This window comes from Camellia sinensis, chromosome 6 (genome assembly GCF_055761805.1).
Source record: "Camellia sinensis isolate YWXY chromosome 6, ASM5576180v1, whole genome shotgun sequence".
Lineage (NCBI taxonomy): Eukaryota > Viridiplantae > Streptophyta > Magnoliopsida > Ericales > Theaceae > Camellia > Camellia sinensis.
The window spans coordinates 202,649,011-202,721,099 of record NC_138966.1 but is presented as its reverse complement, the minus strand read 5'-3'; the positions used below and the strand labels follow the sequence as shown (position 1 = coordinate 202,721,099).

General features: G+C 33.6%; 2 protein-coding genes and 1 pseudogene across 3 annotated transcripts; all 3 read right to left on the bottom strand.

Annotated features, from left to right (window-relative positions):
* Positions 1-7,730: 7,730 nt before the first annotated feature.
* LOC114282261 (uncharacterized) lies at positions 7,731-8,509 on the bottom strand. The gene is made up of 3 exons (XM_082876926.1): positions 8,158-8,509; positions 7,850-8,098; positions 7,731-7,786 (listed from the first exon to the last, which is right to left on the bottom strand). The coding sequence occupies exons 1-3, from the start codon at positions 8,507-8,509 to the stop codon at positions 7,731-7,733; spliced, it is 657 nt and encodes a 218-aa protein (XP_082733052.1).
* An 11,223-nt stretch (positions 8,510-19,732) lies between these two features.
* LOC114282048 (E3 ubiquitin-protein ligase UPL6-like) lies at positions 19,733-42,168 on the bottom strand (annotated as a pseudogene). Its single transcript, XR_014333822.1, has 27 exons — positions 41,913-42,168; positions 38,681-38,778; positions 38,349-38,476; positions 37,095-37,206; positions 35,728-35,908; positions 34,813-34,995; positions 34,416-34,598; positions 34,173-34,254; positions 33,890-33,999; positions 33,476-33,780; positions 33,230-33,326; positions 31,527-31,670; positions 31,279-31,362; positions 31,107-31,193; positions 30,754-30,894; positions 30,466-30,591; positions 29,469-29,567; positions 28,771-28,838; positions 28,188-28,272; positions 27,602-27,727; positions 24,090-24,134; positions 23,909-23,998; positions 23,550-23,630; positions 22,879-22,952; positions 21,205-21,276; positions 21,010-21,099; positions 19,733-19,990 (listed from the first exon to the last, which is right to left on the bottom strand). The product of XR_014333822.1 is annotated as an E3 ubiquitin-protein ligase UPL6-like (transcript).
* An 18,217-nt stretch (positions 42,169-60,385) lies between these two features.
* LOC145794005 (L-ascorbate oxidase homolog) lies at positions 60,386-61,159 on the bottom strand. Its single transcript, XM_082876925.1, has one exon. It carries the CDS (start codon positions 61,157-61,159, stop codon positions 60,386-60,388), a length of 774 nt encoding a protein of 257 aa, XP_082733051.1.
* Positions 61,160-72,089: the final 10,930 nt, after the last annotated feature.

The window sequence follows — 72,089 nt, the reverse complement described above, 5'->3', positions numbered from 1 at the left end:
AAATATTTGCAACAGGTGGCCATACCCTTTTCTTGATTTGTCATCTACGTTTGCTCCAATATGTGTTGTATTCATTATCTTAACTCTGTTTAGAAGAGAAAACCAAATGTTTTGTTGGTGTAGCATTTCTTTATCTATCTGTAATGCTTGTTTTCATACTGAAAGTTGAGTTAGCTTTCTGTACGCGGGTAAAGTATTAGAATTTGCCTGAGAATATGTATTCATTGGTTTCTTTCTGATCTTTTGCTCAGACTCGAAGGACTTATTAGCAAATAGATAATAGGTTACGTTACGTGTGTATGAGGAAATTGAACTGTGGCATTCTTTTAAAAATGCATATGTTAAACACGGATGATAGTTTGTAATTGTAAGTATTATGAGGCATGTGATTGATTGATGGCTCACTGATCAAAAAATTGTAATTTCAGGTCGGTACTCTAACTGGGGCAGAGGCATCAATAGGTTTAGTACCGCTATAAATTGACCTTTTTGCAACTTTTCATTTTGAAAGATTGAAACTAAAAAAAAAAAAAATGTTTGGTAGTTTTTCCTATAATTTGATGGATGCTCCAGATTGAAACTTCTCATTTTTTGTTTTTGTACTCAGTTACAGTTTATCTTGCATTTAGGCACATAGTTTTGTGACTCATGATTATTTGGAGTAAAGTCTGCAAGTTGCTTTATAAGGACATGTGCTAAGACTGCTTGTGGCTTTATGCTTCTTGATTGTCACTATGAATCTCTTAATTTTCTATTGTCAATAGTGTGCAGTTTATAACCTTTAAAACGGCTTCATTTGGAATTTTAAATGAAGGGAAACAAATTGGGGTCTATCTAGTCTTATTTTAAATTAAAAATATAAAAAGGTATTCAAATTGATGTGTCAGTATGATCAACGACGTCTTTTATAATCTGGAATTAAATGCTTAATTTTCAACTTCTTGCTTGGGTTCTATAATACAAGTGCTTGATGTCTACTATGCGTTTCCCAGTCAAACTTCTGGGACTAGTTAATTTGAGTTTTTTAGAATTGTTCCCTTAGAAGATGAATTTAAGATCCTACATATTGTTATAAATTAATTTCTCTCTCTCTCTCTCTCTCATGTGTGTGCACATGCCGTGGTGTGGCAATGAAGGGAGACATCCTGGAAGATCCAGCACAGGAGCCAAACAAAGATATGTACGTGATGACTATTGAGCCATAAGATGCACCCAACCAACCTGAGTAAGTTTGCTTGTTTGATGTGCATTTCAATTCCTTTAATTTAGTCAAATCTTGATTTATGCATTTGTTTCTTTGTTTTTTTCCCCCCATGTAGATATGTACAAATTGGGATGGTTTCAGGGCTTCCTATTTCAGTCAATGGAAAGGAATTCTCCCCTGCATCTCTGCTTTCTGAGCTGAATGAAATTGGTGGGCATATTATTTTTTTTCTTTTCAAAAATCTAACTATGATGAGTTTTATTGATTGCATGGTGGATCCAAGAACATGCATAAATGTCACCCCATGTTCTATACAATTGGGGGTAAGTTCTTTCTCCTTTTGAAAATTTGTATAAAATCTCTCTCTCTCTCTCTCTCTCTCTCTCACACACACACACACACACACACACACAAATTTTGTTATATGCCATTCAGATTTTTAATTGGCCAAGTATTGTGTAGAAAATCTTCAAGGAATCCTTGAGAGAATCGAATTTGTGGAGGGTGTTCTAAATAGAAACCTCAAGTGATGAAACTGGATGAGAGAGAGAGAGAGAGAGATGAATTCAAAATTCCTAAACCATTATATTGTGCATTTTTTTTTATGGTTCCAATGTTTCATTTATGCTGGTATTTAATTAATTACTCTTATGGTTACAGTTACCTGAGAAGATATACTTCAATTCCATTTGCTTTGTGCACCAAATGTTAATTAACCTTAGAACACTTGGTTTGCAATGGATTAATTTTATAAATTAAACTTATAAGCTTAAATACTTAAGTTGCTTGGATCTTATGCCTCAAGGTGTCACCTCCTCTAACGATGGGAGGTTTTTTTGCTTTCCTTTCTTGGCTTTGTATGCTGTGGTGAAGAATGTTCCTGATATTTAGTTTTCTCAATGTTGCTTGTGATCAAATCTCATTATCCTCTTTGGCCCTCACCAACTGTTGACTATTCACTATTGCTATTATTTTATTTTTATCTTATACCCATCATTTTTTTTCAGGTGCCAAGGGTCATTGAACTAAGTTCTTTTATGAGTCAACAATCCTGGTAAGCACACAATTGATTCTCATAGTATGGTCTATCTTCGTTTTATTTTATTTTTTGATTGACAACAAAGAGTATCAAAAAAGATTAAAATAAAAGTACAAAAGGATAGGCTTGCCTTTAAATTAAATGTGTATTTATCTATTCTATCATTTTAAATCCGAATGAGGATTGATTGAGGAATTCTATGATTATCAAGTTAAATTTTCTACGAAACCTGAAATTTGAAAATATTGCTGATGCCTTAGGGAATTATTGGAGATGCTGCTGTTTCCATGGAATTTTATCTTAGATGCTTAGTTTATAAAATATTCATATACATTAGTGTATAAATTTTTTTGATTGCATATACATTAGTATATATATATTTAAATTACATGTACATTCATCCATAAATTTAGAGTGCAAATTTCAATTTGCCCCCATGGTTCAACTCAAGCTTCATGAACTTTAATGGCCAAGAATAAAACCAATACACAGAGTGCTACACTAGCATATGGTTAGCTCATAGATTGGTTGTTCAAATCTATAACTTTTTTGATGCCTATATATGTCTTTTCTCAATTATTTTGTTGGATTAATAATTAAGAGTACCACATTCCACATCACTCTGTGAGAGTACCACATTCCACCTCATAAGCTAAAAATGAAAAAGTAAAAACCTTTAGCACTTTTCTATTTGGGTTGCTTCCAGAATATCAGCTCAAGTTCCTGAAATGTGAATATAATTCACCAAAACTCTAAAAATACCCTTACCACTTTTTCTCTCTAAAAGAAGCTTTGGACCATATCACCAATGCTTTTTCATGTTATCTGTATTTTCCTAAATTAGAGAATAGTTTTCAAAAACAATATAACTGCTTGAAGTCTCGTGCACAACCTAGAAAAGCAATATGAATGGTAGGTGTCCAGAGCATGACCTTCAGATCACGCTACAACCTAATTGCTCTATGATTTCTATGCAATATTAGGATCATGTGATTCTAGGAAAAATTAGAATGTAACGAGTCAAATGCAAGATTCAATTAAATTGTGATTGACATGCCTAACTTTCTCAAGACATACAAGTCAGCCAAAAGAATTTGTACATTCGTTATGTTAGTCATATAAGGTGCATCATTTTTCATGTTTTTGACTAGTAATGTGTACTTTAGGTCAAGGATCTTCTTTGATTATATGTGTGTGAATGTTGATTGGCTACACAGATACATTACACAAGATGTTAGCTCAACTCACAGGTAGATGCTTAAGTAAGAAAGTATTCTAGTGTCTGTATTCTATCTATCTAGGTAATTATTCTACTGTCATTTTCCTTTCTTCTCTCTCTTCCTTCCCCAAAACCCCTCTGCAGGTGTGTGGGAGAGAAGAAATAAAATTTACTTTTTAGAAGCTAAAATCTTATTAAAACAGGTGTTTAATTGTGTTTTTTGCTTGTATTTCACAGGTATTCGTATTTTGGTGAACTCAAATTCCTATTTTGGCTCAAATAGAGGGGCATCTAATTTTGGTGACTCCTTGATGTCATTCAAATGATTTGTGTTTGAAATTTTTTTTTCGCACAACGATTGTGAGCTATCATTTGATAAGATTTTATTATGTGAATGGGAGTTATTATTTCATATTAGTGTTATTTTTCAATTTTATTATAGGTATTTTTTTAGTTTAATAACATAAAATTAGTACAATTTTTTTTTAAAAAAGGGGCTATCACGGCATTTTTAAAACGTCGTTAAATAACATCAAAGATATGACGGCGTTTTTTAAACGTTACTAAATAGCATGGTGACGTCATGTTACCGTTAGTAGAATTTTTAGCGGCGTTTTATATAGCGACGTTTTTAAAGCGCCATAGACTTATAGCGACGGCCGCATCTTCGACGTTTGGTACTAAGCGTCGCAAAAAAAATTAGCGGTGTTTTTTATAGATATAGCGGCGTTTAAAAACGCCGCTAAAAGTGTGATTTCCAGCAGTGTTTGCTTGAGAAGCACAGTGATCATATTGCGGCTCTTGGATAATGGGAAGCCTTATGAACAGGCTGCAAATGAAGAAATACCATTGGTGTGGTAAATATAAGCTAATTTGGCAAGGTAGAAATTAGCATATATGCTAATTTAGGTTGTGGTACGTATGTCCTTTTTTGTTAATTAATTTGGTTAGTCCTGTATTATGTATAAAATGAAATTATTGACGTTGGATTAGACTTGGTTCGTATGGAATTTGTATTATATATAGAATTGGACGTTCAATATTAATGTTTTGAATGGTTGGAGCTAAAATGTGTGCACATTGTTGAATGCTTGATAACATATTTAGTGTTGATGGATTATATTGTTTATACAGGGTATAAGTTGTATTCATAATGGATACAGGTTGTTTAGAAATTTTTTTTTTTTTTTTAAGAAAAAACATGTTAAAGCATTTGGCTACCAAATATTTTGGTAGCCAAATACGTAATCAAATGTTTTGGTGACTAATAATTTAGTAGCAAAACATAACCCAAAAAGTTTTGGCGACCAAATAATTAGTAGCTAAAACAATTGAGAATGAGAGAAAGAAACTATTGGCCACTAAATTTTTAGTCACGGAATGCACCTTTTGCCGACTAAATAGTGTTTCGTAGCCAAATGCGTACTTTCGGCGACTAATTATTTTGTAGCTAAAGGTGACACCTTCCCCGACCACAACAACTTAGTAGCCAAAAAGCCTCATTCGGCGACTAAAGTTTTAGTGGCGGAAACATAACATTTTCCGACTAAACATAATTTAGTAGCGAAATGTAGTCACTTTCAACGACCAAACGAAGTTTAGTCGCCAATACTATCGCCGACAGGGTATAGACGACGAGTTTGGCGACAAAATATTTTGGTCGCTAAATCATTTCGGCGACTAAATATTGGACTTTTGACGACTAATTTTTTAGTAGCCAAAAGTGACATTTCTTGTAGTGCCAATGTCACACTTTTTTTGCATGGGTTCAAAGTGGAGCACTTTTAGGGGCCATTTCCCAAAATAAGTCAAATTATCAACCTAATTCTCAAACTACGCCTAGTTTTGAAAGAATTTTCAAAATAGGCTAAAACGTGGTTCACAGCCACGGTTTTAACGTTTGTGTGTCTGTCCCGCGTGAAAATTGGAAAATCATAAAAGCGTGTTTCCAAACCACGTTTTTAATTAAAAAAACGTGGTTACAAACCACGCTTTTAATTAAAAAAAAATTCCTTCTGAAAGCGTGGTTCCCACGCTTTTAGCTTAAATTTTTTTTTGTTCTAAAAACGTGGTTATGAACCACGCTTTTACCAAAAAAAAAATTTCTTCTGAAAGCGTGGTTGTGAACCACGCTTTCAATACACAAATGCTGTTGCTGATTTGTGAACCACGCTTGGACCAACTAATAGATAAAGTAAAGTGAACACAGTTGGTCCAATAAATTTATTTCATAAAAAATAAAATAAATTTCTAAAAAATAAATTTCTAAAAATTTACGCTACCTTAGTGTTTAGGGATAAAATTTATTTTTTTATTTTATTAAAATAAAAATAAATAAATTTTAAGAATTAAACCCTAAACCCTAAAATAAAAAAAAATAAAATTTATCCCTAAACACTAAGGTAGCGTTTGGTAACGTTTATGTTTTTTGTTTATATTTATGAAAATTTTATAAACTAGTTTTTATTTATTTTTAGAAAAACATAAATTACAAACGCGTTTAGTTTGAACAAAATGTTTAAAAAATTTTAAAAACATAAAATAAAAAATATGTTTGTTCAGGCCTAAAATATTGAAAAAATAATTATTTGAAAAAAAATTTAATTTGGAAAAAAAATATTTCAAAAAAAATTAATTGAAATAAAAGATTAATTGAAAAAAAATTAATAGAAAAAAAATAATTATATAATTTTTTTAGGTCTAAAATATTTATATATTTTTTTATTATTTATGACAATGGGATCACACATATTATAATTGAAAAGAAAATAATTGAAAAAAAATTTAATTTTAAAAAAATATAATTGAAAAAAATAATTATTTGAAAAAAAATTTAATTGGGAAAAAAATATTTTAAAAAAATTAATAGAAAAAAAAATTAATTGAAAAAAAATTATTTGGTCTTAATTTCAAATAATTGAAAAAAAATAAGACCAAATAATTGAAATTAAGACCAAATAATTTTTTTCAAATAATTTTTTTTCTATTAATTTTTTTTCCCAATTAATCTTTCATTTCAATTAAATTTTTTTGAAATATTTTTTTTCCCAATTAAATTTTTTATCAAATAATTATTTTTTCAATATTTTAGGCCTGAACAAACATATTTTTTATTTTATGTTTTTAAAAAATTTTAAACATTTTGTTCAAACCAAACGCGTTTGTAATTTATGTTTTTCTAAAAATAAATAAAAACCAGTTTATAAAATTTTCATAAATATAAAAAAAAAAAAAAAACATAAATGTTACCAAACGCTACCTTAGTGTTTAGGGATAAATTTTATTTTTTTCATTTTAGGGTTTAGGGTTTAATTCTTAAAATTTATTTATTTTTATTTTAATAAAATAAAAAAATTAAATTTTATCCCTAAACACTAAGGTAGCGTAAATTTTTAGAAATTTATTTTTATTTTTAGAAATTTATTTTTTAGAAATTTATTTTATTTTTTACGAAATAAATTTATTGGACCAACTGTGTTCACTTTACTTTATCTATTAGTTGGTCCAAGCGTGGTTCACAAATCAGCAACAGCATTTGTGTATTGAAAGCGTGGTTCACAACCATGCTTTCAAAAAAAAAAAAAAAGGGTAAAAAACATGGTTCACAACCACGTTTTTAGAACAAAAAAAAATTTAAGCTAAAAGCGTGGTTCACAACCACGCTTTCAGAAGGGAAAAAAAAATTAATTAAAAGCGTGGTTTGTAACCACGTTTTTTTAATTAAAAACGTGGTTTGGAAACACGCTTTTACGATTTCCCAATTTTACCACGCTTTTACGATTTCCCAATTTTCACGCAGGACAGACACACAAACGTTAAAAGCGTGGTTGTGAACCACGTTTTAGCCTATTTTGGGAATTCTTTCAAAACTAGGCTTAGTTTGGGAATTAGGTTGATAATTTGACTTATTTTGGGAAATAGTCCCAATTTTAGAACCATTTTTTATTAATAAAAAAGGAAACTTTATTGATGAAGAAGCTATATACAAGGGAAGATCATATATCAATAAAGGGGGGAAGTGCACTGAGTATTATAACTAACCTCAACAATCCCAACTAGATTGGCACTGAAGGGCTAACACAATCATATATGACAGCACTTAACCCAAGATTGGAGAGAGACCAATTAAACAGTCAAGAAAAAAAAAGAAAACAATATGGAAAACAAAGCACCACCAAGGTAAACTAATCCCCTAAGCTACATATAACCATCTGAGACCCAAAATAGCTCGGCATTAGCAGTAGCAAACTGGTAGCAACCAACTGGCATCAACTAGCAGCATCAAATAGCAGCAGCAACACCTTTACTTTAAACAGTATCTGACCTGTTTAAGATTAGCCACCAAATCATGTACTAAGTAATGAAAATCCCTCCCACTACTTCTCACCCGCAGTGCCACTCTTGTTTTTTATCAGTTCAAGCATCTCATCAGCCACCAAATGTTTACCATTAAACATCACCTCATTTCTCATCTTCCACACAGACCACATCAGAATCAGAGGCACAACCTTCCATATTTTTCTCTCCCTTTTCTTCATCCTCACTCCATCCCACCATTGCGATACCTCAGCCACTGATCTTGGTATTGCCCACCATACATCCATCATTTTATCACACCAGACCATAATAACCAAATCTTTGGGCAATAAAGAAGAATATGGTTTAAAGACTCTTTTTCATTTCTACAAAACATACACAGAATACTAGCATTATCATTTAAAACTCCAATTCTCTGCATGAAGACAGATGTTTTGATTCTACCACGCCAAGCTAACCAACAGAAAAACTTCACCTTTGGAGGAGTGACATTTCCCCATACTAACTTAGAGATTATGAGTGTGGAGTCCCTATCTTCCACTTTCCATCTCCAGATTGAAGCTACAGAAAACAACCCAGATGAAAATGCTATCCACCTCAAGGAATCCTCCACTAATTCTCTAACAATTGGGGCCTCCTGCAACAGAACATCCAACCTTCCCACCTCTTCCATTTCCCAAGCAAACAAAGGTCTTCTAAACTCCAAAACCCAATTGCTTGAATTACTCATTCTCAGACTAATTTGATTCAGAGAGACCTCATTCTCCACAGAAATATTAAACAATCTAGGAAACTACTTTTTGAGGATTATATTCCTAAACCATCTGTCACTCTAAAATTTAATTCTACTCCCATCTCTAACCATAATTCTTGCATTTTCCTTAAAGAACTCAACTAGTTGTGGGTTAGAATAAGCAATATTCATAATACTTTGCCACACTTAAACTCCTCTAAAATGGTAACCACCTACCTCCAGAAGAACCATATTTACTACATAAAATCTGTTTCCATAGTGACATGTCTTCAACCCCCGTATCTCCACCACCATTTCAAGAGTAAGAAATCATTCACTTTTGTAATATTCCTCATACCAAGACTACCATGGCTTTTGGGCTTAGTTACCACCTCCCAACTAACCATATGCACTTTTCTTTTTGTTTCTGAATCTCCCCAAAGAAAAGCAGCTTGCAACCTATTAATCTTCGTAGCCACACCTTTAGGCACTTTAAAAATAGACATGTAATAAATAGGTAAATTAGCCAAGATTGATTTTATTAAAGTTACTCTGCCAGCAAAAGAAAGCATCATCCTCTTCCAAGATGACAGTTTCTTTTTAACCTTCTCCATTACTGGCTGCCATGTTATTAGTTTCTTTGGATTTGCTTCAAGAGGTAGCCCCAAGTACTTCAAGGGAAGCTTTTGACTCATGCAATTCAATTTTACTACGAACTCATTAACAAGATTATCCTCAACACCAATCCCACACACCACACTTTTGTGAAAGTTCATTTTCAGCCTAGACATAACTTCAAAACACCTCAATATTCTCTTTACTATTACAGTCTCTTCCCAATTTGCCTCACAGAAAATAATGGTGTCATCCACAAACTGTAAGTGAGATATACTTGCCTTATTTGTTCCAACCCTGGCCCCTTTAAATAAACCAATTTCTTTTGCTCTTTCCAGTAATAAATTCAAACCTTCAGCAACAATGTTGAATAGGAAAAGGGATATTGGATCCCCTTGCTTAAGACCCTTTTGAGGAAAGAACTCATCTGTAGGTGAGCCAAGTGATCCATTTATCACCAAATCCAAAATTTGCCAACAAGGAGAATAAAAAACCCCAATTTTTAAGAATTTTTGTATTTTAGTTTTAATATTTTTGATATATTATTTTATTAGGATTCTTGTAATTTAGTATAAATATTTTAGAATTATTAGGTTTCTTAATTTTTTTTGATTTTGTTTTTCTAATTTCTTAGGTTTCTTATTTTCCAAGAATTAGATTAGTTTATTATTCCTAATTTGAGTTTTCTTGATGTCCAAGAATACTTGCTCTCCAAGGTTTACATTATTATAAATAGCTATGTAAGCATCATGGCAAAGACAACTTTTATTTAACTTTTATTGAATAATATTAAGATATTTTTCCTTCCTTATGGATTCAAGGTTCTATTTTTCTCATTGATTTAAGAGCCCTTTTCGTCTACTAAAATGATAGCTAGTCCCCGTGTATTCCGCTGCGTCAAGTGGTATCAGAGTATGGATTCACCTAGCTTAATGACACATGACAATGGAGAACACATAATCCCTATTAACATTGATCATAGGGTGGAAGTCATATGGGATGCGATTGAGGAACATCGGCTAGAGGAACATGAACTTCGCAATGACATTTGTAATCTACTTGCTGATTTGGGACTAATTGTCAACTAGAAACAACTAATAGTTGACAACAATAGCACCGAAGGATTCACCCGAGGCCAATCTGCTAGCTTACGTTATTTTGCAAAATTTCATATTTTAACAGTTCAAGTAAGCTTCAAAAAGAAGATTTTCTTGATTGGTTCCTTGATCTTGAAAATTTCTTTGAATTCATGAAGATTCCTCATGAAAAGAAGATTTTATTTGCATCCTACAAACTTGATAAAAGTGCATTGAAGTGGTGAAATGGATTACAAGATTATCGAGTTTGCAAAGGTAAAGACAAAATTCATTCATGGTTAATAATTAAAAAAAAAAATTAGCAACAAAATTTTACTTTCATGATCATGAAGATATATTGTCATATACAAATCAAGATACTTTCATGGAGTTGGTAAAAATTTGCAATGACATTGTAGTTGCAAAATAAAAGAATTCACATCCAAATATTATTTATAGTGAGATTGTTTGTAAAACTAATGAAGAAGATACAAAGTCTTGTTCGAGTGTTGATAATGCATCAACACATGGTAATTTGAATATTGGGGAGAAAGTTTTACAAACAAATCATAAAAATATTGAAGAAAAATGAGATCTAATTGAGCCCAGTAACAAAGAGAAAATAAAAGAAGAGATAATACAACTGCTGCATGCAACAAAGAAATTGGTTGCTGCTACACTTAATATTCCAAGGTTGATAATTGAAGGATCAATTAAATCTGAGATGGTGCAACATCAAGAGAGCATGCAAGTTCTACATAAAGTAAATTTGATTGATTTTCTTGGTGTGAAGGAATTTAATTTGATTTTCAATGCTTGTCTAATTGATCTTGTCAACCAGTTGAAGCATATCGAGAATAACTTTCAGAAAGTAGACTTCTCTGCATATAATTTTTGGAAGAGGGACAAACAACTGAAGTATTCCAACTATCTTTTTATTTGGCATGGACGATGGCAGATCTCTCATATGAACTCGATGATGAGTTCTTTCAAAGAAGAGAAGCCTGATGTAGGACAAGATTTTCAGAATTTTTATATTTTTAGTTTTAATATTTTTGATATATTATTTTAGAAAAATGTTTGGTGACCCAAATTTTTGTGACCCGAATGGCTCGAATGTATCAAAACTGAAAACTTAGTTAGGAACTAAGTACCATATTATTCAAAATTGAATGGAAACGAATTACAAGATATATATATATATATATATATAAGACACTATGCTAACCCTAATTGCTACCAATGACTAAACTACCCTTAATACACACATATACTTAACATACCCCCCCCGGCGCGCGCGCGCGCGCGCGCGTAAACTTATGATGTAACAGCAAGAAGTATCGAGAGTTTGTCAAGCAGAAAACAGAAACGCATGACAGTATGAGACTTAGTGAAGAAATCAGCAAGCTGCATAGTAGAGAAGACAAAGGGCAAGGACAACGTGTGAAGTTGTAAGTGATGGCGCATAAAGTGGCAGTCAATCTTAATATGTTTAGTCCACTCATGAAAAATAAAATTATGAGCAATTTGAATGGCACTGGTATTATCACAATACATAGGAGTAGGACTAGGGACAAAGACACTAACGTCGGAAAGCAACCAACGCAACCAGACAATTTCAACTGTGGTAGTAGCCATAGCATGATACTCATCCTCAGCAAAAAATCGAGCAACAACAGTTTGCTTTTTGCTCTTCCAAGAAATAAGAGAACTAACCAAAAAAAAAACACAAAAGCCCGTAGTAGACTTACGGTCCATAACATCACCAACCCAATTAGCATCAGAAAAAGCACGAAGATCCAAAGAAGAAGTAGCAAAGAACAATAAACTCTAATGCAAGAACCCACAAAGGTAGTGCCAAATACGAAGAACAGCAGCCCAATGAACAGTAATCGGGGCAGAAACAAACTAACTGACAATATGAACAGCATAGGCAATGTCGGGCCGAGTGATGGTAAGATAGACATGGCTACCCACTAAGATCCGATATAAGGTAGGATCAGGCAAAGGGACACCATCAGTGGAAGTGTAGTGCACATTGAGTTTGAGAGGAGTGTCAACAGTGCGGGAGTTGGTCAACTTGGCTCGCTGAATAACATCAGCTGCATACTTGAATTGAGATAGAAGATAACCTCGAGAGGCCACCTCAATGCCCAAACAATAACGAAGCGAACCAAGATCTTTCATCTCAAAATGATGATGCAAGTGAGCCTTAAGAGCAGAGATACTATCAAGATCGTCGCCAGAGATCACCATGTCGTCAACATATAACAAAAGAATAATGAATCCCGCAGAAGTAGAGCGCAGAAAGAGAGCCGAGTCATGATCACTGGTACGAAAACCCAAGTCACAAACAACAGTAGAAAATTTCTCAAACTAGGCCCGAGGAGCTTGTTTGAGACCATATAAAGGTTTGCAAAGATGACAAACTTCACCAGGTGCATGAGGGGGCCCAGGAGAAGGGACAATAAAGACTTCCTCGGCTAAGTCACTGTTGAAAAAGGCATTCTTGACATCCATTTGAGAGAGATGCCAATGACGCACAACAGCAACGACAATCAAGGTACGAACAATGGTCATCTTGGCAACTGGAGTAAAGGTCTCCTCATAATCAAGACCATATTCTTGAGCAAAACCTTTAGCCACTAAATGAGCTTTATAGCGTTCCACAGAACCATCGGCTTTGGTTTTAATCTTATGCACCCACTGACAACCAACAGTATGTTTACCAGAAGGCAAAGCAACCAGATTCCAAGTACCAGTCTTATGTAAAGCAGAAAGTTCCTCATTCATAGCCTGTTGCCAAAGAGGGTCAGAAACAGTCTCCTTATAGGAGGTGGGCTTAGAAAGAGAGTGAATGGAGGATAAGAAAGTAAAAAATTCAGAAGAATAACAAGAGTTAGAAGACCCATAACGAGTAAGACATGTACGTACCCGTTGAGGATACCGAGAAACAGGAGCTTCATTAGCAGCAGATAATAGAGAGACAGCCGGAGGAGGAAGGGGAGGTGTACCTGCAAGCAAAACATGTTGTTTCTTACGAGCATAAGCATGAATAATAGGAGGGGGGACAATAGGAGTGGGAGACGAGGAAGAAGATGAGAGAATGTCAGAAGGAGACAAATCATGAACATAAGAATCAAAAAGGATAGCATTAGGAAAAGGATTGAGATAAATAAGATCAGATTTAGTGAAAAGGAGCAGATGCAGAGAGAATAGAAAAGAAGAGGATATGTTCAGGAAAAACAACATGGCGAGAAACATAGAGACGTTGAGTTGTGGGGTCATAACAGCGATAACCCTTTTAATCGTCACCATACCTAAAAAAAACACACATGGCAGAACGAGCAGACAACTTAGTATGGGCTGCACGATAAAAAAGAACAAAACAAGTATAGCCAAAAACACGAAGAGAGAAATAGTCAAGAGGAGTACCATGTAACCGTTCAAAAAGGGAAATACCACAAGTCACTTGGGAGGGTATACGGTTAATAATATGAACAACAATAAGAAGAGCCTCCCCCCCAAAATGAGCTAGGAACAGAAGAAGAAATAAACAAAGAGCGAGTTGTTTCCATGATGTGAAGGTGCTTGCGTTCAGCCATACCATTTTGCTCAGGAGTTTTAGTATAGGAAGATTGTTAAAGAGTACTATCTGACTGTAATAAGTGAAGAAAATCACTATCACGATATTCCCCACCTAAATCACATCGAAAACATTTAATAACAGAAGAGTATTAGGTTTGAATCATGTCACGAAAAGCAATATAGATAGATTAAAATTCAGACCGGTGCTTCATCAAATAAATCCAACAGTGACGAGTATAATCATCAATAAAAGAAACATAATATTAGGAACCCTCTTTAGTAGGAATGGGTGCAGGACCCCACACATCAGAATGCATAAGATCAAAAGGTTTAGACGATGTAGTGAAACTTTTATTAAATGGTAAAGCAGTAAAATTTGCTAGTTTGCATCCACTACAATCAAAAATATTATGACTACTCAAAGAACCTAGACACCAGTATAAACTAAATACTGTAAACGAGAACTAGATACATGACTAAGGCAATAAATAAAAAACAGACGACTTAGGACTTAACCGAAAAGAAGACAAATCAACTGAAGATGCAGCAAGGGGAGGAACATGCAACGTCTCCAGAACATATAAACCTCCCAACCTACGGCCGGTCCCAATTAGTTGCTTGGAATGAGAATCCTGCACAACACAACCAGATTCAAAGAAATAAACACAATAACTAATGGCACAAAGTTGACTAACAGAAATAAGATTCAAAGTTAACTGAGGAATACAATAAACATCCGAAAGAGAGAGAGTATCAGTCAAAATGGACCTAACCTCGGCCAAAGGCATAGGAGTACCATTGGCGGCCATAACAGTAGTAGTAGAAGGAGCAGAAAAGATAGACAATAAGAGGGGGGAATCATGAGTCATATGATGTGTAGCCCAGAATCAAAAACCTATATGGAACGAGATATACCTGAAAGAGATGAGGGGGAGGAAGACAAACCAAGAGGTGAGGAGACAGCTAAGGCATTTGATGTATGAGTAAAGAGGAGTTTCTGCAGTTGTTCAGCAATAGCAGTCAAAGATTGAGAAGAATCATCCACTGAAGAAGTCGCAGCAGTTGTATGTCCCTTTTTCCAAGAGGATGATTGGCCAGAATGCCTATTAGAATTCTTTCTCCAAGTCGGTGATTGCCCAAATGGTAGACGGCCCAAAAGCCGAGGACACTGAGCCCTCCAGTGACCTTTTTGATGACAAAAGCTGCATTCATCCATAGGAGCACGAGAAAAGGATTTGCTGGGAGTAGTAGAAGAATGACCAGTAAGAACAGCTAGAATTGTCTGAGCTGGCAAATCCTTTGCCAGGAGCTGTTTTGTAGCGAAGTTCTTCAGCCAATAACTCATTAACTACAGAATCAATAGAAGGGAGAGGACTTCGATGCAGAATAGTGCTGCGAAGCCCTTCAAAATCAGCCCTAAGAGCCATTAAGAATTGAATCAGTCGCTGCTCCGCCCGATAAGTACAATATGCCGCATGAGTGCTCAATGCTTAGGCTCAATAAAAGCTAATTGATCCCACAGACCAGTCATGATAGAATAAAATTCCTGGATACTCTTATCTCATTGTTGAGTAGCACGAATCTCATGTTCTAACTGATACTGTTTAGCAAAATTTGATTGAACATACAACTGGGATAGATGATCCCAAATTTGTTTCGCAGTAGTGAACTTGGCAAAATGAATCCCAATAGACTAATCTACAGAATTATTAATCCAAGTAATAATCTTGGCGTTAGTAACTTGCCAAGTAAAGAACAAATCTTGAAACTTTTCAATATTGGCATCAGTGGGCATAGGGGAATCACTAGTAACAACATCCTAAACATTTTTACCCAGAAGAAAATTTTTAATGTCATAGGCCCAATAAACATAATTATCTCCTACTAACTTCACGCTAATGGCTTGAAGTGAATCTGACATTCCACTAGACATGATTAGGGGTGTACACGGTCCGGATTGGTTCGGTTCTGAGAAAATCCAAGAACCGAACCAATCCTAACGGTTCTGTGATTTTGAGAACCAGACCAGACCGTTACACTTGTAAAACCGGACCAGAACCAAACCGAAAAAACGGTTCGGTTTCGGTTTGGTTTACGGTTCCAAAAATTTCTATTTACAAAAATAAATTATTAATATTAGCAAAATAATTACTCAAACTAATTACATTTAACTCATGATAAAAATTAATAATATTAAGGCATTACTTAATATTACATATCTATATCATCCTAATATCATTAAAATTATAAAAAACCAATTAATAAAAATAAAACTTGATATTATATATATATATATATATATGTTTTAAAATTCGGTTCGGTTCGGTTTGAACCGCGGTTTTTTCATAAAATCCATTAACCGAACCGTTTTTACGGTTCTCATATTTCTTAATCCGAAACCGAACCAATTCTTAATAGAACCGAACCAAACCGTATGATTCGGTCTGGTTCGGTCCGGATTACCGGATCGAACGGATTTTTGAACAGCCCTAGACATGATATCAAAATATAAAGGACTTCACAGAGAAGACCACAAAAAAGTCATAAGGAAACAGCAACACAGAGAAGAAGAGAAGCTGAAGCAGAATACCTAAGTATCACACCTTCGAACCAAATCAGGCAATATCAGTTGTGATTAGAAGAACCCAACACGACTGTGAGATGAGAGGGAGAGTGGTGAGGAAAAACTGTCTTTGACTGTGAATCACGACTTCATGAAGCACAGACAAGCCCACTCGACTTCGACTTCGTGAGGCACAGACAAGCCCTCGACTTCGATGCAAGGGTGTATAGCGGCAAATGAAGAGAAGCAACCATAATCCTGCCTTTAGTTCATACCAACACCAACGAGAGGTTAGCTATCAAAACCTTGCTCTGATACCATGAAAACTTAGTTAGGAACTAAGTACCATATTATTCAAAATTGAATGGAAACGAATTACAAGAAATATATATATATATATATATATATACATAAGACACTATGCTAACCCTAATTACTACCAATGACTAAACTACCCTTAATACACACATATGCTTAACAAAAATGACGTCGTTTTATCCCCAAAACGACGTCGTTTTCAGACATTCGAGCTATGAAAATTCGCGCCGCCAAGCATTACTGATTATTTTATTAGGATTCTTGTAATTTAGTATAAATATTTGATAATTATTATGTTTCTTAATTTGTTTTGATTTTGTTTTTCTAATTTCTTCGGTTTCTTATTTTCCAAGAATTATATTAGTTTATTGTTTCCTGATTTGAGTTTTCTTGGTATCCAAGAATACTTGGTCTCCAAGGTTTACATTATTATAAATAGCTATGTAAATCTCATGACAAAGGCAACTTTTATTCAACTTTTATTAAATAATATTAAGATATTTTCTCTTCATGGTGGATTCAATGTTCTATTTTTCTCGTGGATTCAAGAGTCTCATTCGTCTATTAGAACGATATCTAATCCCCGTGTATTCCGCTGCATTAAACCGGCAAAGATAATTCCCGTAGAGAAATTCCACTGAGAATGGTGCTGTGTTCCACATTGTAGTTCCTGGTAAAAAGATAACACCTACTCTTATTCTTTTTCCCTCAAAAAAAAAAGAAAAGAGGGGGGGGCGGCCATTGTTACCTGAGTGCAATATGGCAGAAAATCAAACCCATCTATCCAGTGACTCTCTTCCCGGCGACGACTCTCTCTCCGGCGAGAGGAGAGAGGAGGGTTTGGGTGAGAAGGGTGTAATTTTGGCACGGCCCGGCCCATGTCGGGTCTTGCGGGCTCCCGCCAAAAAATCGAGTCGAACCGGGTCGACCCACGGGCCAAAAAACTAGGCCTAAGAGTATTCGAGCTTTGGGCGGGCCAGTGGGTCGGGCCTCGGGCGGGGCCCATGGGCTTGGGCCTGGGCCTGGGCTCGAGTTTTGGGCGGGTTTAAACAATTTTTTTAATTTTAAATTTTTTCCACCAAAAATTTATTATTTTCCATTAAAAAAAAGCTGGGCATCAGGCGGGTCGGGCTTCAAAAAGATGGCCCAGGCCCTAGCCCAAGGCATCGGGTTGGGCTCGGGCCTTAATGGGCTGGGCCCACCTCGGGCCGCAGGCAGACTTTTGAAACAGAAATTACTTTGGTCACTTTAATGGTTGAGATGTAATTTTTGATGCTCTAAAATATTTTTGGATGGATCTTATTACCAGAAAGCTTGACTTCATATTTTGTTCTCTATCTTTCACATAATGGCATCTAGAAATTTTGCTTCACGTTGGGTCTCAAAAGTTTTTAAAATATTTTTTTTTAATGAAGTCACTGAAAACAGAGAAGCAATGCTGGGGTGGGTAAAAAAGCCGACATAATGGGAACATTCACTGAAATTCATCTGTATTGCTATCAGTATTGATCATCAAGATGCGATGAATTCCATCTCTGTTTGGAAAATTATTAAATATTGGAAAAATGAGTGAGACTTTCATTTTCTGAGATCTTTACCATCTCTAAAGTGATGTAGACTAATCATGTGTTTGTGTTTAGGTTTTTTTTTTTATTTTCCTTCCTAGACCAATCACACATGAATAAAGATTGTAGAGATTGTGTTTGTTAGAGGTCTCAATTATTACGGATAAGTGAACCCCAATAGTTGGCAACTGCGATGGAAAATTGAGAATATTAGACCTAATGTTGTGTTTGGTTAGAGGATTTAAACAGGGATTTAGAAAGGGAAATGAAAAATATAGGTAAAATATAAATAAAATATACCTACATTTCACCTAATTTTATATGCATTTTTCATTTTCAAATCCCTTTCCAAATTTCCGACCAAACACAACATAAACGCTATTTAAGATAGCAGCCAAAAAAGTGAGAACAATGAAAAACAAACAAAAAAAAGGCTTGTATAATGTGATCAATCACTGAATTTCACTTGTTTTATTAGACAGAAAAACAAAAAAACAAACAAACATGCCAAAAGCATATCCTTGACAACGATCACCCTAGTGAGAAAATGTACAGGAGCAATTGTGGGACCATTTTTTTCTTTTTTTCTATTAGAGCAATTCTAATCACAGTTTTTAGCTAAAGTTTATTTTACCTAATTATTTTAACTACTATAGTCTCTAACCACACTCTTTATTTTAATTAATCATTCAAACTCAATTAATTTTTAAAACAAAAAATACTAATTGTTGATTTTTACTAATATAAATTTGCGATAATAATAAATTTGCCCATACGAACATACAAAATCCATAGAATGAGGAGAAAAAAAATACAAAATATAAAATAAATTATTTTGTAATTCATCAAATAGAATTGAAAATACATATAAAATTACTACATACACATATACATATATAAAATATATAAAATCCCAAATCCAATACATAAATATGCAAAAATCCAAAATATAGACATACATATTTGTTTGGTGCTTCAATTGTAGCCACCAAAAAAGTAAGATGGTAAAATAATTAGCCCAATAGCCAGCCCATTAGAGCAACCCCAACCACACTCTCTACTTTTCACTAACTAAAGTATAAAAAAAGTGCACTCTTTATTTTACCTAATTACTTTAACTATCGTGTTCTCCAACCACATTCTTTATTATAGCTAATTATTCAAACTAACTTAATTAATTTTTTAAACAAAATATACTAATTGTTGATATTTTGCTAATGTAAATTTGCAATAATAATAAATTTGCCCATACAAACATACAAAACCTATAGAATGAGGAGAAAAAAAAATACAAAATACAAAATAAGTTATTTCGCAATTCATCAAACAGAATTGAAAGAACATATAAAATTGCTACATACACACATACATATATAAAATATATAAAATCCCAAATCTAAGACATAAATATACAAAAATCCAAAATATAAACATACATATTTGTTTGGAGAGCGTATGGGACTCTTTAATTGTAACCAGCAAAAAGGTAAGATGGTAAAGTAACTAACCCAATAGCCAGCTCATTCGAGCCTAAAATTAAAGTTATATTGGTTAAAATGTCTAACAAGCCTTTCTTAACTATCTCTTTGGAGATGCTCAGTTCAAAATTAAAGTTACATTGCTAAAATGCCTAACAAATTTTTTTTAACTATCCCCTAGGAGACGCTTTTAGACGCGCTCTCTAGCTATCAACTCAAATCAAAACCAGCATCAGCATTTATAGCACAACAATTTCTGCTCCATTTGCTCTTTGCTGTACCATGGACAAAAATTTGATGAGAGTCAACAATGGTATTAAAAAAAAAAACACTCATAACGGACCAGGACATATCTTTCAAAAAAATTAAAGAAAAAGTTGCATATGTAAACAGAACAAGAGAGATCTCATAACATCCAAAGACCAAGAAAGATAAGAATTAAGCTACTTTCAGATCCTATTCTTTCTTTTTTTTTCGTTTTGGTAAGTGAAAAAGATTTCTTGGTCAATCACAATTTTCAGTGAGACGAGAATAACTAATTGTTTCAAGTATTTTACAAGAGCCACGACCCCATGAAAGTGGTAGGGCTACTTCTAATTGGCCCTTTTTCGGGTTTGAAGGGCTACCACCTGGACTGCAGTGGGGAAACAAGAAATGAATAAAAAAGAGAAAGTGACCATTGAAAATCCTGTTTTTAATTAAAATTACAACCCTCTATCTTCAACAAGATACATCCTGCTTGGACTATTGAATGATAACCTGAAAACAAAAGAAGTCCACAACGGGGAGGAATCCCCCCAAAAAATTTGCTTCGATCAACTTCGGTACGCCCTAGTGCACTCACCCATGATTATGGCACCTTCATTTTGATGAAGGGCATGGATATAGATTGAGCTGAATGGCGATGAACAATTCATTCATATACTATGAATAGTTTACAGGAGTTTCAATTAATGCTTCGTTATTTTTGAGTCCTTTAATAGTTAAGACTTAGCCTAATAACCTTGACGCTATGGGTTCAGGTCTTGGGGCCACCACCACTTTGAGCATTATGCCAAAAGATTAGGTGTGTACTCAATCTTTCCCCTTCCAAACACACATTAAAGTGTACTAATTGGGCGGCGTTGTGTTTGAGTCCTTGTGTGGTTGTCTAACCCTCATTTCATATTTTGCAACTTAAATCTATCAATAAAGTTCATTGAAGCAGCAGACCCTCCCTCCCTCTGGTTATAATTAGAGAGTTTGGAGCAAAAATAAGATTTGTCACACAGAAAAACAGTAGAATGGAACAAACCTTCTGTATGGGGGAAGCTTTAGAAGATTCATACTAGTAGCTGATGTTGGTAATTGGTCAAGAGCCTCTTCAGAAGCATTACCAGCAGCCCTAAGAGAATACTCAAAAATAAAATTCTCAGAAACTGAAGTTAAGTGCTAAGCAAAGAAAATATTACACATAAACTCACGAAGCAAAAGAAAAAAGGGCCATCACCTCTGTATGCAGAACAAAGGCTCAAGGTGTTTAAATCCAAGCAATGGTCCTCGAGAGCACCCAGTTACAAACCTGAGACAGAAAACACAGAACCAGAAAAGAAAACAAAGATATTTGGTTACTGTTCCATCCAAAAGATATTGAAGCCCTAACAGCTGCTTACATAAACTACATGACTACATGGAGAGTACCATGTATGGTGGCAAAATGTTTAAAGCACTCAACTTTTATTTGAGCAAATTCATGAACCAATTCATCTCAAGTCCAGTGGACTAAATTTCTTTAAAAAAAATGTCATACAGCATGAAAGAGAATTGGCTAAAACATTTCTAAATTGGTTCGAAAATAACACAAGGATGATGCACACACTCAGCATGTCAGCAAAGTACTCAGAGCCCTTATGATTAGTTCTGAAGAATACACCTACTTCTTCGTGGCCAAGAAGGGTATTAACTGTAGGAGCCCTTAGTCTAGCCACAAGTCTATGTGTGTGCTAGTCAAGTCGAAAAAACAACACAATAAACATTTAGTATCGCTGGTGCATCACAAATACTGGAAATTACGATCCAAGGATGCCTTTTGAAGAGAAAGTTAAAAGTTGACAAATAGATAATGAAATGCCCTGCATACCCTTATACAAATTCACCATACATAGCATCTCATCCACAGTCCCATAAATGTGAGTATCTCATTTTGGCAAACCTCCAGGAAACACTGGAAATTATTAAGACACCAATTGGCTAAAGGAAATGAGGCTGAAATTGGGTCTAAAAATTGACATTGGGGTTCTCAATTCTAGCTCAATTACTTGAGGCATCAAAAGAATTGTATTGCTAGTCTGTAAGCAATTCGATGAAAAAATGGACACTTTTTAAGGGGAACCTTGAAATCTCAACTCTAAAAGCATGAAATTTTTAAAGATAGCTGGCAATGCAAAAAACACTTGTTGAGTCTCCCATAAACAAAATGTTACGTGACTACAGCCCCCAAAAATCTATGAATAATTTTTGTTTATGTTTTCATAAATAAAAGTCAACATTATTATCGAAAAGCATGAAGACAATGCTAAGAAATACAAAGAAAAAAAAAATCAACAGAAGAAGGGGGAAAAAAATACTCTTTACACAGGCTCAAAATCTCTTGGGCTAGGTTTTCCACTTCCATTTCCTAAATATTTTCTTACCCCTCAGTAAATTCAAGTTCCTAGTGTAAACATTGATCACCACCACAAACATGCTTAACCACTTTTGCCATGGACAGTTTCAAGTTTAAAACAATTTTCATCTCCAATTTACCATTCAGAGTTATCTATGTAAAACAAGTACTGTCAATTTACTAACTTAGCAATTTCACAGAAACAGACTCAAGTCAACATACCGACTCAGAAAGGTTTTATCCCAATTGTTTTTTTTGTTTCCCCGGATTGAATCAGTCACAAAGAAAAGCACATAGATAAATATACTTGAAAAAGAAGAAGAAGAATTAACAGAAAGATACAAAGCTGAGAAAACAAACATATAAAAGGAGTACAACTTGGATTTGGTTCTAAGGATATACACTAAGAACATATCTGAATACATTGTGACTGCCATGAAACTGTTGCACCAAGTATAACATTATATATAACCCACACATCAGAGAGTTCAGGAAATAAATTATAGATGATAAACTTACTTCAAAAATTTCATCTGATTTTCCATGGAAAAATTCTTGAGAACCGCCCAAAGCATATCAATGACATAGTGCGCCTGTCAAAAGAAATGATAAGTAGCTGTCAACTACAAAAATACCAAAGCTCAAAGCAGCGATACTAAAAACTTCATCATAAAAACAGATAAATAAAAAACTTAATCCTGATCATAATTTGAATTCCTTCGAATTTTTTTAAAAACCCACAGAGCAGTATACTACGCGTTAGCCAGAAATGAGTTGTTAAGGTAGCAAGATTAACAGGTCTTAATCCAGACCCTGCACTATAAATTACATGCTATTCATTTCCAATTTAGTAACAGAACCAGCAAAGGAAACAGTTTTCTTTCCAATAAAAGACAGAACAGAACGAACAAGAAAAAAGATCATCTAGATTGCAATGGATACTTGGCCCAAGCATGAAATGAGTTTTGGGGGAAAACTGGCACTGAGATGTGGATTTAATTGTGAAGAAACCCCTAAATTGAATCTTGAAGAAACCAAGTTGACAACTGATGATGAATAAAATTCTAAAACAATCTCCACCCAAGAGCACTGCAAGAACTTGTGTTTCCTAAATAGACAATTCAGAGCCAGAGGAACTAAAGCGGTGGGGAGAATGAAAAAGAAACAAAACAGAATGTAAAGTAACTTACACTATGATAGCCACCCGCATAATTAGTATGGGCTCGAAGATCCTCAACATCAAAACCATCAAGTGATCCAGATATCAGAAGCTGGAACAAAAATGAAATGGGAAACTGAGACCCCACAAAACAAATTAAAGTTCTCATACATGGCTGGATGCAACATTAAATGGATAACAATATTAATTGGTCTGCAAGTTCATGTTTATTATGTTTCAATTTTTTTTCATATTGGCCACATACAACAGCAAACTATTATTTGTTTATATGTTTTTAGGAGGCTCATAGCTCTCCCTACGAAATGAAGTAATCACAGTAATGCTTTCACCACGTGGTTCTTAAATATCATTCAACAGGAATCGCAATACCTGAAGTTCATGTCAATTAAACACATCAATCCAATCTTTCTGCATAAGCTGTTGAAATCCCCACAGAAAATGGGAACTTTGTGGGCGTATCTGAAAATTATATTACGACATCATAATTACAGGAAAAAATGATAAAATTTGAAAACAAACTTAATAAATGAAAGAGGAAAACCCTTGCAACCTGAGAATTCAAACGATGGTTGGCAATAAGATGAATAAATGTAATTGTTAAAATTTACCAACACCTACCACCAATTTACCATCACCTACCACCACCTACTCCTCACCTACTACACTCACCCTCTCCTATATAATGAGCCACTCACCATTTGTAATAGATATAATCAATACATCAATCAATCAAGAATACATCTATTTTCTTACAATCAAGAATACATCTATTTTCTTACATGGTATCAGAGCAAGGTTGAGAAACTAGTAATTCTGCTTCACCGGCGGGCGGCAGCCTCGCCTTGGCCGCCCGCCGGACCTCTACACATACCTTCTCTCCCGCTGTTTTTGATTCGGAGTTAGCAGAAGCGTCACATATTGATCCAAACACTGTCAAGCCACCACCGCTGCAACTCCACAGCCGGAACCATCATCACCGTCACAGACCCACACTTTCCGGTGGCCTTACCCACACTTTCCGGTGACCTTGCAACTTCGCGAGTATAATCGCACCACGAATCGCAGTCGCAACTTCCTTGCTACACTTCACACCAAGCCTTACGTAACCGTTCGAGTCACCAACAACAACAAAGGCCTTGAACCGGGTTCGCTGACCGGCCCGAGTCTGCTTCTGAACCGGCATAATCTTCATGACCTCATCCTTCAATGACGGACCAACCAAGGTATCGATGATCTGGTGCTCTTTGATTGGGAAAGAGTGAAGGTAGATCTGCTCGAGGCCTCAGATCTTTCGGATTCCGAGAGAACGGCTCTTGCAGAGTTCCGGTTTCTTCTTCAGGAAGCTTTGAACAAGCATGAGTTCACCTACCCGCCTCCTCCAGCGGCGGCCACAGTGGAAGCGATTCCGGCCAAACCCACTTCTACCACTGCACATGGTCCGGCGTCACGTGCGACGCTTTCCGTCACGTGCGCTCCCTCGACCTCTCCGGCCTAAACTTCACCAATAGCTTCCCTCTCCGAATCGAAGTCCTCTTCGCAGAGCCTTTCTCTCTCTAAAATCAGTAGATAAAGCTGAATCCGGAGACTCTCTCTCTCTAAAATCTTTGGGGTTGGGGTCGCATCCATGGCTATCGCGATCGGAGTTGCTATCGGATGCGTCTTCGCCTTCTTGGCCCCTCACTTTTTCTTCGTTGCACAGCCATTTCGAGCCTCCTTCTCTCTCTGAAACCAAGACTGACTATGTGGTCAACTATGACATGATGGTCATGATACGTCTTCCATATGTAGCTGGGTCTGTTGAATGGGTTTACAAACATGGGGAAGTGGACTCACGTGGGTGGTAATTTGGCCCACGGTTTTGATCAAAACCAGCATCTAATTTCAAAGGCGCACAGAGATGCTCCAATTTTTGTTTTACCCAGACAACAATCTTCTTTACTTTTTTCTTTTATTTATTTCTTTATTTTTTTTTATCTCCTTTTTTGAAATCATAATCATCACTTCCACCAAAACATCTTTCACATACATATCCACCACACTTTTGTTTAATATTTCCACCGACTGCTTCTCTTCTTTTCTTTCTTCTCTTTTCTTTTTATCTATTTATTTATTTATTTATTATTTATTACTCTGGGTTCCGTCTCTCTCATCAGCTTTCTTTTATTTTCTATCTCTATCTCTATATATGTACATTCCAACCACTTTTGATTTTTCACAATTTTCTTTTATTTCATTCCACCAAATACAAAAAAAAAAAAAAAAAAAAAAAAAAAAAAAAACAACCAAACAATCCATTCACACCCAACTCGTTTTCCTTCCACAAACTTGTCATTTTTTCTTGCCGGGATCAACCCCGATCCCATTTTTACACACACACACAAAAAAAAAAAAAAAAAAAAAAAAAAAAAACAAAAACAAAAACAAAAACAAAAAACAAACAAAAAAAAAAAAAAAACAAACAAAAAACATACAAACCAACAAAAAACACACACACAACACCCTCCCTCCCCAGGAGGGATTTTTCTTTACCCTTCTCTACTCTACTGCAGGTCTCTTCTTCTTGCCTCCTTCCTGGGCAGTTCTTGACGGTGCTACCTCAGTACTTCCTTGTCCACCGAGCACGTTCACTCCCCCATACTCCTCCACTGAAGCATATGGTGGACCTCCAAATCGGAACATCACAGTGGCCTTCCGCTTCTGCTCCTTGTTTTCTGTCTTTAGCACACTTATCTCTGCTCGCGCATCCTTATACATGCGTTGGAGCAGAGCCAGCTGGGAGTTTAACTGTTGCACCTCATTTGTCCTGCTCTGCAGCCGGTGCGACAAGTTTGTGACCGCAGTCATGGTTTTCACGCATGACTTCAGAGTATACTGATTGGCCTCAATATCAGTTTGCACCGCCATTTTTTGCTCCACCGACCGCATCGGAAAGTTCAACGGAGCAAAACCAGAGGTGTTTGGTTGAGGTTCACTGGCCACCACACCAGTTATTTCTCTTGTGGACTCATTCAGTTCTGGAAAGAGCGTAAGCAGCCCACGGGAAGAGGAGGCCATGTTCTGGTTAGCTGGACGGGAAGAAGAGGCCATGTTATGGGTTGCTGAGTTTTTCAGAGAAGGATTGGTTACAGAGTGTTTCCAGATTTGCAGCTCTTAGAAACAATCTCTCAGAAAACGAATATCTCTCCTCAGAAAATGAAGAGTTTTTTTCAGAAGTTTTTTCACAAAGTTTTTTTTGTCTTCGCTTCTGCCTCAAGCACAGCCTCCGCCTCAGTTTATAAAGACCCTGACGAAGAGGCAGACACGCGCATCATGCGCCGCTCGGCGCTCGAAGACAAATTGGCGCGCCTTTTGATGGCACGTCTTTTTATGGATTGGGCACACCTTTTGAGAGTGCGACTTTTTAAGGGTCCGCCAAGACTCTGTAAACTGTCCCGACATTGATTCCGGTTAGCTCCTTTATGGGTCCAACAAGACTCTGTAAACTGTCCCGACATTGATTCCGGTTAGTTTCTACAAGGGTCCAGCAAGACTCCGTAAACTGTCACAACAACTGTCACAGCATTGTCTGCTACAACGGTCCGACATGACCCCATAAACTGTCTTCTACATCGGTCTGACACCACCATACAGTGTCCTCTACAACGTTATGACACCCCCATACAGTGTCCTCTACAACGTTATGACACCCCCATACCGTGTCCTCTACAACGTTATGACACCACCATCCAGTGTCTTCACCAATGGTCTGACACGACCATGCAGTGTCACCTATCCTCTTTTATTTTTATGTATTTTCTTGTTTTGTTACTCTCTCCAAACTCAAGTTGGTTAGTTTCTATCCTCCTTGAGTTTGCGGGGGGCTGTTAAAATTTACCAACACCTACCACCAATTTACCATCACCTACCACCACCTACTCCTCACCTACTCCTCACCTACTACACTCACCCTCTCCTATATAATGAGCCACTCACCATTTGTAATAGATATAATCAATACATCAATCAATCAAGAATACATCTATTTTCTTACAATCAAGAATACATCTATTTTCTTACAGTAATGACATTCTCATTAGTAACACGTATGCTTTTCCCTCCAGGAAGCAACTCTTCTTCTATTTGCTCTCCATATTCATTGTTCACAATAACAAAGTACAATTCCAACTTTGAAGTATCACCTTCATAATGCTGTACATCAAACAAAAGATAAATCAATAAATCAATAAATAACACGAAATTACACAGAACCACCCGACTGGCCATGAAATTGAGCCACAAAACAACAAAAGGTGATTATAATCTCATTAGACCTCAAAAAATAGTATAATCCTAATTTTATCCTACCATTTGTGTACACTTCATTTTCTTCAGTGATTATTCTACGGGAGATTTTCTTGCCTTGTAAAATGCAATGGAAAACTGAAACTTTTCCATTTGCATGGACATCCAAAGATGTCATAAAATTTGTTTGGTTGACAAGAAGATAATATATACAGATTCAGTTATAACAACTTCTGGTTGGATAGGCAATAACAATGTTCAAACAATTCATTTCTTAGCTTCATCAATTTTGTGAATCAATGAAGCGTAAGATTTCACTAAAAAACTATTGCTCAAAGAAGAGAGCAAGGGAGAGGAGAAATATCACCTTTAAGGAAATAAGGTGGCGATATAACTCTGGATCCAGGGAAGGTAAGTCATTCAAATAGTTGTACTCATTCAAATAGTAGTACCTGCTCAACAAAATTTTGGATGCATCAAAATTAAATAGAGTAGAGAACACGTATTAGCATACACATCAAGAAACTAAGCAAATAAACATCATATTTAGTAAGAATTCAAGTTGAACATTGCACATGGAAATGAAAACACCATTCCAAGTGCCCAAAGTACAGATCACAATCAATAGATTTGAAAACTAGAATTCAAAACTAAAAAATATAACAGCTACTATGAGGCAATTTGGGACCCAAAGAGACTCATCTTTTATATGCAGAGATGGTCTTGAAATTCCATAGAACTATAATGTGTATGGAGATACATATAAAGCATGTGTGGATTTTTTCCACAACTTTTAGAAGGGAAGTGGGAGTGGGAGTGGGAGTATGGAGGAGAGAGAAAGAAAAGTGATATAAAGTTGATCATCTGCAAGAAATTCTTTTTCCTTTTATTTCTTGTGTTTTTGATAAATAACAATATACATTACGAATGCCACATGGGTGCAACCTTACTTTTGCCGTAATTTGCTCAAGAAGAATCTTGCAAATGGTATATCAACAAGAATCCCTTCAAACATCGCCTGCAGTAATTACAAAGAGATATAATGTCCCACTGTAAAGCACCATAAGAGAACAAATATAGACAGCACAGAGAACAATCCAACTGTCATTTTTAACAATTGAATTGCTACGTGAATTAATTGAACAGATTCCAAGCAGAAAAGTGATTAATGAAGAACAAAAAGACAGCAAGAAAATTGTAGGATAAAGGAACAGGCCTACTGAATCTGAAAAGTGATTAGTAAGAAAATATAAAACAATATGACGATAAAAGCAAAACAATATATTACATAATAGCAGAACCAGATTGTACTAGTAATTGCTGAAAGAAAAAATTCACCCATTATAGTTCTTTAAATGTAATGCCAGTTTGTGTACTAGTTCTTTAATTTGTGTGATATTACTGTTAATTTTCTTAATAAAACTGTATATTCAATTGTGTTTCAATACAATATGTACATCTGATATATATAGCAATTCTAGACCTAATCCTAAATAGGAAATAAGAATAAACCCAATCCTAAATAGGAAACAAGAATAAACCTAAACCAATCCTAAATAGGAAACAATATTCACATAATATATACTATACTAATATTATTCTCACAATTACATGCTGAGTATATGACAGATGAAGGCGCAACTATTACCTTTGCAAGAACAGTTCCAAGAAAACAAAAAAACTGGAGATACTGTTCATGTATCATTCCTGATCCAGGATTGGGGTAGAGGAGGTGATCCACTGTTTCCTGGATTATCAGGCCAAGACTACTCAATAAAACATAGGAACACAAAAGAATACAGCTAGGAAAGTTCAGTGGACATATAGAAGTATAGAAAACAAGTGATAAAGCAATTCTCTAGAAGTAAAAACAACAGCATTTGCTGGGAACAAGTGTTAATTAATGACATTATATGACAATGTAACAAATTAGAAAAATAAATAAAAGGCATTGCCTAGTGTAGGCCCTGCCAAAGCAGGGTGCTGGGAGGTATGGATTGGCTGGGTACAAGACCAAATCTCTAGAGTGACCACGTTCAACCAAAATATGGTAATATTCACCCTCTAAACCCTAAGAAGTGCTTTATGACTAATTTAATTCATATGGAGGAGCAATATTTCACAGTAGTAGTATACATAAAAGGCGGGGTTACTAGGAAAAATGTATCTACCAAGGAAATTGCAAGTCATTATAACTTGTAAGTAACAATTGTTTTGATTGCTAAACCAAGGGGTTGTAGCTTGTGTGGCTAGCCCTTTGGCCACCAAGTCTCTCCTAAGGGGAGGTCTTGGGTTCCACTCTTTAAAGTGGAATAGGAGGCAAGACTTAAGTTCTTGCAAGGAGTGGGTGTGAGTTTAACGCCCCTTAGGAGTTCATCTAACAACTAACACTGACTTTTGCCAGTAAAGAAAAACAGCAATTGCTTTGATTGCTTGTATGTGAACTACCACTAAGCATAGACATTGTTCTTCATCATCAAAAATTGATTTAATAGCTAATGATTTTCCCATAAAACAGTGCAACAACACCAAAAAAGGATCGAAAGGCATAACCCTACGGATCATTTTTCTTTACCATAGACATATGAGAGAGAGAAAGAGAGAGCAGATTGAATAATTCTCAACAATACTATACAAATTACAACCTTAAATAATCCATACTGGACATCGAAAGCTGCCCGAGTAATGTTCTCCATGAAATCTTAGAAAATTCCACCACCATCACTACCAGCCTCCTCCACTCCAAATCCATTCACAAATGTGATGCGAATCTGGGAACATTCATCAGAAAATGACAAATATTGATATAGAGAAAACAAACTTTCAATCTTTCTCTAGAAAATTTGAACATGTGTCTGTTTGACTGCATCACGACAGGGCATATCTTTCATAGTTCACCAAAAGAAATTAAAATACATAAACTGAGACATTACCGGTCCTCGAAGATCCCCTTTGGATAATGCACTCAACTGACTAAAAGCATCTTCCAAAATATGATCCCTTCGTATTCTAAATCGGTTTCTTGTAAAAACAGCATGTGGCCCATGTCTTTGCCTTGCTGCCGCCAACTGTGACTGGTAGATAAATTTCAAAATAATAGAGCACAAAATAAACAAATGAGTGAAAAATAAAATTAATGATTTGACAGGCTCTTCTTACAGAAAAGTAAGTCAAATAAACATATAAACGATAAAACTGTTGATAACAAGCAGCATATCTTATTTATAACTATTTAGACATGCAGGAATTGATATAAAAACAAACTTGTAATGAGTTAGCAACTCACAGTAAATATTTTAACTCAGCTTGTAAATGGCACCAAGAATGGAACATGCCTCAGTATTTCATGAGCTCTACTATTTTCTATCATAGCCTGGAGAAAGTTGATATCATGTTAAAACACCAGTGCCAAAACATTCTAATTCCTGAACCTCAAGCTATTATGAAACACAATTTACCTGTGAAATAAAATGGTCATTAACGCCATCAAAATGGAAATCACTAGGGGGTGTAAATTGCCGTCTGTTGTTCCAATCTTGCAACTAGAATAGTAGTTTTATACAACAAATTAGAAGAACAATAATGAAGCATATTATCTCCCACAATCTTGACTATGCATCAAAGAATTTCATTTCGTTAAACAAACAATACTGTCTATCTCTGCAAAGCAAACCAACAATTAGCAGGATGATGAGATCATATATACCCGTGACAGAAGGTCGGAAGCTACAACGCTAACCCTATGCTGAATAAATTCTAAAGAGTGCCTCTCAAGAGTAAAGATGTCAGCAGCACACTCGGCTAGGTTAGGGGGGGTGACAGGATTCACCCATAGGAGCTCCCATAAGGCCTACAGAAATGAGCAAGTACAAATGTTACAATTATAGAAATTGGATTTCCATCTTACACCATATCAAGTAATAACATTGCCACTGAGCATAATATGATATATATAACATTTTTATTTTTTCTCAATTTTTAATAAAACTAGTAGGGGTGCACGTGCGTTGGACATGATTTTCATCTAATGTAATGTATTTGGTTTTTAAAATGTCATTGTTACTTTTAGTTGCATTTGTAATACAAAGAACAAATTACTTCACTGGTAATCTAGGAAGCATGGATACGGATACGGATACGATACGATACGGATACGACGATACGACCAAATTTGAAAAATTAGGATACGGGTACGGCGAGGATACGTTCGTAAAAAATATTATTTTAACAATTCTTAGTAATGCAGTATGCATAAAAATAAAACCTAAAGCAAAAGACAACTTGATAAAGAAGAAAGATTCTTATAAAACTAAGAGTCTTCAAGGTCAATAGCTTCAACTTGTTCCCCTTCATCATTGAATATCACAAGACCTTAGCTAAAGCCAAAAAACCATTCTTAAATAAAAATTTCAGCAAATATACTTTTTTAAGTCATCAATGATAGCCTAGGAAGCACGGATACGAATATGGTGATATGGGGATGTGGATATGGCGATATGTCAAAATTTGAAAAAGTACGATACGGGTACAGCGGGGATACATACATAATTTTTTTTTTTATATATAATTTTAATAATGTAATATACATGAAAATAAAATTTAAAGTAAATTAATAAATAAGGAGAGGGATTCCAATTATCCTAAAAGTGCTTAAACATTCATAAAACATCCAAAACTAAAAGCAAAAGCAAAAGCAAAAGCAAATGCAAATGCAAATTAAATATCATCCTTACATGCCAACACCAAAAAAAGAATGAGAGCAAAGAGAAGAAACGAGAGAGAGTGAAAAAGTGAGAGAGAAGTGAGAGAGACAACAAGGATACATCAATTTGACAAATTCTATTACTTTAACTCTCACTATATTCCTCTTATCAAAGAACTAAACAAAATATTATAAGTAATATATAACTTCGAGTATCCGATACTTCAAAATTAATAAAAAATTAATTAAGAAGTATCTGATACTTTTAAGAAGTATCCGATACGTATCCGCGAGTATCCGAGGAGTATCGGTATCCGATAAGTATCCGATACGGATACGTCACCCTTTTTGAAGTATCCGTGCTTCATAGCTGGTAATATATACGCTTCTATGAGGCATAGCTTAAGTAGCAAGAAAAACTACTAATTCTAGTTCTACTCTCATGTTAGATCACCACTAGTCCCAAAAGCTTAATTTGTTAAGAAATGGTCTCAACAATGTATATCAAGCTATCCAACTTCCTCCTCTATGTGCAACCCCATCTTACATGTGGAGACTATTTGGCTAAAGGATGTCCCTATGACTTTCCATCTTTCATGACATGTACAGCAAAAACTTCTATTACATGAACAAAACTACGAAATACTGCTAAGTGTCATTTTTATGTATATGTTGACCTGAAGATTCTACAACCACAAAAAAATTACCTGTCTTAAGATAACAACCAAGCATTTGATATCTTTTATTGACAGTGGCTTCTCCTGCTCATAGAACTCATCGTTATCAACTCTCATAAGCATGTGCGTGATCCGTCAAATAAGTGTGTTAGACTTATTCCCTCAACTTGTGCCATAAGTTCAAAACCTCAGACATACCACATACTGTCATCAAATTAATTCAGACAACTGTAAAGAAATTACAATCAAAACTGAACAAAGAAGCAGCGTTCTTACTTGTACACAGGGCAGAAAACTGACAAAGGTATCAGCCAGCCAGGTGCATCTCCCGGCAGATATGATACTTGCCCAGACAATGCTGACGACATCTGATTCTCATGGCATCGCTTCATGAATTTCCATAATACAGGAACAAGCTCTGTTCTATAAGCTAGTACAGTCATAATACGCTCAAGGGGTAAAATGTCAAAAGTCACATGCAAGAAAGCACAAGCAGCACCAACAGCTACCACCTCTTTACCATGAGCCCCTTCTTCATATGAACCATTGACAAATGAAATCCTTCCAAACAAAACATTTGTCTGCTCACGAGGCATAAAATACAAACATAGTTAAGGCAGTAAATATGTTGAGAATACCAAAATAATTGTCATGTCAGAGACTAATAAGTATGACATCAGGATTATGCACCAATTGTAGAAGAAACCGCGGATCTATCGCATTGGAAATCTGTAGTTCCAAATCCTTATTAAGACCGTTTTCCATCATTTCATCACCAGCAATTATTTCATCCTCATCCACTAACAAATATACAATTTAATAAACAATTGAGAAAAACTGCATAGTTTAATCGGGTTCTATAATACACACAAATTAATTAAAAGAAAATAAGAGAATTAAGTAAAAAAAAAATACCCTAAAAATACACAAAACAAGGAGGAAAAGAGAAAAGTATATTATGTTAAAGGCATACCTTCTTTACTTTCTTTGTCAGATAATTGCATAGGAGGAAGCGCATCCAGCAAAAATGTCGCAACAGCTGCAAAGTCTATAGCCTGATCAAGAAAAGAAAACAAGAGAACAAAACTTTATTGAATTTTGGCATCTAAAAACATGAACTTTTTCACCAAACTCGTTATTAATACAAATCCAAAGAGTCTAAATGAGGAGCAAACAAACAATACCAGTACATTATGAAATCACATCATTTCCTTACCATATCAAATGAACAGTCAGGCTGAGAAAAAGCAACTCCAGCCATTTCCAATAGATTTCCAAGAAGGCAGGCATAACCCAGAAATTCAGTTGCTATATCATTAGGTAAAACATTAGCATGATTTTGCACACATAATGTCATCTGATGAATATAATGTACACTCAGCCCCCGTGCCACAAAAATCTGGATAAATAAAGGAAGAAAATTTTAAAGTTTTTATAACACAGTAAAAAATGTTTGAAATAAAACTTTTGGCAACAAAATTAACAGGAGAAAGAGAACATATTAAATGTTTTGTGTCTTGACTTTGGAAGAGATTCTGCCCCACTAGATCCTGGTGAAATCTAAAACATAAAAGAATAATGTTGCAGTGTGGGGACTGAGAAAACCAAACTACCTCTCTTAGATATGGAAAAAGCTTCCATAAGAAAGGAATTGTAAAAATTTGTGATGAGAAACTCCATCGGGGATCAATATTAGCACAAACGCATGATCTCTGACCAACATGAGGCATCATGAGGGAAAGGATACTCTCCAGAGAAGATATTTTCCCAACAGAATCTTGAAATTTTATACTTTCCTGCAAAATTGAGAACACATCATCAAAGTAGTCCATCATATGCAAATTACTAGGGTTGCCTATCTTGAAAAATGGTCATGGAGATTTCCCATACAGAGTGATTCTTTATAGCACTCTATTATCATAAGTGAGTATGGGATGCAAGACAATGGTTGGGATTCTTTAGAGGTTATTCAAGGGAATTCTTGATTACGTCCCACCTCCTTGTGATCAGATGCTTTTGCACCCACTTTTTTTTTTATGCCTTTTTAACATAATCTATTATCTATCCCCAAAAACCAAAAAAAAAATACCGACAGTTTCTCACAATCGAGACCAAAATCCTGATATGATGTCTCCAAGTCTTGAAGGTCAGATAGCAACTATGGCTAACAAGTTCAACGACAGATGTGCTTTAAAGAACACCCAACGTCGATGCTGGATTAAAACTGCATTACAGTGTCCTAGGGATCACAGTTTTTACATTAATTAATTTTTTAGAATAATTTATGCCATTTGGAATTCCCCCAATTACAAACATTCAAGAGAACCCCCTGACAGTGCAAAGGCATACAACTTAATGATGGCTTGCCCCAATTACTTTTCCGCAGAAATTGTTAACCTAAGACTCTAAGAATAAGATTAATTGTAAGTGCATGTACTCAAAAGGAAAGGAAAAAAGGTATGATATATATAAGATATATCATGGAAGACAACCAAAAATTATAAAGGGCCAGTTGGTTTGAAATGTACCTTTCCAGTGAGTACAATCTCTCTCAACAAGGAATATGTATTTCTTTGCAAGAGATAGCCAACTATCATACAAGACCAGGGAAGTCCGGGATCAATCAACATAATGACTGCCTCTAACAAGAGGATTGTTAATGTACTGGATTTATCAGACGTCATAAACAGTTGATCCTTCAACTGATTTCTGCCAATAGAAAAACCTCTAGTAAGCAAGTTTCTGTTTCAAAGCAACTAAAACATAAAAACTGCATCAACAAGTTTATGGTTCCACACCAAAGCGATCAAAGTGACAATTTCTAATGGCTTTATATCAACTATAGCTAAACATGTTTCAATATTAGAAACTTAGCTACGTATGTTGACAAAAATTGAACATCGATACAAGATTCAGCAAGCTGATTATTTGCAAATAGGTATAATTCTACCTCATACTTCTATGATCAATAAAAAAATTGACTGAAAATGTATACAAGCAACAAACCTTACAATGAAATATGCTTACAAGTTTAATAGGGTCAAAGTTTCAATAAACAACAAAATCAAAGAACTAGTCCGAGCTAAACCTTATCAGTAACAAGGTTAGGTTATCCAACTTAGATTGAACCACAAAACCACCCAAATTTATAACTGCCATCATCCATAATGAGGAATGGGTGGCCATAATGTCATGGATATCAACTGCTTAAATATGAGATTTCTCTTTCTATTTCTTCTGATAACAAAAGAAAAAAACAGAAGTTGGAATTCTACAACCACAGTTCAGCACGAAATGCTTATCAGGAAACCAATTGGTCAAGGAGAAAAGTGCCAATGTGAAGCTTTGGGTATCATACAAAGAAGACATTACTTTGTATTAATATATAAACAGGAGAAAGTTCAAGTTTACTAAAGGATTACTTTAGCAACTGATTGTCCAAGCTAAAGTAATGCAACATAATTCTTGTAGTCTCACTACTAAAGCAGCATGATGTGCGAGTTCCTGAATCATATTTGACTTCTTCATATAAGTTTTATGCAATGAATTAGATTAGTTTGATTCAGAAATATAATTAATAGTCAGAAGGTTCACAAGTCTATCAGGTCGTAATTATCTTTTTTGAAGTTCACTTAAGTTCAATTAAAATTTGTTGTTTCAAATCCTAATGCATATATGTGAGTATTGTTTAAATGTAAGTGGACTTAATTATTGCAATAAAATAACAAAAAATGCATGCAGCACACATGACAAAGTTCATCAAAAAGTTGCAAGCCTGCCCACTCATAATAGGTACAATACAACTAGCTTACAACACAAATGAATTACAAACCAGCAAATGATTGCCAAATTCAAGGCAACCTAACATTCAGCAGAAGGAGAGAAAGTAACAAACCTATCTTGATGAACAACACGAATACAAGCATATGCAAGTTGTTTCACTCTGTAGTTGACTACAGCGTACTTAGAAGAATAGTCAACGCCTGCAAAGAGGCTCAGAATATCTCCTGCTGCAAGATTAAAAACTGTAAATACTACAAACAAGTTTCTGAAGAGCAAAATGAAGCATACACAACCAAGTGACAAGGAAGACAATGCAGAATAATGATTGAAGCCCCAACATAAAGTATATGGGAGGGCGGAGAAGAAAAAAGCTTGCACAGAAGCATTAGAAAACTTGAGCCTGGAATGATTATATCAGAGTGTACTCAGGAAGATGGCACAGGTATAAACTTTTACCACACATGGTATAAGTAGCAACTGCAGCGGGAATATTTCAAGTAAAAATAATTGTTGAACTTATTAAGAAAATCAAGGAATACAAAAATTCCTAGAAACAACTAAATGAAGGTAGAAGTTGTATTTGTTCAGATCCATCAGTTGGACTAGGAAGGATGAACCCCTCCACATAGCATCAAGTTTGGTCTGAAAGGTCAAGTAAGAAAAGTCAGGGTGAGTGTGCATATTGTGAAGGCATATGCACATACACCAGTAACACCACACACCACTACTCCAGAACACCACATTTGCCTGTTTGATCAAAAGATTTACCAAATGAGCATATAAAATACATCTTTAAAAAAATGCAGATTAAGGTTCCTTGACATCAGTCAGATTGCTAGAGTAGGCTGTCTGTGTCTATGGTACAAAAAATGCAACATAACCTATAGAAGCTACATAAACACAACATGAACTTCCTATAAACAATTAATATGACGTGAGTACTTCTATTGGTTCCTATTACTTCAGGCAGTAATAAGTGTTAATAGATAAAGAAGCATGCACAATGAATTAACTGAAAAAGAAATGAAATTCCAAAAATTATATAACTCATACTATTGACGCAAGTTCAGTAAATGCCAGAGAAAGATGGGTGTGTGTATGCGCGTGCGAGCAAGCATATGTGCATTCACAAGTGTTTAGGAATTTTGTAGTTTTGAGTGGAGGGGGAGTGAATGAGTGTGTGTGTGTGTGTGTGTGTGTGTGTGAGAGAGAGAGAGAGAGAGAGAGAGAGAGAGAGTCCACAGAAAGAAAAATGAAAACAAAGTCCTTTTTTAAGTATGTTGTAGACCATAATGAAAGTTACGTGTGTTCACACAACACATAACAATAAGTGGTTTCATTAAGAAGGAAGACTGATTAGACACACTGCTTTCTCGAACAAACTGTTGAAGTAATCGGCATGTCTCCACAAGAGCAGAGAAATCAGCAACATTTTGTGGATTAAAGAAGAAAAGTAACTGGTGTAGAAAATCCGAATCCAGCCCAAAAGAATGCCTGGATGTAAGGACACATCGAACAAAATTGTAAGATAAGGTGGATTCAAAAAGATAATGGAGATCCAATTTGGATCAAGCACATTACCAAGTCAAGTTACCATATGGACATTAGTAGAAACCACAATTACAAAGAGAAAAAAAAAAAAAAAATAGAGAAATAAAACCACGTACTAACTTGAGCGTGAGGATCCAAGAATACTACCTGTCCACATTTTGGCAATGCTTCCCATAAGTCATAAAGAAATGATCTCTCACCCTCAGACGTTCAGCTTCCACTCCCTTTCTTCCTCTAAAGCATTTCTGTAAGTAGAAATTAGTCGAGTTCCAAACCTCACAAGAAACAAATGAACAAGTTTCTAGAATGCTTCTCTAAAGAATAACAAATGTAAAAACTCTATATTTTAAGTCAAAATAAAAAATAAAAAAAAATTTAAAAAGGTTACTGCATAAAAATTGAGCAAATGCCTGTTCTTGATCCCCACAGCTGAGTTGTATTTGCTAGCCTTTGCAAGCAACTAACATCAACAAAGTTATAGTCATGTGTGTGCTTGGGTAATCAATACATGGCTTTGAAATTTTGAAGTAAATACGCATTCTATAAATTAGAAATATAATAGGGTGTGGAGAGGCAAGCAGCCCTTATATTGATCCCACCCTGAACCCGAGACAGGCTTGCTTATGTAGTCCTAAAAGCACCCATTAGATGGAAGAGCAGTCAGGTACTCAAGTAATCGGACTTGGATTGCCATCTCTACTGAAGAAGATTCACAAGGCAATAAAGAAATAGTCTCCAAATTTTGGAGGAAAGTTGACATTCGTACTTAAACAATGTCACTTCAAAATGTGAAGGACAAGTCACATCAATGGTGGACAAATAAATTTGAGCAAACTATGGTCATAATAGAAGGAAAAATAAATTAAATCGCAAAGCATGTGAAACCTAAATTGAAGAAGCCATGTGAAAAAAATAATAAGAAGAAACATTTGATATTACGAAAATTTATCACCTTCCTTCTTCGTTGAGAATATTCTTTTCAACGTTAAAATTTATTCAAAGTTTCTAACGATAGGCCATTAAAATATAATGTATTATGATTAATCAAACACCAGTTAGAAGCAACTTTTACAAAATAAGGTCTTAAATGAAGGAAAGATAAAATAAATTGTGAAGCATGAGTTGAAAACTTGCATTAAAGTCTCTATGTAAAAGATGGAGCATTTACCAGCTTTCTTCTTCATCGAGAATATTTTTTCCAATATTAAAATCTGTTCAAAGTTTCAAGGCATAAGCCATTAAAATCTATTCAACGTATTTAGTGATTAAAGATGCAAATAAAATGCATACAATAGATTGGGTTCAAGTTCAAATGGAATGCACGGGCCTCATGCAAAGCCAAGCAAAACCTAGCCCAACCTCTTGTTGGGATTCCCTACCCAAACACAACCCTAGGTTGAAAAAAGTGATGATATGCTTGCAATTAGTTGGGCCAAGCTTAGTTAAGTCAAGTTGCAGCCCCTATATTCATTTTCAAACAAATCTAATTGTTGATTAATATTTGTAAATATTATAACCAAATCTTTTAAGTTCACAAAATTTAGAAGACAAACAATATCTTGAGAAAGTTCTATTTAAATCCATTGAGTAGAATATAAAACATCATCTGATTTTATTTTTTTATTTTTTGATAAATTAAAACATCATCTGATTTTAGTTCAGAATGCCACAAAGAATAATGATCTTAGACCATCTCCAACCGTTCACCAAATCCAACATTAAATTCAAATTTGATGAAAAAGAGGTGCTTTTTGTGCTCTAACGGTTACACCAAAACAGTATCAAATTGAGAAAACATCAAACGTTTTACCAAACTGAGAATGGCTTACCCTCTTTCAACAATTCACTGTGCATAGCCGTTGAGTTGGACCCACTGGACGATCGGCTGAATGTTCGGCCGGATGTCCCACCGGATGACTGTTTTAATCGACCACCCGGTCCGCCTCCTGACCACCAAGAGTAACATATGAAGCAATGATGAGAGCTTGCTCATGGAGAAAAAAAACCTTGTCCGGTCGACCGGCCAGTCGTCCCGCTGGACGTTCCTGCCTTTTGATACAAGCTACAGGGCACCCGTTGGAACAACTCATATCATATTGAGAAAATCGTTATTTTTTTACTCAGATTTGATGAATAAAATACTGAACCGTTGGAGATGCCCTTACTTGGCAAAAATAGCTCATGGTCTTGCCAATACCAGACTCATATAAAGCCTTGTCAGCTAATGCTCTAATTTGCTATATAATTTCCCCTCCATAACGTCGTCATACCTTTTGTTCATGTTAGCCCTTTACATGTGCCAAGACCCACACATCAGCTGGTATCCTCAGTCCTCACCAATTTTGGTTATAACAACTTATCAATGAAGCATATGGGTTCTATCAAATTAGTTCCTTTTTTCCTCTATATAAATTGGACACTGCACAAATGAGATTTTTTGGCATTTCACAGCATCCTATATCAAGTAAGTGTAGGAAGTTGACGGAGGCAACTTGTCTCAAAAACATAAAAACATAGTTTCCCAGCTCAGAAGTTATTAATTTACATCACACCTATTGTTTAGAAACTTGCCGACACATTATTGTACACAAAAATGATGTCACCAAAAAAGCCATTAAATTGTAAATACGCATCAGTTCCCAATACCTATTGCTTTAATAAAACAAACAGTAATCATTATCCTAAAATAAAGCGGTGGTGCTACATGCACCAATTAGTGTACTAACTAGTATACCAACACTGGTTATGACATTATTATTGACCCCACTCATTAATAACATTACAAATACCAAAAACATCTTATTTGTCAAAAAAAAAAAAAACCAAAAACATCTTAAATTATGCCACATCATCAATTAATACATTAGTTAGTACACTAATTGGTATATATAGCATTATTCAAAATAAAGGGGTTAAATTAAATCCCATGTTTCATGCAATAATCAGAACATTAATTCAAATGAAATACAATAACTATGCATGCCATTCATTCAATTGCAGTCTCCCACGACTAAAATTCACCAAAAATTTCCTCATATATACATTCCCAACAAAATTAACTGATCCCAGCAGGTGCCACGTAGCTATGCATGCCATAAACATATATAAACACCAACAACACCATTTGCCCCGATTAAGAACTTCAATTTTCAATTAAAACAAAAGTAAAAACAAATTTTTCATCACAAAATAAGCATCAAATTCAGTATTGCCCTACTTTCAATAACATCTCACCCAAAAAAAAAAAAAAACTGTCACCTAATCAATGTAAACGATTTATATCCATCTTTGGAAGACATAACCAGTGTATAGTCAATTATATAAAGCATCAAAGTTCTGTATATATGATATGTATATATCTATATATGTAAATGTAAACCTGAATTTTGATTGCGGCAGAGTTATGCAGTGGTGACCACAAGCGACATTTCCTCTCTAACCTAGTCTGCTCAAGAAGCGTCCGAACCGACGAGTCGAGGTTGAAGATCATTGCTCCACCGCAATTACTGCTTCCGACGACGATGAATCGGAGTGAGTCGAGTTTAGATGGAAACTTTGGTTACTTCTTTTTTCAACGGAGAAACTTTGGTTACTTACTAACAGAAAGGGCCATGATACTACAACTTTGGTGCTCTAAGCCAAACCAGCCACATGTGGTATTCACTATTTTTTTATTTTTTTATTTTTTTTGTTGCTCTAAACCAAACCAACCACATGTGCTATTCACTGTTTTTTTTAGAAAAAAAAAAAAAAAAAAAAAAAAAACCCAGACACAACAACATTGTCGCTGCCACACTAGTGGTGGCACTAATTACTGCCCTCACTCATTTTTCCTAACAAAAATGATGATTCGTAAATTCAAATCCACAACAAACTCAACAACTTAAAATCTCAAATGAAATTCAAAACTCACCGGACAAACTCAAAAAAAAAAAAAAAAAAAATCAAACCCACATGAAAATTAAAATAAAAAAACTCAAAAAAAAATTCACAAATCACCAAATCTACACAAATTAAAATCAAAATATAAAAAAAAAAAAAAAAAAACGAGGAGAAGAGAGAAGAACAGAGGAAGAAGCCGCCGTCGCCATCACCGTTCCTCTCCTACCTTCTTTTCTCTCTCTCTCTCTCTCTCTCTCTTCTCAATAAATAAAAATCAAAACGACGTCGTTTTGAATTTTGGCCAAATGAACTTTCAACTTTTCGAGCTACCAAGCTTTATTGGTCACCTTAGACAATGAGACTTCATTTATTATTTAATATTTTTTTTCTTTAATTAAGTAAAATGTTATTCTAACAAAATCTTAAAAATTATAAATTAAAAACATCACATTATATTAAAATAAAAAAATTGATAGAGACATAAATAGATTCTTAGCTTGAGAATGTATTGAATTTGTGAAAATTTTCACCCTCTTTCACTTATCCTTTGTAAAAAAAAATTATAGAGAAAAACACTATTGCTCATAGTGTGTGCAAATGAATTTGGAGGTTTTATATTTTTTCTTAATTAACTAATTTAGATTTATTCATTTATTATTTTTAATAAATGTTGTTCATGTTGTAGTAGGTAAAGAATAATAATTTTTGTAGATATATTCATTTATTTTAGTAATAAATGTTGATAAATGAGAGGTATTGCTAAATATGTTTATAAAAAAGAAATCTTCCTAGGTAGAGTTTCCTATAGATCTTCCATTTATGGAAAGTTTTACCATACAAAAAGTTATTATTCAATGACATATTCTAATTTTTACTTACTACTCTATTAGATTTTAGTTATTACTTATTGAGTTTTCACTTACTACTCAATCAAACTATACTTACTAAACATGAGTTATCAATCAATAAGACACCACTTTCAATAAACTTAAGTTAATAGTCAATGAAATTGCACTTAAATAGAAAATAATAAATATAAATGTTACCAAACAGACTCTTAAATAGTAATTATTATTTTAAGGTGTTGTAGGTAATAATAATACTAATAATATAACTATTTTAAATTAATGTTTTTAAAATTAAGTTTAAATTAATGTTTCACAATCATGACTATTTTAAAAGATAAGTAATTTTTAACAAATTTTATAAATTAATATTTATATAACATATTTTACTTTTTACAAATCATTTCGACACAAAATATAGAGAGAAAATAGTTAAATATGGTGTCATTAGTTTAATGTATTTAAAATTAATTTAAAATATAAAAAAGGCACACTTTTAAGAATCGAAAAATGACATATTTAGCAGGTAATATTTTAAATAATAAGTTTATTCATAATAAATAGTAAATGAATGAATACCAAATGATAAGTATGTTTGTAACAAATTGTAAGTTACCATCATTTTTTTTTTTTTTATTTAAAACTTAACCAAAATCACTTTACTTTTTGTAAAACCACCTTTACTTTTTCTACCTAGTTGTACTATCTACTCATCCATGGGCTAACATTTATCTTATCTATATCCAATGATCTATATTTTTTCATATACCATAAAACCACTTTCATGTGTGGTAGAATTTTCCATCTGGGTGGGTTGTCCTAATGGGCTCATGACTTTGAAATCTTTATTAATGGTTCAAATTTTTATCTTGTCTCTTTTTAAAAAAAAATAAAAATAAATTGTTGCTCTATCTTATAATTACGTGAAATATATCTATATTATTATATGTGTAACCATCTATTTTGTTGTCTTGAAACTTTCTTTCTTTTTATACCAGGTGTCTAATTTTCTATTCACAAAAAGAAAAAAATAAAATAAAGAAGAGAGTGTGAGTTAAACTTAAAGACCACAAATTTAATAAAAATGACTCTTACTATTTAAGTTGCATATAATATATAGTAAATATTTTATTTATTTATTTATTTATTTGACTTACACATGCATTACACGTGCTAACCATTAATATATATATATATATATATATAAGATAAAAATTATATGTATATTTTAAAAATTAATTGAGACAATTTTAAATATTTTAATGAGCAGAAAATATGAACACGACTAGTGTCTAATTTAATGCTTCAAATTGAATTAGATGTAGTTTTTTTCATTATAAAAAATATTTTTTTATTATTTCTTTTTTGAAGTAAAAATAATTTTTAAAAAAATCGAAAAATCAAACAATTGCATCTTCAAACTCGATGTTATGGGCGGGGCCTCAGTTATATTTAGGGCTTACTTATGTGACTTATTTTGTGATTTCCTTTCTAATACCCAACTTGCGAGCCCATCACATGGAATACTGACCTGGCCCACGGTGGATGCATATTCGTAAAATGGTTAGGAAATGACTTACATTAAGATAGGAATAAGCCCAGTCCAATGCCATCCAAATGAAACCCAATACCAGTACTTCCAATTTGGGCTTTAGGATAGAGATTCATAATCATTACAGAAGCACCCATAAATAAATCTTATTCAAAAATTATTATTATGTTACTTAAAAAATGAGATGGCTTATCAACCCTTGCTGATCCAAGACCCATTGTAGAGCTCAAGAAGAAATAAAGTTGATCAGATGTCAACAATTATTTGACTAGATTACATTTATCTTTTAAAATTTAATGATAAATAAAATTTTAAAAATTATGTCTATTTTTAAAAAGACAAAATATAATCCGATAACTTGGCTTAGTGCACACATGGGTCTCACCCATTATTGGATATAAGGTGGTGTGCATAACATCACTCTTAAAATCATCATAGTTTGATTTATATCCATTTGAAATACCTCAAGTAATGTAGTTTTATGTACTTTGTATTGTACTTCTGTGATGATTACCAAATTGAATTTGGATACTCAAATGTATGAATACGTCTCAATTAGCCCAGTTAGTTTAATGTTGACCTTACAAATGAGAAGTAAAAACAGAAGTTCTCATCAAAACATTTTGAACAAAGCAGAACTTTAAATGAAAACCAAGTTGCCATGAAAAAAGCATCTATAATGGAAGTGGATGTAATTCCACTATTGAATGTCAAACTGTAATTAGGTTTCGCTGCATTTAATAATCGGCGTTTTAATTTAATTTGACGCAAAAGAAAACATATTAACGATCATTCAATGTCTAATGCTTACCAGGACATCTTTAGGTCAGTTGACCAACATAGGATTAGCTTAAGTTCATGACAAAGTTCAATGGATCGTTTAGTTTTGACTCCCCTTTTTTTCTTTTTTGTTGACTTACTCAAACTGGAAAATTTTAAGAATGGAGATATACACAATTTCCCACTATATAAAGTTGAACTTAGGCTACTGTTTTTGAATAGAATTATACATGTACTAATGATCCATTAAGCCTAGTTCAAATCACATAAATAAATATTAAGAGTTAATTATATTAATGGTTCTCAAAGTATGTGATATGTTTATCTTTTATCTTTTTTACTTTGGTCACCCATAGTACACGATGTGTTATACTTTAGTCAATGGTATTAGTCTTGTTCAAAATCAATAATGGCATCAAGGGTATTTTTAAATCTATACAAAAGACATGCAAAAAATTTTAAATCTGTGACAAATTAGTCCATTCAATTTGAGGAGAATGTATGGATTATTTTGTCCTTTAATTTCAATCCATTTTTTTAAATGGGCCATCTCAACAGGACTTAATTGATATGATATGAAAATTTTAAAAATAAAATTTATATAATTAAAATTAACACCAAAGGCGAATTACAGATACTACAAATGTAATTTATCTATCAAAAATAGAGTTTACAATTTCCCACAGTATAAAATTGAACTCGGCCTACTGTTTTTTAATAGAAGTATGCATACTAATGATTCATTAACCCTAGTTCAAATCAGATAAATAAATATTAACAAAATTTTAAAGCATTCCAAATTGATTAATTATCTGTACTTGTTTAATCAATTAAGAAGCTTCCTTTGTTGACTAGTAAGCACACACGTATAATCAACTACAAGGCGTGTCTGTAACTTTACTACAAGAAAAAGCACAATGGCTTAGCAACATTAAAATATTGATAGTGCTTCATTACAACCAAAAAAAAAACAAAAAAATGATTAATCATGGACGACACTTTTACTACTTTTATATATATATAACATTAAAATATTAGATAGTGTGAATCCTTAAAAATACTGAACATGAACAAATTTAATTATTCAGTCTAATTCTAATCTAAAGGGTATTTTTGTATTTGTATTTGTAATCGGTAACTTTGATTAAAACTCTTTTTGATTCTAATGTAACTGCAACAATCATAAATGTAACTTTGGTCTTGGGATGAATCAGGTAATAGTTATTCTTTGATTCTTTTCTCATTAGTCAAGACAGAATCATAATTTCATCATCGGGGAGGCCAAAAATAAATAAAAAAATTTCACTATATATACAAACAAACATGTATGTACAACATGATATATAAACTATATACACACTTAAAAAAAAAAAAATCAAATATTATAGAAGTAATATCTAATAGGATAAAGAAATTTTTTTTGCTAGAAAACAAAAAGGAAATGTGATATGGTAGAAGAATGTGATATATCTTTTACACTGAGAAATTATTTTATTTATAAAATAAGATGCATGTTTTAAAGGGTGTTCGGTTGAAAAATCCACTTTTGAATTTTCTTTACGTAAAGGTCCAACCACTAATTTACTATGCCCGTAAGGACAAACCTTTGTAAAATGACTAAGTTACCCTTATATATTTGAAGGGATGCCTCCGTTTTTGCGTTAAGATCCTCTAGAGTAATATTCCTACAGTGATCTCCTACAGTGTAGGACAAGCAGTTGACACGTTGTCCAGTCACCAAACTAAGGGTTGAGATTTAAACTCACCTAAACGACATCGTTTTGGTAAGTAAATTGAAAAAGAGAGAGAGAGAGAGAGAGAGGTAGAGAGAGACAAGAACAAACTTTTTTCACTCAATTCCTGGGGGAGAGTTAGAGAGAGAAGGGCTGAGAGAATGAGAGAAGAGGAGGACGTTGTTGCCCCGCCCCGCCCCACCCCGCCCGTTATGCGCTGCTGCTGCCGCCACTAGGTTCAGCTCTTCTCTTTTTTCTCTCTCATTTCCTATCTCGCTGTCCACCGCCTCGCCTCATTGTCGCTGCCAACAAACTCTACAACAAGGTTGTTGCCTCCTGTCCTAGGCATGGCTCAGCCGCTAACGCGGAGATCTGGAAAACTCTTTGTCACCGCCTTTGTATTCGATATCTTCCGCTGCCGCCACTCCAACACCTTTGGTTCAATTGCGTTCGCAAACCACAGATCCGTTGACGAGCCGAACAATAGTCGCACCGTCGTTTTTGATCTCCTTCACCGATCTCCATGTCCATTGACCGAATCTACTGATTTTGTTGTTCATTTTGATTTTGATGATGATGATGATGATGATATGGATCTAAATTCATGAACTCAGTAAATATGGGGTCACACTATGGAGTCTGTAAATATTTCTATATGCATATAAAGATACATATTCTTATAGGTTTGTGTTATGCTTGTGTTGATTGTACAGAGAATGCAAGAGCACTTGAAGAAACCGAAGGATGTTTGTGTTGATTTAATTTTCTTTTTCATTTATTTAGATCTCACAGATCAAAATCCATTTTCATTACTCGTTTGATTGCTTCTTGATTCAAAATTTCGCTTGCCTTTGTTTCTCTCTTCTTCTCTCTCTCTCTCTCTCTCTCTCTCTCTCTCTCTCTCTCTTCCACATTCTGTTTTTGTTTTTTTTCCCCTCAATTTACTCACTAAAATGACGTCGTTTTGATGAGTTTAAATCTCAGCCCCTGGTTTGGTGAATGAGCCACGTGTCAACTACTTGTCCTATATGTAGGAGATCAGTATAGGGATAGTACTCTAGAGGATCTTAACGCTTCGTTTTTACCATCAAAGTTCAAACTCATCTCTCTCTCTCTAAACCCAATCCAAACCCTAACACCCATCTCTTTCTCTAAATCAATCATCTCTTGATCTGACTTTGATAATCGCCCTGATTACTCGAGCCGCTATGGCCCTCATAGCCCTCGTCCTTCTCACAACGCCGTTTCACTGCCGCCCTCTTCGCCCTAGATCTAGACCTTTTCTCTCTTTATCTCTCCACCGCTATCTCTCTCACTCTCTCTCTATGTTCCTCTCTTTCTCTCTCTATGTGTTGTGTATATATTAGATTTAAACTCAGATCTGTGACATCAATGTAGATTTGTGAGATCTATGTTGATCTGTTATTGATGATAATGATGATGATGATGATTTGTGTGTTAGATCTGTGCTGATTTTTTTTTTCTTTATTTATGATGATGATAATATATATATTTTTATAGTTGATTGTTGATGATGATGATGAACAGATAAAAAAAATTTAAAAGTGAACAGATAAATTTTTTAGTTTTTTTTTTCTCTATTTGAATAGATAAATTCAATTTGGACCGATAAAAAAAAAATTAGACAGATAAAACTTCTACATATATAGTTTGAATAGAAAATTTATACATACAAAAATATTAAACAATTTAGACAGATATAATTTCTATAGATAGAATTTGAATAGAAATTTTGTACAAATAAAAATTTGGACATATAGAAAATTTATACAAAAAAAATTTGGACAGGTAGAAAATTTACAGAGAAAAAAATTGAACAGATAAACAAAAAAAATTGAACAGATAGATATGAATTTGAACAGATAGTCAACAAAAGTCAACAGATAAAAAAAAATCAACAAATAAATTAAAGGGTAAAATTAGAAACAAAATGTCTTTTTAGACTTCTCACCAAATTATTTTACAAAAGGTGAATCTCTCACAAATAAAAAATATCCACCATGTTGCCTTAGACAGTTGCTAAAGTGGATTTTCCACTAATTTCTCTATTTTAAAAGTGTTAATGATTAATAGAATTTTTCATAGAAACAGAAAGGCCATGACCCTATAGTCTTCTCTTAATTCCATCCATATCACTAGTCTTGATTTGATGTTCCACAAATCTTTAAAATTTTCCACAATGTCCAAGTAGAATGGCTTTAAACTTCAATATACTTTGATGGGTCTTTTTAAAATAATGCATTCTGGCTTTGTTATTTATAAATGATACTATTTTTATTTTTTTTTGACAAGCAAAGTTTCGTATGGACTAGCCTAACACAAGTCGACTAATCCCTGGAAACCAATCCCACTGTCCACTAGTGAGAGTCCCATTTATAATCAAAGCAAAGCTTCGTATAGACTGACCCAATACAAGAATTGATAGTACCTAAGAGGTCCTATTTATAAATGATACTATTGATAATGTATAAAGCTTTACAAAGCTGCATATGAGGGATAAAAACAATGACTATTGAAGGCCATGTTAGATTCGACTAATGCATTCATTATCTTGTTTGGGCTTTTGCCAACCAAATGTCTCTAAAAAAAGATAAAATATGAGAAAGTATGCCACTAAAAAAAGCACTTTGTGTTCTTGTAGGGAAGCATTGCCGAGTTCATACTTAGACAAATTGATTTTAATTTGTTTTTGTCTCTTCCTTTTTCTCTTGTCATTATTTCCATGTTTGATGCTTAATTTGTAGCTTTGTTTGTTAGACAACTCCGATTCGAACCTCTCAATGAATTGTAACACGTGTTTCGCTGGTTTGCTTTGGAGGATATACTAATTTAATACTGCTTGTGGTTGTTAATTTTATTTCTTATTTTTTATCAGCAAATAGAGAAAAAAAAAATTGAATAAAATAATCCACCTAAGATTACATTAATTTTTGTTGCAGTATTGCAATAGTAAAGCAACATTATGATGCTTTTGGAAAAGTTGCAGCTTTGGAACTTGATGTTTAATTTATCTGAAAGTTTAGGAACTTGAGTTTAAGAATTCAGATACTCTAAAGTTAAGAAACTTGAGTTTATAAAACAATTTTTTTCGTCTAACGTACCGGACACTAAAAACTGTTTATAGATCTTGCAAACTAAAACAATTCTGATAAGTTACGTGTATTATTAAACAATTATTTACTTATTTATGTTGAAAAGAAGGAATATAGTTATATGTATTTTTTTTTTAAAAAATCTCTGATTAGTGAAATATTCTTCTTGTATAGTTCACAAGTACATAATGTACAACTTTAGAACAATTTGAGGCCTCATTTGACAACTTTTAGTTTTAGCTAAAGTTAAAAAGTTGCTATAAGTTGTCACATCACTCTCTCTATTTTTCTGCACATTTTTTTATAAAAAATTAAAAAATTACTAAAATAACATATTTTCAAACGAGATTGACTAGCCTAGTTTGGAGCTAAAATCCCTCCTTAACACCGTACAACTTTGTCCCAAATTGTAATAATTAGTAATCCTAAATATCCACAATTTTATTCAAAATAATGGATGTATGATTCAAATTTATTCTAAGTGAAAACTCCATTATACTAGAATTGAATATAAATCACCTGATATTTCCTAATAAAAACCGAATATAAATTCTACACGTTTATAACTTTACTGTATGAGGAGTTATCACATAAAGTGACAAATGCCATAGATTATGGGTGCTTGCGGATCGGTTTTTGACGGTTCGATTTGCAGTTTGGGACTACAATTGCCCGCAATGTTGGTTGCTATTTGTGCGGATAGGATTTGCGGATGTGCTTTTGACGGTTCGATTTGCAGTTTGGGACTACAATTGCCCGCAATGTTGGTTGCTATTTGTGCGGATAGGATTTGCGGATGTGCTGGCGGTTTGTGATTGCTCTTTTTCTTTTAAAATTTTATTTTTTGGCTTTTTTTTTAAATTTTTTTAAATATTTTTGGTTGCGGGAGATTCAACACTATCCTCCATTAAAATTGGATTACAAAAAATTAAAATGAAAATGAAATAAAAATTAACAGAGAAAAAAAAACATCACATACTTCTAGATTTGTAAAAAATTGAAAAAAAATCAATTGAATAATAAGTATTTCAAACAAGACAGTGTGTGATATTATTATAATGTTATAATGTTAGAACTCACAAGTTTGATAATCAGGCCAAGTTTGGCAGCCCAAAATAAGTACACACTTTTTATCTTTTTATCTTTTTTTCATCACATCATCTCTCTACTTTTTTGTACATTTTTTCGTAAAAAGATAAAAAGTGCACTTATTTAGGTCATCCCAAACAATCCCAAGTGAATGAGAGAAGAGGATATTAGGGTTACACACTTACAAAACTTATAAGAAAATCTAATGATTTAGATTTTAAAAAAATAAAAAAAAATTATATACAAATGCGGGCAGGTGAGTACGGGTGCAGATAAAATCCGTGATTCGCCCGCAACCCGCAAAATAGGAAAATTCTAAAATGCATCCGATCTTAACAATTTTGTGAAACCGTCCAAATAGCACGGGCAGGTCGAATTGAATAATTTTCACAAGTTAGATAATCATATGCCCAGTCCTACTATAAACTCATGGGAGTTGCACATCCCAAAAAAGAAAAAAAAAATGAAGAATGACACAGTGAATGCACTAGGCTAGGGTCCAAATCACCAGGGTTATTGTTGATTAATCATAATCAATCAATTGGGAATTACACTACTTGTTTATTTTTAAATCCAAAACCACAAAACAAGACTGATTCCAAATGGCAAGTCATTTTCGGGCATGTACTTGATCTAGCAGGTGCCATTGAATCTGGACTTACGCGTCACATTTTCTTCATTTCTTATTCAAAGTAGTCTCTCACCATAACTTCCTTTCACAAATATATCTCATCCAGTAGTGGCGATCGACAACGAGTTTACAAATCAATTGAACAGTTTGATGGTAAAATAGTAATTTTGCAGATTTTCCAAGCTTGTTGAATCAGACCCAAAACAACTATATGAGACCTGAAATGGCTCAACAAATACAACTCACCAAACCAAGTCGGCTTAACTTAGTTGGCAACCATGACTCTCCTAAGAGTTTAATCTCAAGGTAAAGGTTACGGTTCAACTCTTCCTAAGGAGGAATTGAATTAGGAGGTAAGCATTTAGTATTTTGAAATTGTGAGAAGGCTAATTATCTTATGTACTAATCTAATAACTAATAACTAATTTTCGCCAATAAAAAAAGGAAGCACAACTCACCATTTCGCGGCAACTTACGTTGGGCTTCGTATGAATTCCATCGTTTATACCTCCAAATTAAATTTTTATTTTTTTATTTTTTAATGCTTAATTTAAGATCTAGACCAATTTGATTTCTTTCAATGAAGATATTTTATGGAAAGTTCCTTTTTTTTATTTTTTTTTTATTTTAGATGAGCATGGCTATACATAACTTCATTTTTTAAAACTCTAGTTTGTCATTCTTAGACACAAAACAATGAGACTATTAATAAATACATATGAAATTAATTCACTTGTGTCTCAAGGTGAAAAATTACAATAAGAAGTGAAATTATATATGACATTTTTCATTAATTTAGATTTTAGTGTGCTATTTTTTTTTTATACCTTTTCTATATTTGTCTAGTTTTTTTTTTTTTTTGAATTTTCATTCATTTCAAATACTTATCGCAATCTATATATTGGTTCCCTTTCACAGCCATTGTATCTGCATATCCATTAATTCGCCATCACTCTCGTTATTGGGATCGTCATTTTCATTGCCACTGTTTTGTCATTATAGTTAACCATTTTGTTACACAACCCACCTAGCTTCCATTAGTATGAGCCTCATTTTATTTTATATTTTTGATAACTAGGTGTCTGGAGCAGTTTATGCGCATCTCAATTAATTTCAAAATTCTAAAATTAACGACAGGGCAAATTTCTAATGACCCCGAGATTTGAGATGTTTGACCTTTGTAAAATTCAAACTGCGACCTCTAAAGTGTATAAGCCCTTTTATTACTTTCTCCTCTTACTAAACCAAATCCCTTGGGATTATTAGTGATGAGCCTCATGAGTTGTCACAAGGCTTGTTTGGTTGACTATTAGATGAAGTTGAGAAATTTTGAAGCATGGTTTGGAAATGCATTAGTTAGGGCAGCTCGGTAGTGGATCACTGGTCCCCCCCTCCCTCTCTCCCCAATTCCAAATCTTGAATGGATGAATGACATTTGAAAGGTACATACATAAAATATGATCTTTTTGCATCATGAAAATGTAACTATATGAATGGTAATAAAGAGATTGATGTCGCAGAAACGTGTCAGAACCGAATTTATACACTAAGGTCCGTTTGTTTGGACGAACTGAATTAGGTTAGATTAGTATTTTCATAACTAATAGTCTTAAGATTACGAATCCCTTTAGATTGTGTATCCTATTTTGTGTTTGGATTGAGTTAGGATTATAAAGAGAGACTAATAATCCAAACTTTGGCTCAGTTCTCCAATTTATATCTCACCTCCCTCTGTGGAACTGAATAATTCATCATATGTGAGATATCATATTCGGATGGATTATTAGTCTGTACTTTAAGGGTGCGTTTGTTTGGACGGACTGGATAATGGGGGATTGTAACTCATCGGACTATTAGTCCTGGGATACATTATCCCGGGACTATTTGGTTGGACAAAATTTATATCTTATGTTTGTTTAGTCATGGGATTAGATGTCTGGATTAGACTATTTTTAGTTATCCAATGTTTGTTTGGGATAGTATGGAGAAGGATAAACGCTCAAATGATTATTTTATCCTTTTCAATTATTTACAAAGTAATAGCAATATTAAACATAACTTTAATATTTTAATTATTTTTAGCTAGATTAAATAAAAAAAAAATTTATTTTATTTTTTGCATAATATTTTAATTATTTTAATTTATTATTTTCAATTAAATTAAATTTATAATTTATAATTTATATTTTTTATTTAATATATAATTTTAAATTAACGACAATAAAAAATAATTTTATTTAATATATAAATTAAATTTAGTGTTGTTGAAATTTTAATTTATAAGGCCATAATTTATAATTTATTATTTTTAAATAAATTTAATTTATAATTTATATTTTTATTTAATATATAATTTTAAATTAACAACACTAAAAAATAATTTAATTTAATATGTAAATTTAATTTTTTAACAACACTAAAAAAATTTAATTTATAAGTGCATAATTTATAATTTATTATTTTTAATTAAATTAAATTTATAATTTATAATTTATAATTAAAATTTTTTATTTAATATATAATTTTAAATTAACAACACTAAAAAAATAATTTATAAATGTTCAAAAGACTATTTTATCCTTTTCTAATTGTTTGCTAAGTAATAGCATGAAAGATAAAATGAACATTTCACAAAATAATTCCATGGAATACCAATCCTATAGTTTCTATTCCATCTCCCCATGAGATAGGATAGTCCCATATTTGTGGGACTAATAGTCCGGAGCAAAAAAATGAAACAAACAATCTCACCCCCTAATCCTTCAAAACAAACACACCATAATTGTTTAACCAAATATCGAATTAATAATTTTATTGGACTATTAATCCAATCCTAAACTCATATCTACCCAAACAAACATGACCTAAAATACTTATGACTTTTCTATAATTCTGTTGGATTCCAAATCAATATCAGAAACATAGGAACAAAAGGGTAGAAAAACTCAATATTCTTTAAAATTTGGTATTATTACTCAAATATCCTATAGATATTTGTTCATTGATATTAGTCTTCAATGAATGACATTCGAAAGTTACATAGTCTTATTTGCAACATTAAAACGTAACTATGGACGGTTAACTAAGAGATCCCTGTAATCTCATTGTTTGGATTTTCCTTCCTAAACAGCAAAAAAGGTCTCTATGTATGATGTGATTGTAATGTATGACAAAATTTTGTGTCGCCATTATAATAAATTAAAGTTTTAGAGACAAATTTCGAGATGAAATCACTTTTTAAAAACTAAATATCTTAATTGTCAAAATTGTTATTGTTGTATTTTTAGTAATAAAATTGAACATTTAGCAATGAATTATTATTTTTTTGAGTTTAAAATTTCTCAAAAAATACATCTTTTAGCATGGAATTTTTTTGTCCCTAAAACATTAGCGACATTTTTAATATTTTGTCATTAAAAGTGTTTTTTTTTAAAAATACTTTTCAAGATGATTTTTCTGTGACGACTAAAATTAGTTTCTTAATATTTTCTATAACAAACTTTTCACTTTTAGGAGCAAAAAGAATTTGGTCCCTAAAACTAAAGCCTTGTTTGGGAACAGGCTAATTTAGTAACTTTTTGACTATTTGGTTAAAATATGAGCTAAAAAAAATTAGTATGTTTGGGATAACTTTTTGGCTTTTTATGAAAAAATATGTAAAAAGTAGCGAGAAAAGAGAATCTTTGACTTTTTAGTATGGGTTGTTAGCTTTTTGACTTTTTTAGTAACTTTTTGACTAAACCGGTCGCTTCCCAAACGAGGCATAATAATGATATAATGAACATATTATTCTTTTATCATAATAATGATAATTTTTCTTGATTAATTCACAACTCTTAAATGATATAATGGAAATCCTCCATTACAATCATGTAAAGGAGGGGATTTGAATCATGCACACAAGGTCATTCATGAAGCACATGAATAGATTTACATCATGCACACATGAGAGTTTGCCCCGAGGAGCCTTAAGAGCAACATGGGGGCGGGAACATTAGCATAAACTTTAAGGTTTTGTGAGAGCTAAAGCTTGGGTAGGCAAATTTGGACCTGCTTGTGACCTCAGATCTGTGCTTAACACCCGTGCTATACTCAAAAGCAATAGCAGTTCCATACTCTGTAATGAACAGAAATGATAGAAAGGAAATGCTTTAACACTATTTTCTGTTGTTTTCGGTACCACTATAAAAATATAATTTTTTTGCCAATGCTCCATCAAAATGCACATTTCCTTAATATTTATCTTGTCCATACAAACTAGGCAATTGAACCTTATGTTCAATAACTTTTTTCAAAACGGACCTAGTCATCTGAATTTCATTAATGTGATTTAGCAACGGGGTCATGTAAGCTAAGTATGACCGTGATATCACATAGCGGTAATTATTTAATGAATAGTTTTAGTTTAAGGTAAAGATTACAATAATGCTTCGTAAGCTTATTTAATTATTTTGTGATAACACCACATAATACAGGAACTATCAATGCACATGTTGAAAACGCAGTGCACTCCAATGTGAACTCCTCTTTCAGATAAGGATGGTGAAGGGAGGGAGTCCTACACATGGGTACATTGAACAATCAAATCAAATATCATTTAAACTAAGCCGTGTCCTGTGGGTCAACAACAGGCTCATCCTAATCAAATGTTGTTCAATCTTGGTAAACCACGGGGCTGATTTAATAATGTGTAAATTTTTTAATAACACATTAAGTTGTAACTTAGGTCACAAAATTATAATTATAATGTATAGAGATCATCTTCTCAAATTTCATAGGTAAAGCCAATAATTCAAAATAAATATTCAGAAAATGTTATTATCATGCAATTGATCTATTTTTTTTTTTAAATAATAAACTTGATTTCTAAAACCATCTCCAATGATGCATCAAACCATGCATCAGATTTGAAATTTGATGAAAAAGTGACTTTTTCAAGCTCCAATAGTTTCACCAATTTGATATCAAAATGAGAATGAAACAACCATTTCATCAAACTGAGATAAGTGAAAGAGGTGATAAGAGAGTTTTAAAATTTTTGATTTATGTAAAGTGATAAATATATATTTTTTCTTATATATTTTATGTGGATTTTTTTCTCTCCCCTATTTTGGCTAGAAAAAATTGGGTGAGAGAGGAAGAAGTGCCACCTCATTTTTTTTTATCTCACTAAATTATGAGAAATTAGGATTAAATGATTGAGAGTTTGTAAGTTTCCACTAGATTTACTTATATAAATAGTATAGATAGATTATAAATTTTTAAAAAAAAGAAAAAGGAAAAAAAGAAGTCTGTATTATTGAATATGCAGAAAATACATCAAGTGCAGTGCAGAGTTAGAAACCAACATTGTCACGTATTCTTAAATATGTATTGGCAAAGACTTGGGCAAAGACTTAGCACCATATTTATACTTTAATGAATAAACTATATATACTTTAAATTAGAAGCGTGCCCTTAACAGACGAAACACTGGTCTGCTCATCTTGTTTTTTATAGGTTTCTTTGGCGGCTCTTTATTACTTTCCGGATAAACTATGTCATGGGATAATAATAATAATAATATTAATATTAATAAATTAGGTTAAATACGCAGTTGGTTTTCAAAATATGAGTTCGTTTTCATTCTGGTTATAAATAATTCGATTGTGTAGTTTGAACTCAACTTAGGTTAAATACGCAATTGATTTTTAAAATATGAGTTCAATGTCATTTTGGTCATTAACAATTTGATTGTGTAATTTGAACTCGACTTAGTTTAATTGGTCATTACTCAGATTGTCTTTAAGTGGCCTATAATGCCGTTTTAATTTAATTTTTAAAATAGAAATAAGTACGTTTGACACTGTTAAAATACATGTAATATTGATTGATGTATGCTTACAAGATTGTTGTGTTGTTGATTTGTATGTTACAAGCTATTATATAGGAGAGTTGTGAGGTAAGTGAGTGGTGGTAGTGGATGGTAGTGGAGGTGGTGGGTGGTAGTGGAGATGGTAAGTGTGTTAGGTTTAGTGGAGTGAATGTAGTGGGTTAGGTTAGTGGGTTAGGTTTAGTGTACATTAACAGCCCCCCTCAAACTCAAGGAGGATAGGAACTAACCAACTTGAGTTTGAAGAGAGTAACAAAACAGAAAAATAAACTGATAAATAAAATAAAACAGGATAGGAGACACGGTATGGTCGTGTCAGACCGTTGTAGAAGACACGGTATGGTCGTGTCGGACCGTTGTAGAAGACACGGTATGGTCGTGTCGGACCGTTGTAGCAGACAGTTTACGGGGTCATGTCGGACCGATGTAGCAGACACTGTGTGGTCGTGTCAGACCGTTGTAGAAGACAGTTTATGGGGTCATGTTGGACCGTTGTAGCAGAACAGTTTACGGGGTCATGTCGGACCGTTGTAGCAGGACAGTTTACGGGGTCATGTCGGACCGTTGTAGAAGACAGTTTACGGGGTCATGTCGGACCGTTGTAGCAGACACTGTGTGGTCGTGTCAGACCGTTGTAGAAGACACTTTATGGGGTCATGTTGGACCGGCGTAGAAGACAGTTTACGGGGTCATGTCGGACCGATGTAGAAGCTGACCGGAATCAATGTCGGAACAGTTTACGGGGTCATGTCGGACCGTTGTAGAAGACAGTTTACGGGGTCATGTCGGACCGATGTAGCAGAGGTTGTGGTGGTGCACAGTGCGCCATGAGCGACTTATACATGATACTGTGTATAACCCCCCCTCAAACTCAAATAGGTGTGAAGATAGAAACCTATTTGAGGTTGAAACAAAGGGATTGATAAAGCTGACCGGTGTAGAAGACACTGTGTGAGTGTGTATATAGGCTGCCCAAAAAATATGGATGTAGATATCGAGCCCTCAAAAGTCGTGCCCTCAAAAGGTGTGCCCAATCTGTCAAAACGCGTGCCATCAAAAGGCGTGCCCGATGTATCAAAAGGCGTGCCAGAGATGATGGCGAGGCACGTGAGTGCCTTGGCTGGCGTGCCCGTTTGTCTGGCATCAAGAGGCGCGCGATGCGCGTGGCTGCCTCGGCTATTTAACCAAGACGGAGGCCGAGGCCGAGGCAGAGGCTGAGGCAAGAAACTGAGAGAAACCTCTGAAAAAATCTTCGTTGTGCTGAGAGAGAGAGTCTGTAACACTCTGTGGCGAGAGATATTCTGTAATACTCTGTTGCCCAGAAAATGGCCTCTTCGTCCCGTGGTCTGCTTACGCTCTTTCCCGATCTCAACGAGTCAACAAGAGAGATAACGGGTGCGGTGTCCCGTGAACCCCAACCAAACACCACTGGGTTTGCTCCGTTGAACTTTCCGATGCAGTCGGTGGAGCAAAAAATGGCAGTGCAAACGGATGTGGAGGCGAATCAGTATACTTTGAAAGCATGTGTGGAGTCCATGACGGCGGTCACAAACTTGTCGCACCGGCTGCAGAGTAGGACAAATGAGGTGCAGCAATTAAACTCCCAGCTGGCTCTGCTCCAACGCATGTATAAGGATGCGCGAGCAGAGATAAGCGTGCTAAGGGCAGAAAACAAGGAGCTGAAGCGGAAGGCCACCGTGATGTTCCGATTTGGAGGGCCGCCATATGTTGCAGTGGAGGAGCAGGGAGTAAATGTGCTCGGTGGCGTGGGAAATCCGGAGGCAACACCGTCAAGGACTGTCCAAGACGGAGGCAAGAAGAAGAGACCGGCGGCAGAGTAGAGAAGGGATGTCGGTGTGTGGCCGTCTGCAGAAACAAAGCCGTTGTTGTGGGTTTTTTTTTTTTTTTTTTTTTTTTTGTTTGCTGTAAAATTCTGATCGGGATTGATCCCCGACTATGAATAAAATATGATTGGTGTGCAAAAGGCCTTGGTATGCATGTAATTTCGCATGATCCATATGCCCTAGCGGATAGAGCCCGTGCTATTGGTGTGGACGTGGTCTCTTTTGATGAGGAGAGATGTTTTTTTTTTTTTTTTTTTTTTTTTTTTTAATAAAAAGAGAGATATATATATATATATATATATATATATATAAAATAAAGGAAGTGGGGAAAAGGGAATTTTGGGCGGTGGATGCAAAGGGAGGAGAGAGAGTGGGGTGATTAAAAAAAAACAGAATGGTGGGTTGGAAAGGGGAAAAGATGAGAGAGAGAAGGCATGGGGCAGCTTCACGAGATTTAATTGCCAGAGCATGCCTTTCTTCTTTCTTGTAGTCTAACGAACCCAATGCACCATTAGGATGTTGGGAGCAATGGTGTAATGATAAAAAGAAAAGATAAAACATAAAATAATGATTTGAAATGTGTGAATCTGTGAGTGGGACTTGGTTTTGCTGTTCCAATTGTGCATGTCGGGCAAAGCTTCTTGGATGTCCCATTGTAAAGGTCCTCAAGAGAAACCTTGAGGGGATGAATCACATCCTCTCCTCTTCTTTGCCTACGGCCTCTGCTGCTACCACCAGTTGGGTTATCTGAGATGCTTGCAAGGGAGAAGACCCCCGAAATCTTAAAGTAGTCAGCAAGTTTAAGAGGCGTGTCTGCTGGGATGAACGACACGCTATTGACAGCATATCTCTGCTTGTCAGTGATGATTGGAGCAGAGTTTGCAAGTCTGATTGTCCGGGTAGTGTTGATCATCCCGTAATGGTATGAGCCTTGAGGATTAGGTCTTGGTCCACTTGCTGTTAGATTTTGCCTAACAGATCGTGACTGGTTAAGTGACCAATCAATCTGAGTTGTCGGTCCACCAGGGGGAGGACCGGAAACGCTTCCTGCTGAGTTACTGTAATGAAAGATAGATGTTGCCGAGAGCACTGGGGAGGTGAAACGTGTTGAGACAACCATGTAGTAGTCCTGTGCAGGCTGATCGGCAGTAACCAGTACAGAGTAGGACTGCCCCAAATGGATGTAAAGAGACGGGATTTGGGTGAGATCGGAGGTCCGACCCCGGGGTTGTTCAAGATGGATGATGGTGATGATGCTCTGATCTTGAAGGTGAAGTTCTGCCATGGAATTTGTTAGCAACAGCAACAAGAAGATCAAATAATTTGTGGCAGCGGAGTGAATGTATGTGTAGAGGTCCGGCGGGCGGCCAAGGCGAGGATGCCGCCCGCCGGTGAAGCAGAATAATTAGATTCTTAACCTTGCTCTGATACCATGTTAAAATACATGTAATATTGATTGATGTATGCTTACAAGATTGTTGTGTTGTTGATTTGTATGTTACAAGCTATTATATAGGAGAGTTGTGAGGTAAGTGAGTGGTGGTAGTGGATGGTAGTGGAGGTGGTGGGTGGTAGTGGAGATGGTAAGTGTGTTAGGTTTAGTGGAGTGAATGTAGTGGGTTAGGTTAGTGGGTTAGGTTTAGTGTACATTAACAGACACGATAGAATGAAATAAAGTGGGAATAGAATGATAGTGGAAATGGGATGCATGGTAGAATTGAATGGAATGCTCATTCTCATTTTACTGTTTGGTTGACATAGTAAAATGATGTGGGAATAGAATGACCATTCCCATTTCCATTCTCATATTTGGTTTGTTAAGTAAAATGAAATGGAATAGAATGATTAAGAAACTAATAACTACTAGATTAAATATTGTATAATCATATTAAATTTAAAAAATAAATAAATTGTAAAAAATTCATTAATATGAACAAATATTCATTAATACCGCAAAGATGATTGGACCACCACTGATCAATATTACACAATGATAAAATTTAAATATACTATACCTAACAATAGCCCATTCATTATGTCAATTTATTATTGATGTTTTGATGTTTTGTATCTTTCCTTTTATATTTCTTCTTGTAGTAAGTACATACACTTTCAAAAAAAAATATCAGTAATGTTTTTAGGCAGAAATTTTTTAATTTGTCAACAAAAAATAACAATCACTTGTGCAGTGTTTATGTATGGAATAAAAATTAAAATTTCAAATTAGTTCACATGAAAAAAAAAACATAAAATGAATGATACAAATCACTCAATCTTGTGTATGTGAAACAAAATTTAAATCAAGAAAAGGAGAGAAAAAAATACAAACAAACTACATATAAAAAAAAAAAAAAAAACGTGATACATATATATATATATATATATTATACAATGAATATATATATACATATATATATATGCCTTACAACTAACATCTAAATAAATTAAAACATAATTTAAAATATATATACATATATATATATTGAACCTGATAAAAGAATAATAATAGAGTCGTCTATGGGTGATTGTTTAGTACGTGAGAGTATTCATAGAGAGAGATTGAAAAGAGAGAAGAAGAATTCTTTTTCCCTAAAAGTATCGTTTTGTTTTTTATTTTTATGAGAGAGATTGTTATTTTATTTTATGATGATTCTATGTTGGAATGGAATAGCTATTTCTTAGCTTCCCATATGGTATAGGTATTCTCAATTTTTGTTGGAATGGGCATTCTCATGGAATAATTATTCCCACTTAAATAAAACATATCAAACAAGAGAAAAGGAATACAAAATTAGAATAGGTATTCCATTTCAGCCCATTCCATAGTACCAAACGTGCCGGTATTATAGTCCAATTTAGAGGGGGAAAAAACGGATGGAAATTGCAGTGTGGACTATTTAAATACAAATTGAATGAATTAGGAAATGAACTAACATAATTGAAGTATTGAGGACCAAAAATGTAACCGAGTGCACAGTGTATTAAAGGATAACATTTAGGGGCTTGGTACTACTTAGTTTACATAGTTTCACCTGAGAAAAGTCTGTTTTATGCAAGGAAAATGTTAGTCATACAAAAATTTATATACAAATTTATCACTAAAATAATATGACAATAACATTTTTATAATTAAATATCATTTAAATGAACACTTTATTTTAAAATAATAATCCCCAATACAACCACATCATTCTACCTTGTTTGTTGTATTCATCAGTTAGTCCCATTTTTTCCCCACCACTGGGTTAATATAAGTCATTATTTTACTTCAAAATAATGTTAAATATGATTCATGTCCAATGGTGGAACTTATGTTTTGGGGGTCGTTTAGGAATTGTATATTTTAATCAAAAAGTTAATAAATTCTTGATTTAAATGAAAAAAAATTAAAGATTTAATCCCATTCATTTTATTTTTTGTACATTTTTCATGAAAAAAAAATCAAAAAGCCTTTCTCATGCATATTGATTTTTTCACATTATCTTATTACAAAAAAGTCAATTTCTAAACAAACTTTTAGTCCATATGTCTTATATCTTACTTCGAATCGAACAACACTATGTATATAGCAAAAATACTAAAAGAAGTGCATAAAATTTGAAATACATAATTCAAATTCATTTTCAAAGTGACCCATGGTGCATTAATTTTAAATCTACATCATACATTTCAAATAATTTTTCTGAATAAATGAGATATACACCAATGTAGCAAAGCAAATCATAAAATTCTTATACTTAACTCATATAAGTATAAAAATTTTATCAAATATTTTATATGGGTGTAAGACCTACACCATGTAAGTTCTACATTCATATAAAATATTTGATACAATTTTTAAGATTTTTAACATTTTTGTGCGAGTATATACCTGTAGAATTTGGAAATACGCATGCTTTGGGAGGTCAAAAAAAATGGTGAGAAGAAAGGAAAAGCAAATGTTTGGGTCAAAGCCGCTTCACATGTAAAAGAAATAAGAACGAGAAGAATTTAAGAGTAGAAGAGACTAATTATAATATAATATTAATAAATATATAAGAGTGAGAGCGAAAATTATAATATAATATTAATAAATATATAAGAGTGAGAGCGAAAATTAAGATTGTGTTTAGATTATAAATGTAAATATAAATTTAAAAAAAAATAATAAAATATAATTATATTTTTATTTTTTAATCTAATATTTAACAATTGATTTTTAGGGTTTGTTTGGAATGTTTTAAATAAGTGTATTTTTTTTACTTTTTATGAAATATAAGTTAGATTTAAAGTAATGTGGTAGAGAAATGATGTGATTTAAATAAAATAATATGAGTGAAGTAGAATATTGACTTTTTGATTTTTTAATTTTTTTTAATGAATACCAAATATATAAATATATATATAGACAGAGATGTATGTACGGGTGTCCACCGTCCATTGGCAGTTGAAAACGTCAACGGCATCGATCAGATCAATCCTGAAAACCCGGGGCTATCTTTTGACAATGAAGAGAAGCCAAGTGAGGGTTCGCTCCGCTCTCTCACTCGTGGATTCATTTTCACAAACAGTGGCCCTTTTGGGAAAAGAGACTGAAAGCAATTTTTTAGGGTCTGTTTGGCAACACTTACGTTTTCAGTTTATATTTACAAAAAATTTATAAATTGATTTTTGTTTATTTTTTGTTTATTTTTAGAAAAACATAAACTACAAACGAGTTTGGTAATTGACAAAATGTTTAAAAAATTTTAAAAATATAAAAAAGAGTGAGAAATGGCAAGTGGTGACAAGTGGCGGCGGAAGACGATGGTGGAAAGTGGTGACGGTGGGTGGTGCGTAGCTGGTGGTGGTGGGTGGTGGCGGTGGATGGGTGGGTGACGGTGGCGGGTGGTAGTGAGTAGGAGGTGGTGGTGGCGGGTGGTGGGTGGTGGTGGCAGGTGGGTGGCGGATGGCGGGTGCTGATGGGTGGCGAGTAGGTTGCGGGTGGTGGGTGGTGAGTGGCCGATGGCGGGTGGTGGTGGTGGGTGGGTGGGTGACGGTGGCGGGTGGTGCGTGGTAGCGATTGGGTGGTGGTGGTGGTGGTGGTGGTAGTGGTGACAGGTGAGTGGCGGATGGCGGGTGGTAGTGGGTGGTGGCGGGTGGGTGGTGATAGTGGGTGGGTGGGTGGCTGGGTGACAGTGGCGCGTGATGGGTGGTAGCGAGTGGGCGGCGGCGGCGGGTGGTGAGTGGTGGTAGCAAGTGGGTGGCGGATGGCGGGTAGTGGTGGTGGTGGTGGATGGGTGGGTGACGGTGGCGGTGATAGGTGGTAGCGAGTGGGTGGTGGTGGTGGGTGGCGGGTGGCGGTGGGTGGGTGGGTGACGGTGGCAGGTGGTAAGTGGTAGCGAGTGGGTGGTGGTGGTGGTGGTGGTGGTGGTAGTGGGTGGTGGGTGTGGGTATGGGTATGGGTGGCGGTGGCAGGTGGGTGGCGGATGGTGGTGGTGGTGGGTGGATGGATGACGGTGGCGGGTGGTAAGTGGTAGCGAGTGGGTGGTGGTGGTGGTGGGTGGTGATGGCAGGTGGGTAGCGGGTGGGTGGTGGGTGATAGTGGTGGTGGTGGTGGGTGGTGGTGGCGGATGAGTGGCAGGTGGCTGGTGGTGGTGGGTGGGTGGTAGTGGCAGGTAGTGAATGGTGGTGGCAGGTGGGTGGTGAGTGGTGGTGGCAAGTAAGTGGCGGGTGGTGGTGGCGGGCGGTGAATGGTAGTGGCCGGTGGTGGATGGTGGCGGGTGGATGACAGGTGGGTGGTGGTGGTGGTGGTGGCGAGGGGTGGGTGGTGGTGGCGGCGAGGGGTGGCTGGTGGTGGCGGGTGGTGGCTGGTGGTAGCAGGTGGGTGGTGAGTGGTGGTGGCAGGTGGTGGTGGAGGGTGGTGGTGGCGGAAGACGGTGGTGGAAAATGGTGGCGGGTAGTGGCTAATGTTGGGTGATAAAAAAAAAAAAAAACTGAAAACTCAAAATGGAAACACATTTTTTGTGTTTTCATTTTTTGGCCAAATTTATAAACTGAGACCACTGATTTATGAATCAAAAATTTTACCAAACAAGTTTTTATTTGAGTTTTTAAAATTTTTGTAAATATAAACAGAAAACTGAAAACGTAAGTGTTACCAAACGGCACCTTAAAATTTTTTATCATATTATTTATTTATTTTTTTTACATGCTATTTTAAAAGAAGTTAAAAAAATTAAAAAATTAATTTTTAATCTACTTTTTAAAATAAGCCAAAAACTCGTCTTAATAAGTTACAAATTTCAATGGTATAAATAATTATTGAAATTATTATTAAAGATAAGTTAATAAATAATAAAAATACTTAGGTCTCATTTGATAACTTATTATTTTAACTTAAAAGTTAAAAATTCACTAATAAAAATTAAAAAAAATTTATATTAAAAAGTTAAAAATTTTCTTTTCACTTTACTTTTTACACATCTTATTGTAAAAAATTAAAAAATCATTAGAAACATACTGGCTCCGTTTGGTGGAGTTTTCAAAATCTAGTTCCACACTCACTTTTGAGTGTGGTGTTTGTTTAGGGTTTTCAAATTATAATTCTACACTCATTTTTCAAAACTCAATTCAAAACATAATCATTACTTTTCAAAACTCATAACCAAACACATAATTCAAAACTCTTTTCAAAACTCCATTCAAATCAATATTTTAAAAATATTTTAATTTTGTTAAGATTTTAAATATTTTAATATTTAAATATGTTACAATTTTTTTAATTTTTTAATTTTTTGAATATTTTTAAATATTACGATTTTAATTTTTAAAATCTTAAAATATTTTATAAAAATAAATTCAAACTCTATTTCATAAAAATATTTTTAAATATTTTAATTTTTTTGTTATGTATTTGGTTACGATTTGAGTGTGTAGAGTTGTGAAAGTAATATGGAGTTTCGAGTTATGTGTTTGGTTATGAGTTTTAAAAATAATTTTTTAATTGAGTTTTATTTTATGTGTTTGGTTACGATTTGAGTGTAGAGTTGTTTTTAAATTTAAAATATTAAAATTTTAAATTATTTTAATTTTTTAAATATTTTAATTATTTTAATTTTCACGATTTTAAATTTTTGAATATTTATTTTAATTTTTTACTTATTAAATTTTTTAGATTATTTAAATTATTTAAATATTTATGATTTAAATTTTTTGAATATTTATTTTGAAAAAAAATTATTTCCTTTGTAGTATTTTCAATTAAAAAATTGATTAATGTTATTTTTTGTTAATAATAAATTTTTTTAATTGAATTTTAAAAAGAGTTTGGTTACGAGTGTTGATCAAAATTTTCAATAATGTGAAAGTAATGTGTTTTGTTATGAGTTATAACAATTTGAATTAAGTTTTGAAAACTCTTTTCAAAACTCATAACCAAACAAATTTTCTTACTTCACATGTCAAATCAAACTTTCAAAACTCAATTCTACACTCAATTCCACACTCAATTCAACACTTTATTCAAAAACCATAACCAAACAAATTTTCTACACTCAAATCATAATTCTAAAACACACAAACTTAAAATACAACTCATATTCTCAAATCATAGTTACAAAGTTCTACCAAACGGAGCCACTAATTTTTTAAACTTATATTGTAATAAAAAATTTAAAAAAAATTACTAAAATAATATGTTTCCAAACGAGACCTTAAAGTAATACTATTTGTTAGGAGCAATTTGGGAACATTAGCTTTTTATCTTTTGTTAGTTTTTTGACTTGTTTGAGTCATATCATATTTCTATTTTTTTACACAAAAAAACCAAAAAAGTAAAAAAAAAAACTAATTTTTTTATCATCTTCCCAAAATATCACTTAGTCAAAATTTTACAAGAGAATCTAAATTCTTACACTGAAATGAACTCTAGGTTGGTAGGGTGTTGACATCAGGAATTCATGTAATTACCATGGTTTAACTTCCAATTCGTTAGGGTTTTATTGGATTGAGGTCAAGAATTCCTTGTTATATTAATAATAATAAGGATAAATTACAAATATACCCTTTAAAATTTACTTAAAATATAGATTGTTCTTTGTAATTTGAAACATTATAAATACCCTCTTGTTAGTATTTTTTATGAAATTTTTATTGATAAATCCTATTTAGAAGTATTCTAACTCAAGAAGTCCATGAAAATTTTTTTTAACCCACTTAGTCACTTGTATTTTTACTATTGTTCCATAAAGTCTTTTTTCTTAATTTATATTATTTTCTTAAACTCATATACCCTTATATTTAATATTGATATTTAATGTAGAAAGAGAAGGGAAATGACCAAGACATAAGAAATTTCATACACAAATTAAATAACATTGATATTATTATTTTATATTATTATATAATGTTAATATATTTTTAATTGACGACACATTAAAAATAATGTGAACATTCTCTCTCATCTGATGTGAATATACTTTTAATTGACAACACATTAAAAATAATGTGAACATTTTCTCTCATTTGATGTGAGCGTTCACGACACCTTTTCGAAAAATTATCTCTCATCTAATGTAGTGATGTGAACGTTCACAACATGTGAGTCTTCTTATTTTTAATTGACAACACATTAAAAATAATGTGAACATTCTCTCTTATCTGATGTGAACGTTCACAACACCTTTCCAAAAAATTCTTTCATCTAATGTAGTGATGTGAATGTTCACAACATTTTATATTTTTAATTGACAACACATTCTTATGCATAACATGCAGTGATGTGAACGTTCACATTCGTATGTTTTAATATGAATATTCACATCATGTAATTGACAACACAATGAGAAACATTTATTTTAAATTAATGTAAATATAATAATATGAATATTCATTTCAATTACATGATGTGAATATTTACATCATATAATTGACAACACAATGACGAAAATTCATTTCAAATTAATATGAATATAACGACAGTTAACATCCTGATATATGAGAACTACCAAAACATAATAACAGTTAACATTAATAGGAGGCATAAGAGATTGGGGGTGTTTTAGTCTTCTTATCTCAAATAAGATCTAATGGAATAGTAAAAAAGAATGTGGATTAGATGGAATAAAACTCTTAGAAAGAGGACTTATCAAAAAAGCTCCCATTTTTTATTTAACAGGATTAACTAAAAAAATAAAATTCATAATTGTTCTCCTATATAATAATAAAATTACCTAAATTATTAATTAAAATATATTTCTAAGATCATTAAAATCTATTAATTAACTTGATAATTTATTAATAAAATAGGCGATTTGTAATGAAATTAAATACCTCAGGGGATAAAATGTAATTTTCAAAATCACAAGAGACGATTTGTATTTTAATTAAATCTCAAGAATGTATTTATAATTTATCCTAATAATAATAAATCAAATTAATAAATTTAAACATTCAAGTTGCACATATATTATCGATTGAACCAGTAACATCTCCACTATAATTGTTTTATCGACACTAGATTTGATGAAAAATTGACTATCTCTTTAAAGAAGGTGGGTTTCACATGCACCTACCTCTCTTGTAATTAAATTTCGAATCAGTTACGGGTCCCTCTGATAATTTTTTGGAAGTTTGAATATTTCATTTGCTGCTAAAATATATATTTTGTGTCATTTTAACTCTTAACATTTGATTGTGTCAATTTTAGTCTATATTTGGGAAGAAGGTTTTTTAGTTTTTTTGGCTAAAATAATATTAAAAGACAAAATAGCTTAAAATAGTTAATAAAATAAAATGTCATATCAAACTCATAATTATTTCATTTTTTCTCTTACAAACATCACATCCAACTACAAAAAAATTCAATTTCAATTATCTTCTCAAACACTAAAATTTTAACTTACTAAAATAGTCTATTAAAATAGTAATTTCTCAAACACTCATGCTGTGTTTGGTTGGAGTTTTTGAGGTGGGATTTGGAAAAGGAATGAGAAATGTAATCCTATTTATGTTTGGTTATAATAAAAAATATATGGGAAAAGAAAGGGGGTGAGAAATAAATAAAGAAATAGGATACCTTTTAGGACATCAATTCTATTTTATAACCAACACAACCAAACATAGTTGGGATTTGGAATTCTATTAATTCTTTCTCCTTTTCCTTTCATTTCCATTTCCCTTTCCATTTCCTTTCCCAAATCCCCCAACCAAACACAGCGTCAGAATATACAATATCTGTGTTTAAATGATTCCAAATACTAACAAAAAAAAAAAAATACTAAGATCTAAATTAATTGACGTAAGTAGTTGCATTTTGGACCAAAAAAATAAAAATAAAGATCTGACCAACTGCAACTTTTTATTCTTATCTTTTTTAGATGATATGTTAATTTGGACACAAAATATCCCGCCTTTAATTAGCAAATATGGATATGAAAGGTCAAATGGACCATTTAAACACACAATTTATACATTTAAGAACTAAATTAATATTACAAATTATTGAAGATCAAAATCACTCAAATCAACAGTATATTTGACTTGTTATATGACATGTGTTGTTGAAATTTGGAGTAGGAGCAACTAAACGACTTTCACTGTAGTACTTGATTGATTGTGATATCTAGTTTTTGTATCGTGTTGGTGGTAAGAGTGACACTTCACTAACCTATAAACTCTACAACTCTATTGTCAAAAAGGAAAGATTTGAGGATTATCATTTAAGCAATGAATTCAATGTTGTGGAAATTTGGAGAAATTATAATTAAATGAGAATAATTTAGACTAATTGTATTTTTATTGAGGTGTAAGTCGAAGCAAATAAAAGTGTATCTCAACCCAAGTCATACATTTCACTTGCATTAGATGCAATTACCACAATGAAAATACCATTTTATATTTTGAATTGTTTATGTTTAAATGAACTTTTTTTCCTAAGAAGTTTTAAGGTAATTTTTTTTCATTTAAGATTGTGTTTATCTTTAACTTGCAAAAAAAAACATATACGTAGAATGTTAGACATGTGACTCAACCTCCATATAGAAATATTCTCTATTATGGCCCAACTCATAACTGATATTATTTAGGGTTGAGGGAGGGATTCATAAAATTCGTAATTTGATCCAGTTCAGTCCAATTTGATAGGTTTGGATTGATTTTTTAAATTCGCGGTTCGATTCTAGATTAAAGAATTAAAAATCCGTAGTCTACAGATTGGTTCCGGATTGAACCCCACGGTTCCGGATTGGAACCGATCCGGACCGTATACAAATAGTCTATATTTTTATTATACATCATTCCCCATAATATCTTCTCTTATTTTATATAAAATCTAAACTCAAACCTAAAACCGTATAATATCTTCTTTTATTACTTTTGTTTGTTAGTTTTTAGTTTTAATTTGTAATGGTTTAAATACTTATAGTGAAACCAGTTTTCTTATGCTTGTTTAAATTCTAGAACAGTATGTCACTACTATAGAAAAACATATTGCTATTGTGAAACTAATATAAAGCTATGTTTATATTTTTATGAAATTAAAGTGTTATATATATATATATATATATTTTGTTATTTAATTATGTGAATCCGTAATCCTAAACCGATCAAATCCGTATTTAAATGGGTTGGTTCGGATTGGTTCCATGATTTAAACGGATTGAATTGGTTCCAATATTTCAAGAACCGTAGATAACGAATTGATTCAGATTTTACCCAAATTCAGTCCAATCCAAACCATGCTCACCTCTAATTTTATTGGTTTGTCTCTTCGAACTCCAATTCAAAACCAAAAAAATACTTCAATAATTGAAGTTTTTTAAGCCATCTCTAAGTTTTCTGATATCATGTTACTCGTCACAAAATTCCAACCTATTAATACTATTCACTATGACTTAGTCCAACAGTTGAATTCAAGAATTTATTCGTTTAGATTCCAACGTACAAAGCACATCCACAATGAAAGAATTCCATATCATATTATAAGTAGATTATGCGATATTTATAAGGTAAAAAGTAAAAAGTACTAAATAAAATAGAGATTACGTTTTTTTTTTTTTTTTCACTTTTTCTTTCCCTACTTAAATTCTTATCTAAAACCTGGTTTAGGAACAAGTTAATTTAGTAACTTTTTAGCTATTTGGTTAAAATATGAGCTAAAAAAAACTAGTATATTTGGGATGATTTTTTGACTTTTTACAAAAAAAATGCAAAAAATAGAGAGAAAAGATAATCTTTGACTTTTTTGTATGAATTGT

What these genes read in the sequence shown, in the direction of transcription:
- LOC114282261 (XM_082876926.1), bottom strand. Translation starts at nt 8,509, where the DNA reads ATGAGTAATTCAAGCAATTGGGTTTTGGAGTTTAGAAGACCTTTGTTT. An exon ending in TGATAATGCTAGTATTCTGT is followed by an intron (nt 8,099 to 8,157) that starts GTATGTTTTGTA and finishes TATTGCCCAAAG; the next exon opens with ATTTGGTTATTATGGTCTGG. An exon ending in AAACAAGAGTGGCACTGCGG is followed by an intron (nt 7,787 to 7,849) that starts GTGAGAAGTAGT and finishes AATCTTAAACAG; the next exon opens with GTCAGATACTGTTTAAAGTA.
- LOC145794005 (XM_082876925.1), bottom strand. Translation starts at nt 61,159, where the DNA reads ATGGCAGAACTTCACCTTCAAGATCAGAGCATCATCACCATCATCCAT.